Source organism: Schistocerca nitens, chromosome 5, assembly GCF_023898315.1.
Source record: "Schistocerca nitens isolate TAMUIC-IGC-003100 chromosome 5, iqSchNite1.1, whole genome shotgun sequence".
In the NCBI taxonomy this organism is placed as follows: Eukaryota; Metazoa; Arthropoda; class Insecta; order Orthoptera; family Acrididae; genus Schistocerca; species Schistocerca nitens.
The window spans coordinates 84,103,417-84,175,505 of NC_064618.1; positions in this window are offsets into that span (position 1 = coordinate 84,103,417).

The following is a 72,089-nucleotide window of genomic DNA, read 5'->3' on the forward strand; positions in this document are numbered from 1 at the left end:
AGGTAAAAAGTTTATTTTTATAGACTCGTATTGCTGGTCCACTTCACCCTCGTCACAGTCTAGTTTTTGATAATTATTCTACTGATTGATCTTCTCAGTTAATTTACTGTACAATGGAAGTTATTAGACTAAATGAATTTTCATATTAGAGTCTATAATTGTTTTTTATGAGTTCCTTCCTAACTGAAATTTCAGAACTTAAAGGCTGACTCGCGTAGTTCATTGGCATTCTGTCAAGTTCATGAACCTAAATTCCCTGGACCAACTGTAGTTAGTTTGTAGCAATATTGTTTAGCGGTTGCGGAGTCTTGCTGTGTTGCTGTTTCTGCTAGTGCATCATTTTGCAGGCGAGATTGTTTCGTTTCCTTTGCGCAATGTAGGTTCTGTCAGGTTCTTTATGTTACCAGGGTAAATGTGCATATGTGAGTGCAGAAATTTACTTGTGTATCAGATTACATTCTTATACAGGTCGACATTACAGTGAGGTTTTTTTATACAGCTACTTTTTTTCAGACAATTTCCACTGACCCAGTCTTATTGGTTTGCTTTTTTTGTTTGTTTATGAATTAGGTCGGTTTTCACACACAAGATTCTTTTCAATTTCATGTAAGTGATGTGCCTTTGAGCTCAGTAGCACATTTAGGTTGTCAGTTCACTTTCCCAGATTTGTATTTACGATAACACACACACACACACACACACACACATACACACACACATGCGCGCGCGCGCACACACACAAGTAAAGCATACTCACTTTCAAGCTACACTCCTGTCTCATTGCTTCTCACTCGCTGGTTCCCTTGCATCTTCATCAATTAAGTGTAGTCATATTTCTGTACAACTTGAGAAGATAATGTTTCGTCCCTGGATACTATCAACTTGAAGATAATGTTTCGTCCCTGGTTGTTATCCCTACTGTCTCCAGACTTTCAAAGCGTATATTTCAGTAAACATTTTCAAAAACTTTATCTAAATGTACAAATGCTACAAATGTAGTTCGGCTTTCTTCGGTCTAATATAACTCGTAAGGTCAGAATTGCCTCGTGTATTCCTACATTTCTATAACAAGGGAATATCGCCGACTTGGTCCCATATTTTAAGGATTAAAAAAAAAAAAAAAAGAACTTGCAAGATCTCGCCCCCAGCAACCAATCCGGGGAGGAAATTTGGGCCATATATCTGACAGTTCCCAGTTACGAGGTTGTGAATTCACAGCTTTTGAACATTCGCTTCGCCACTGTAGCTGCCTTTTGCGCAATAGCGAATTACTGTACCACATAGTGACCTCCTAAGTGCTCCTGTTTCATGTCGTTGAGGGTTGAGGGACAAGTGGAGGTGGAGGTCTACGTGGAGGAGGATGGGGATGGAGTCACGTCTGCTCAGCATGTTTTGAAATATTCGAAAACAACACAGTTGTGTTAATAATTTAATAGCGTTACGCTGTTTCTTTAATCGCAGGGTCATTTACTTACACAGCATTTGTGAATCGTAAAATAAAAGTACTCAAAGGAAATACAGCATACACAGAAACAAAGTGCGTTACGGAAACAGTATTTCACTTCTATAGCATTTGTAGACTTAGAGAAAGCTTTTGACAACGTTAACTGGAATACTCTCTTTCAAATTCTGATGGTGGCGGGGGTAAAATACAGGGAGTGAAAGGCTATTTACAATTTGTACAGAAACCAGATGGCAGTTATAAGAGTCGAGGGGCATGAAAGGGAAGCAGTGGTTGGGAAAGGAGTGAGACAGGGTTGTAGCGTCTCCCCGATGTTATTCAATCTGTATATTGAGCAAGCAGTAAAGGAAACAAAAGAAAAATTCGGAGTAGGTATTAAAATTCATGGAGAAGAAATAAAAACTTTGAGGTTCGCCGATGACATTGTAATTCTGTCAGAGACAGAAAAGGACTTGGAAGAGCAGTTGAACGGAATGGACAGTGTCTTGAAAGGAGGATATAAGATGAACATCAACAAAAGCAAAACGAGGATAATGGAATGTAGTCAATTAAATCGGGTGATGCTGAGGGGATTAGGTTAGGAAATGAGACTCTTAAAGTAGTAAAGGAGTTTTGCTATTTAGGGAGTAAAATAACTGATGATGGTCGAAGTAGAGAGGATATAAAATGTAGACTGGCAATGGCAAGGAAAGAGTTTCTGAAGAAGAGAAATTTGTTAACATCGAGTATAGATTTAAGTGTCAGGAAGTCGTTTCTGAAAGTATTTGTATGGAGTGTAGCCATGTATGGAAGTGAAACATGGACGATAACCAGTTTGGACAAGAAGAGAATAGAAGCTTTCGAAATGTGGTGCTACAGAAGAATGCTGAAGATAAGGTGGGTAGATCACGTAACTAATGAGGAGGTATTGAATAGGATTGGGGAGAAGAGAAGTTTGTGGCACAACTTGACTAGAAGAAGGGATCGGTTGGTAGGACATGTTTTGAGGCATCAAGGGATCACAAATTTAGCATTGGAGGGCAGCGTGGAGGGTAAAAATCGTAGAGGGAGACCAAGAGATGAATACACTAAGCAGATTCAGAAGGATGTAAGTTGCAGTAGGTACTGGGAGATGAAGAAGCTTGCACAGGATAGAGTAGCATGGAGAGCTGCATCAAACCAGTCTCAGGACTGAAGACCACAACAACAACAACAGTACCAAGGCCGAAATGCTGGTACCCATAACTGCCTGTCAGGAAGAGACTACGTTTGCACTGTCACTTGTTGGTAAATCGACATTATGAACACAAACCTCTTACTCATTACAGTGCACAGTACTTCCGAGTCTGGGTTTAAGCGGCTGCAGTGACAAACATCGGATGCGCGCGCATGTTTAAATGCTGAACTCTCAAGAGCTCATAACTGTGTACTGTCAGAATTATCACCAAACTTTTTGCGCAGGATTGATATCTAGTGCTGATATCTGGTAAATGTGCATGTTTTCTGCTTAAAATAAGACACCAGCCTAATGAAGTTCTCTTGTGAAACTGAAACTGATGTTAATAAACGAAAACCGCTAGTTTGCTATTGCTTTATTGTAGAACAAAAGCAAACAAGCGTTTTTGATTTATTATACTGTTGTTCTACCAAGAACCAATGGAAGATTCAGTTAACGTGAAACTGACCATCTTTGATATCAGCTTCTACAAGATCTTCAATTCTTCGGTAAATTATACGTGTCAATATTTCGCAATTATGATCCGACAACCAATGGTTAGGTAATATTCACACCTGTAACACCTGCTTTCTTTGAAACTGGAATTACTACACTGTTCTTGAAGTGTGAGGTTATTTTCACCTGTCTCACAGATCATGCTCAGCAGGCGAAATAGTTCTGAGAAGGCCTTATTTCGTCACAGATCTTTTTTAGTGTTCCGACAAATTCTTGTCGCAGTATCGTATGTGCATTCTTCTTTTCATCTACTTATTTTTTCCTGGAATACTATCCCGGAGTATTTTTCCCTCGTAGCAAATATGTAAGCATCGTAAAACGACCTCTTGAGTTGGTTCACAAGTACGCAAGGAACCTTTGCGTTACGGGAATTGTCGCATATTGAAGTGATGTGCTGAATCTGTGTGGTTTATACCGCCGTGTGACGTCAGCGGCCATCGCGTGCTGCCAGAGGCGAGTTTCCACAGCGGAGACAAAGGAGCGGCAGGCCACGTGCGGCGGGCTGGGGGGACAATTGGGCCAGGCTGACGGCCCTGTTTGTCACCAGACACCACACCACGTCCGCTCGCTGAATCCGAAGCGACCCGGCGGCTGCGGCCGTGCCTGCTCAAAACGCCTCTCTCACAGCAGTTCCGCGCGTGCGTGAAGCACAGACTACTGTCCGCATAACGTAGGACCTCCTCGTTTACAATCTACCTGGCGTGCCGTTTTGTTACTGTTGTAGGTTTCCGTTTGTGGTTTGCTGCACGATGCGATATTACGATAATGACCGGGCACCGATCACGACAGATGAGTCTACGTTTATATCTACATACCCCGCAAGCCACCGTGCACTGCAGAGCGGAGGGTACTCTGTACCACTACTAGTCATTTCCTATTTCACTAGTCATTTCCTTTTGCACTCGACGTGTGAATTAAAAAACCCCTTCAGTCACAATTTTTCGTGTTTTATTCAGTACACGATGCATTTCGGACTCTGTGGGCCCATCTTCAGGCGCAATTCGTCTTAATACATGCTTTATTTGTTCTCTTGAATGAAATGAGATGTTAATTCCTGTCACGAAAAGGTTTGATGTTAGGTTATAAATTTCGTAAGTCAGACGCGGAAAATATGTGCGAAATAGTGGAAAGGATGAATAGTGTAAACTTACCAAGTAATCCAGGAAAAGCGTTTTTAACGTATTAGTAACAGCATAAGGTTTTTCCTCCATCGTTTTCAAGCATATCACGTCATTCAAGACGCACATTCGCAAACACAAGTTTCTAAACATTTCAGAGATGTTTTTGTACATGGTGTGGTCAAAGATGAATTTTTCATAGTGCTAAAGATATATTACTAAACAATTAACATATTCAGAAAACAATTGACATATGTAGGAAATAACTTTGGAACAGACCTTTAAAATTACTGAAATAGCTGTGGCATCTGTTGGTTCATTTAACATCGATTCTGGTTTTTTGATTTTGTGGAGGTATATCTCCAGTCCCCACCCCCCTTCCCCCCATGAACCATGGACCTTGTCGTTGGTGGGGAGGCTTGCGTGCCTCAACGATACAGATAGCCGTACCGTAGGTGCAACCAAAGCGGAGGGGTATCTATTGAGAGGCCAGACAAACGTGTGGTTCCTGAAGAGGGGCAGCAGCCTTTTCAGTAGTTGCAGGGGCTACAGTCTGGATGATTGACTGATCTGGCCTTGTAACACTAACCAAAATGGCCTTGCTGTTCTGGTACTGCGAACGGCTGAAAGCAAGGGGAAACTACAGCTGTCATTTTTCAGATCCCTTAATCGGGCAGGTAGGTTAGAAAATCTAAAAAGGGAAATGGATAGGTTAAAGTTAGATACAGTGGGAATTAGTGAAGTTCGGTGGCAGGAGGAACAAGACTTTTGGTCAGGTGAATACAGGGTTATAAATACAAAATCAAATAGGGGTAATGCAGGAGTAAGTTTAATAATGAATAAAAAAATAGGAGTACGGGTAAGCTATTACAAACAGCACAGTGAACGCATTATTGTGGCCAAGATAGACACGAAGCCCACGCCTACTACAGTAGTACAAGTTTATATGCCAACTAGCTCTGCAGATGATGAAGACATTCATGAAATCTACGATGAGATAAAAGAAATTATTCAGGTAGTGAAGGGAGACGAAAATTTAATAGTCATGGGTGACTGGAATTCGAGAGAAGGAAATGTAGTAGGTGAATATGGATTGGGGGAGAAAATGAAAGAGGAAGCCGCCTGGTAGAATTTTGTGCAGAGCATAACTTAATCATAGCTAACACTTGGTTCAAAAATCGTGAAAGAAGGTTGTATACATGGAAGAACCCTGGAGATACTAAAAGGTATCAGATAGATTATATAATGGTAAGACAGAGATTTAGGAACCAGGTTTTAAATTGTAAGACATTTCCAGGGGCAGATGTGGACTCTGACCACAATCTATGGGTTATGAACTGTAGATTAAAACTGAAGAAACTACAAAAAGGTGGGAATTTAAGGAGATGGGACCTGGATAAACTGAAAGAACCAGAGGTTGTACAGAGTTTCAGGGAGAGCATAAGGGAACAATTGACAGGAATGGGGGAAAGAAATACAGTAGAAGAGGAATGGGTAGCTTTGAGGGATGAAGTAGTGAAGGCAGCGGAGGATCAAGTAGGTAAAAAGACGAGGGCTAGTAGGAGCCCTTGGGTAACAGAAGAAATATTGAATTTAACTGATGAAAGGAGAAAATATAAAAATGCCGTAAATGAAGCAGGCAAATAGGAATACAAACGTCTCAAAAATGATATCGACAGGAAGTGCAAAATGGCTAAGCAGGCATGGCTAGAGAACAAATGTAAGGATGTAGAGGCTTATCTCACTAGGGGTAAGATAGATACTGCCTACAGGAAAATTAAAGAGTCCTTTGGAGAAAAGAGAACCACTTGCATGAATATGAAGAGCTCAGATGGAAACCCAGTTCTAAGCAAAGAAGAGAAAGCAGAAAGGTGGAAGGAGTATATAGAGGGTCTATACAAGGGCGATGTACTTGAGGACAATATTATGGAAATGGAAGAGGATGTAGATGAAGATAAAATAGGAGATATGATACTGCGTGAAGAGTTTGACAGAGCACTGAAAGACCTGAGTCGAAACAAGGCCCCCGGAGTAGACAACATTCCATTAGAACTACTGACAGCCTATCGAGAGCCAGACGTGACAAAACTCTACCATCTGGTGAGCAAGATGTATGAGACAGGCGAAATACCCTCTGACTTCAAGAAGAGTATAATAATTCCATTCCCAAAGAATTCAGGTGTTGAAAGATGTGAAAATTACCGAACTATCAGTTTAATAAGTCACAGCTGCAAAATACTAACGCAAATTCTTTACAGACGCATGGAAAAATTGATAGAAGCCAACCTCAGGGAAGATCAATTTGGATTCTGTAGAAATGTTGGAACACGTGAGGCAAAACTGACCCTACGACTTATCTTAGAAGAAAGATTAAGGAAAGACAAACCTACGTTTCTAGCATTTGTAGACTTAGAGAAAGCTTTTGACAATGTTGATTGGAATACTCTATTTCAAATTCTGAAGGTGGCAGGGGTAAAATACAGGGAGCGAAAGGCTATTTACAATTTGTACAGAAAGCAGATGGCAGTTATAAGAGTCAAGGGGCATGAAAGGGAAGCAGTGGTTGGAAAGGGAGTGAGACAGGGTTCTAGCCTATCCCCGATGTTATTCAATCTGCATATTAAGCAACCAATAAAGGAAACAAAAGAAAAGTTCGGGGTAGGTATTAAAATCCATGGAGAAGAAACAAAAACTTTGAGGTTCGCCGATGACATTGTAATTCTGTCGGAGACAGCAAAGGACTTGTAAGAGCAGTTGAATGGAATGGACAGTGTCTTGAAAGGAGGATATAAGATGAACATCAACAAAAGTAAAACGAGGATAATGGAATGTAGACAAATTAAATCGGGTGATGCTGAGGGAATTAGATTAGGAAATGAGACACTTAAAGTAGTAAAGGAGTTATGCTATTTGGGGATCAAAATAACTGATGATGGTCGAAGTAGAGAGGATATAAAATGTAGACTGGCAATGGGAAGGAAAGCGTTTCTGAAGAAGAAAAATTTGTTAACATCGAGTATAGATTTAAATGTCAGGAAGTCGTTTCTGAAAGTATTTGTATGGAGTGTAGGCATGAATGGAAGTGAAACATGGACAATAAATAGTTTGGACAAGAAGAGAATAGAGGCTTTCAAAATGTGGTGCTACAGAAGAATGTTGAAGATTAGGTGGGTAGATCACGTAAGTAATGAGGAGGTATTGAATAGGATTGGGGAGAAGAGAAGTTTGTGGCACAACTTGACTAGAAGAAGGGATCGGTTGGTAGGACATGTTCTGAGACATCGAGGGATCACCAACTTAGTATTGGAGGGCAGCGTGGAGGGTAAAAATCGCAGAGGGAGACCAAGAGATGAATACACTAAGGAGATTCAGAAGGATGTAGGTTGCAGTAGGTACTGGGAGATGAAGAAGCTTGCACAGGATACATTAGGATGGAGAGCTGCATCAAACCAGTCTCAGGACTGAAGACCACAACAAAACAACATATCTCCAGTTGTCTAACAGATTTAGGGTCTTAGCATTGACTTCATTATGTAATAATACCAAATTGTTTTCTAGATTGTTGATGACATATTTCGTTTCCAACATATCTTGTGCAATGAGTCATTTTTCAAAGTGGTTAAGCCTGAAAACATTTACATGTTCTTGAAAACGGGTTTTTAAGTTTCTACCTGTTTTCCCTACCTAGTAGGCAGGTCAACTGGGGCATGATACATTGTACACTCCAATGTTGTTGTCTGTTTGCTTATTTAATTATTATGTTATGGATTTATTATTAGTTAAGAATGAAACTGTTACATTTGTTTTGTTGAAAAGGTTAGCTGATTTTTATGATATGGGGCCCAGGTATGGGACACTGGCGAATATTTTCTCTTCTTTCATAGTGTTGTCATTCGTTGTCTTTCTTTTGTGTATTTGTTTATCTAAACTGTTAATTGTTTTGGCTGTGTAGCCATTGCTTATGGCAATACTCTTTATTGTGTCTATCTCATTCTCGAGGGTGTTGCCTTCTAGATCAAGAGAGTGTACTCTGTGTAGCATGGACCTAAATTCAGCATTTTTCTGTGTGGTGGGATGGCGTGATGAGTTGTCCAGTGTTATGTGTGTTTTCTGTGTATGCTGAACTTATGTTTTTGTTGATGGTTGGTGATTTTAAGATCCAGGAAATTTATGCTTAGTTGTCCTTATGTTATATTGTGAATTTTATATTTTTGCGGAAAGAATTGAATACTGCTAGTAGTTCTTCGATCTCATCTTTTGTTCCATCATAGAAGCAAGGTATCATCAACATATCTCCAGTAATATATTATTTTACTTTTGAATCTATCGTTTTCATTAACCCTCCAGCAGGCGCGTCAACTTTCATGACGCCACTAGTCGCGATGTATCTCGTGGATACATGCGACGATTTTTGTGGTTTTTTGTTTGTTTACAGGTTCTTTTTCTTTTGTTTTTGTTATAAATTGGAGTTACCTTTATTGTTACAGATTTTACAAATGCAGAAGTGAACATCAGGCTCATTACACTTTCGAATTAACAGAAATATTTGACATTTTGCAATGGAGAAGTACATGAAATTCTTGTAAAAATTGATTTTATTATAGGTACAAATAAATTATTGAACCAATCAAAGCATGTCTCTTTTTACTGATTGCCATCTATAGAAAGACATTGTTCACAAATTATTTTCGCGTGCTTTTGCAAACAAAGATGTGTACCGCATTTTTCACATGTATACTTGCTGAGACAAGTCTTTTTTGTCTCCCTGTAGCATGACTGGCACCTTTATCTTTTCTTGTTTTCTGATTCCAAGAATTGTTCAGCGTTTTCTTGCTCTTTTCCTTTAGGTTTGTACTTTACTAGCATTGACTTTATCATCAGGTATAGTCATAATAAGAGCTCTTCTTTTGAGATGATCTCGCAGTAGAGTCAGAGCCAAAGTTTTGAGGTACTCGCGCCGATTTGAGTATTTTTTATTCTTGTTGCCCAAGAAAATTACTCTTGAGTTGATGCCTGCAGTGTTCAAAAGGTGGAAAAAAATCACCATAGGCCATCTTCTTGTTGATCTAGCTACATTGTAGGTAGCACGGAGTTTGTCCACTACATCAACTCCAGATTTGGTGTCATTGTAGTGTAGAATAATTGCTGGTTTTTTCTCTAAACCTTCCGAAACCCCACTTGACGATGCATGTATACTCGAAAGGAGGATTGCAGTTTTCCCTTTTTTCGGGACATACGACACAAGGGTTTCATTCTTGCTGTAGCCAAATACGCTATAATATTGCTGTCTACTTTTTGGTGCTACGAAATTCGATGGCAGTTCCTACTTGTTTTTTTCTAATTGTGCCTACAAACGACAGTCTCCTTTTATGCAGTTCTCTTACTAACTCCAAACTAGTGAACCAGTTATCTGCTGTAGTGTTTCTACCCGTCCCATATATTGGTTCGGCAAGTCTCAGAACTACTTCTTTGGCGGAGTTGCTATTCTGAAAGGGTCCTTCTTGTTGTAATCCACAATATATTTCCATGTTGTAAGTATAATAAAGCTTGACATCACATAGGTAGAAAATTTTGATGCCATATTTAGATGGTTTGGTTGGTATGAACTGGCGAAATCCACACCGGCCTCGAAATGCTGGTAGCTGCTCATCAGCTGTAACGCTCTGACCGAGGGAGTAATGTGTCTTGCAGTTATTCAAACACATGGCTGCTAATTTGTCTGTCTTGCGCCGTTCTTGTCTTGTGGCTCCATCATCAAAACAAACACATCTTATTAGGAACAGGAAAAGTTTTTCAGGCCTGGTCATTCTAAAAATATTCAGACCAAGGTCATCTGCTGTACAGAAGTCGTGAACATTCTGTCGCCCACCACGGAACACACCAGCAAGGTATAACAAGCCAAGAAAGGCTTTTATTTCGATTGCGTCTGTGTCCTTGCAGTCACTCTCGCGAGCAAAGTTTCCTTTTAGATCAGCTATACGCCTGTTAGTGTTGACCACAACAAGATCTAGGATATCATTACTGATGAATAGGCTCCAGCAGTCAATTTCAGTTACCATTTTCTTTGCGTCTCCAACTACCCAAGGCAGTTTGGTTAGTATATTATGAGGCCGTGTCTGTGTTGCTTTCCAAGGCACTTTCCTCCATTTAGTTCCATCCTTACCTAAAATAAAAAATAAGTACATTACACCTTTATTAGATATTGTTATTACATCTGAAAGCATATTTATTGTCTTTTCTACTCACCAAAATAGTAATGTTCATCAGTTTCCTGCGCTTAATTGTTTTCCTCTTCATCAAATTCATGATCTGTGTCTGAGTCAACAGATCGTGTTTCGAGTATATCTTCGGTTTCTGAATCAGTTTCTGCAAGATCATCTTCATCTTCAATGGATACCTCATCGTCGAGAAGAAGGCGATGCACTTCTTCCAAATCCTTAGGATTTTCTAGATCATATCGTTTACTCATTTTGAAAGACAGTACACGTAGCTACAACGAAACGTCGCTTCATTTAGAAGACAACAACGCACTGCCGGCTTGCGTACGCTGCAAACAATGCAACAGCTGCAGTCATTAGCGGCGACAAAGCGTTACCCGAGTAGTCGCGCTGTATCTGAGAGATACAGGCAGTACACGTTACCACACCTGACTCATTTATGACCTTGTCAGTATCGGGATAAGACTGAAATTCCTGTGAAGCAATAAGAAAGGTATGACACAAGATGTCGTGGGCCAGCAAACCGTTACCACTGTTCATTGCGGTAATATTAGAGAAAAAGTAGGTCATGTATCTCACAGATACATGCGCGACTGTCGGAGGGTTAATGAAATTACTTTCCAGATGATTGAGAAATATGTCTGCCAGAAAACATGATATGCTACTGCCCATAGCAAGACCCTCATTCTGTTGGTAAATTTTCCCATTGAATGTAAAGTAATTGTGAGAAAATGTTAGCTGCAACATGTCCTTGACTTCTGATATTTCTGAAATTGACAATTTTTTATGTTTTATTAAGTTTTCAAAAATTATGTCTATGTTTCTTCATTTGGTACATTTGTAAATAGGTTAGTTGGATCAAAAGAGGCAAACCTGGCACCTGCAGGAATATTAATGCCTTTAATTTTAGTTGCTATTTCCTTTGTGTTCTTAACTGAGAATGATTTATCAAATGTGTAGTACTGTTTCAGAATTTAATTCAGTAATTGGGAGATATTGGAAGCAATGTATTCCTACAATTAACAATAGGCCTCAATGTAACTTGGGGTTCATGGGTCTCAGGTTGAGCTCTCAGTCTTGGGGCTGTGGGATTCATTAAAATGCATGTTTTGCTTGTTTTTCTGTGAAGAGGAAATTCCATTTATTAACCATTTTTCTGATTTTGTTTTGGAATTTTATAGTTGGATATTGCTTGAGCTCGGTTATGTTATTTTCAGAAAAGAAAGTTAGTGTTTTAGTGACGTATTCATCTTTGTTCATAATTACTACAGAACTGATTTTGTCAGCATTAATAAACATGGCATTGCTATTATTAAGTTTCATGTTTATGCTGTTCACTAGCTTTCTCTCTTGATAAACTGCTTTGGGGGTTTCATTATGATTACTTATACTTTTCTGAATAATTTTATTTATCTTGTGTGCTAGGACTGTCTGTTCAGTGTTATTTAAGTCTGCTAAATCAGCTACTATTTTAGTGTGTTTGATGAGGTTTTTTAGGTTATCGTTACTTAACCTGTGTTTTACATTGTGCTTTAGACCTTTCCTGAGTAGATCTTGTTCTTTTTCACTGAAGATTTCTTTTTCACTGAAGATTATATCAGTTTGGTTAATGACTCTTTCATAAAACTGTGTTTTGTTGGATTTTTTGTTGTCCTGCTGCTGAAGCAGTTTTAGTTGCATGGCTTCTAATTTCTTTTGGTGACTGTGTGTGATTTCAGTTTGCATTTTGTTTACAATACTTTCAACACACTCCTCAGCAGTTTTTAGTTCTAATGGGTGTAGTGTTTTAGCTAATTCTAAATATATGTCATAACAGCACTTAAAAATATCTTCTTTCTTCTTATACTGAGATTTTATTTCTGACTTCATCCACATTATCTCACATTTCCTTTTGGCAATCTGGTCTGCATCAGACTTGTTTTTAATCTTCACTTTCACATAATTAGGGCGAAAATCACACGCTAGACATTATTTGGTGAACTTAACAAAATGGTTCAAATGGCTCTGAGCACTATGGGACTCAACTGCTGAGGTCATTAGTCCCCTAGAACTTAGAACTAGTTAAACCTAACTAACCTAAGGACATCACAAACATCCATGCCCGAGGCAGGATTCGAACCTGCGACCGTAGCGGTCTTGCGGTTCCAGACTGCAGCGCCTTTAACCGCACGGCCACTTCGGCCGGCCGGTGAACTTAACACTAGCACTGGCTTTCATGAGTTTTATTTTGTAATTCCTGTATGAGTATACTGCTTTCAGTGCCTGGCTGGGCAAATTCAATTTAATTTAATCCATATTTTGCAGCTTCAAACGTGACTGTACTCAACACACTCGAGGTATGAATTTAAAAACGCCGTCACAATTTTTCATGTTTTATTCAGTACACGATGCATTTCCGATCCTGTGGGTCCATCTTCAGGTATAATTCATCTTAATACATGCTTTATTCGTTCTCCTGAATGAGATGAAATGCATATTCCTGTCACGGAAAGTTCTGATGTTAGGTTATGAATATCGTAAGTCAGACGCGGAAAATATGTGCGAAATAGTGGAAAGGATGAATAGTGTAAACTTACCAAGTAATCCAGGAAAAGCGTTTTTAACGTATTAGTAACAGCATAAGGTTTTTCCTCCATCGTTTTCAAGCATATCACGTCATTCAAGACGCACATTCGCAAACACATGTTTCTTAACACTTTACAGATGTTTTTGTACATAGTGTGGTCAAAGATAAATTTTTCATAGCGCTAAAGATTAATCATTACACAACTGACATATGCAGAAAACAGTTGACACATGCAGGAAATAACTTTAGAACAGATTTTTAAAATTACTGAAATAGCTGTGCCTTACGAAATCAGTTTGTTCATTTAACATCGATTCTGGTTTTTTGATTTTGTGGAGGTATATCTCCAGTTGTTCTAACAGATTTAAGGACCGTAGCATTGGCTTCATTATGTAATACTACCAAATTGTTTTCTAAATTGTTGATGACATGCAGGGGCGATTCTAGAAATCGGTCAAGGGGAGGGGGGTGGCTAATGGGGGGCGGGGTAATTGGGGGGATGGAATATCGCTTAAAAAAAGGGGAGTTGGGGTCCTCCACTGACATATCGGACAAAATTTGGTTTTGCTTACAGTAGTTTTTGGTAACTGTTTTGGAGTTCAGGGTAAAAATGTGCATTAATAAATAATAAGACGCCCATTTTAAGTTAAATGATATTTATTGGTTTAGATAGTAAGCTGTTTGCCGCTCTTATTCTTTCGTTAAAATGTGTTTGATATACATTGCAACCTGTATTGCTACATAGTTATTAAAAAAAATGATTGAATCTGTTGGAGTAATACATTCGCTGATTGCTGAAGTCATTTTATCCAGTGTAATATGATACTCCTTGGGGGGGGGGGGGGGGTTGTCTATAGCCCCCATAGACCCCCCTCCCCCCTAGCCACCGCCCCTGATGACATGTTTCGTTTCCAACATATGTTGTGCAATGACTGATTTTTCAAAGTGGTTGACCCTGAAAGCATTTACATCTTCTTGAAAACGGCTTTTGAAGTTTCTGCCTGTTTTCCCCAAAAAGTAGGCAGGACAACTGGGGCTTGATACTTTGTACACTCCACTGTTGTTGTCTGTTTGCTTTTTTGATTTTATGTTATGGATGAGTAAGTTTCCTAATGTATTATTGGTTGAGAATGAATACTTAAAATAACATTAAATATACACATATAACGAAATGCTCCATTTACCACTACCATCTCCTCCCAGATTCTGTCCTACAACCACGGTCCAGGCACGTCCCTCCTTCCCAATGCAATCAACTCCCTCCCCCCTCCGCCCACCCCTATCTCCTCTCACATTTCTACCTAAGATACAATCTCACTAATTTACACTAGCACAAACAAACAAACACACACACACACACACACACACGCGCGCGCGCGCGCGCACACGCACACACGTGCGCGTGCCCCCACGCACACACAAGGTAGTTTCACAGGCTGGCGACACTGACAACGTGAACGAAAACAAACCAACAGATACCCTGAAGCGCCAAGAAAACTGGTATAGGCATGCGTATTCAAATAGAGAGATACGTACACACTCAGAACACGGCGTTGCGGTCGGCAGCGCCTAGGTAGGACAAGTGTCTGGCACAGTTGTTAGATCGGTAATTGCAGCAACAATGACAGGTTAACAAGATTTAAGTGAGTTTGAACGTGGTGTTACAGTCTGGCCACGAGCGATGGGACACAGCATCTCCGAGGTAGCGACGAAGTGGGGATTTTCATGTGCGATCATTTCACGAGTGTACCGTGAATATCAGGAGCCCGGTAAAACATCAAATCCCCGACAGCGCTGCCACCGGAAAAAGATCCTGCAAGAACGGGACCAACGACGACTGTAGAGAACCGTTCAACGTGACAGAAGTGCAGCACTTCCGGAAATTGCTGCAGATTTTAATGCTAGGCCATCAACACGTTTGAGCATACAAACCATTCAACGGAACATTATCGATGTGGGCTTTCGGGGCCGAAGGCCCACTCGTGTACCCTTGATGACTGCACGACACAAAGCTTTACGCCTCGCCTGGGTCCATCAACACCGACATTGGACTTCTCGTGACTGGAAACGTATTGCCTGGTCGGGCGAGTCTCGTTTCAAATTGTATCGAGCGGGTGGACGTGCACGGGTATGGAGACAACCTCATGAACCCATGGACCCTGCATGTCAGTGGGGGAATGTTCAAGCTGATGGAGGCTCTATAATGGTGTGGGGCGTGTGCAGGTGGAGTGATATGGGAACCGTGATACGTCTTCTAGACGAGGGGGTCTGACAGGTGACACGTACGTAAGTATCCTGTCTGATCACCTGCACCAACTCTTGCCCATTTTGCATTTCGACGGACTTGGGCGATTGCAGCAGGACAATGCGAGACCTCGTACGTCCAGAATTGCTACAGAGTGGCTCCAGGAACACTCTTCTGAGTTTAAACACTTCCGCTGACCACCAAACTCCCCAGACATGAACATTATTGAGCATATCTGGGATGCCTTGCAACGTGTTGTTCAGAAGAGAGCTCCACTGCCTCGTACTCTTACGGATTTAGGGACAGCCCTGCACGATTCATGGAGTCAGTTCTGTCCAGCACTACTTCAGACATTAGTCGAGTCCATGCCACGTCGTGTTGCGGTCTTGTGTATGCTCTTGTGGGCCTTACGCTGTATTAGGCAGGTGTACCAGTTTCTTTGGCTGTTCAGCGTACAAACACTGTTACTATGCAGAGTGAAAAACACGCACATCTTCAGTTCAGGTTACAGAAGTGAAGTGTAAGTAATGCAGCAAGAAATACTGTAGAATGGTAAATGTGAATCGAAGCCTTCCGACGTCGACCACTGCTAGCAAGGAGGAAAGAAGCACAATATGTAAAGAAAAACCGTAAGTAACTTGAATACCCACTTCATAAACAAAACGCTGTTTTTCACCTAAGAAATCCAAAAATGTACAAATGTGTGTATCCTGTTTTCAGAAAAACCACGGATAGCGAAAGGCTTCTGTCGTAATTCTCTTTAATTAAACTGCAGTAAGCTCCAGACGGATAACCAATAGTAACTGAAATAGAACAACTGTCTATATGCCCCCGTCTCAGCCCTAACTTATCTTATTTTACATTCATGGTCCTTCCGCAGAACTCGGCTTCAACGGCCGGTTCTCTAAATTTTCTCAGTCGTGTTCCTTCGGTGAAATTAAAAGCAGAGCTTGTAACATTAAGAGTCCAATGGGAGTTCCACTGCTAAGTACAGAGGAGAGATGAGATATGTTGAAAGAGCACATTGAAGGTCTCTATGAGCGGTAAGGCTTGACTTATGATGTGATAGACGAAGAAACAAGAGTTTATACAGAAGAAATAGGGTATCGAGTATTAGAATCGGAATCTAAAACAGTATTGGAAGACTTAAGAGCGAATAAGACTCGAGGAACAGGTAACATTCCATCAGAATTTGTAAAATCATTGGAGGGATTGGCAACAAAACGACAATTGACGTTGGCGTGTAGAATGTGAGAGTCTGACGACATACCATCTGACTTTCGGGAAAACATCATCCACACAATTACGAAGGCTGCAGCATAACAGCTGATGCTTCCAAGTTTCTGACAAGAATAATACACAGAAGAATAGAAAAGTGAATTGAGGGTGTGTTACATGACGAACAGTTTGCCTTCGGAAAGGTAAAGGCATCAGAGAGGCAGTTGTGACGTTGCGGTTGATAATGGAAGCAAGACTAAAGAAAAATTAAGATAAGCTCACATGATTTGTCGACCTGGAAAAAGTGTTTGATAGTGTAAAATAGTGCAAGATGTCAGAAATTCTGACAAAATAGGGGTAAGGTATAAGGGAAGATGGGTAATATATAACATGTGCAAAAGCCAACAGTAAGATTGGAAGACTAAGAACGAAGTGCTAGTATTAGAAAGTTTTGTAAGAGAGGGACGTGGTCTTTCGCCATTACTGTTCAATCTATACATTGAAGAAGCAATGACGGAAATTAAAGAAACGTTCATGAGTGAAATGAAAATTCGTGGTAAAAAGATATCAATGATATTATTCTCTGATGACATTGCTGTCCTCAGTGAAAGTGAAGGACAATTACAAGATCTGCAGAGTGGAATCAGCAGTCTAATAAGAAAAGAATATGGATTAATGGTGACTGCAACAAGGACAGAAGTAATGAGAAGCAGCAGATACGAGACTAGCGAGAAACTTAACATCTCCCGGGTTCGATTCCCGGCGGGGTCAGGGATTTTCTCTGCCTCGTGATGGCTGGGTGTTGTGTGCTGTCCTTAGGTTAGTTAGGTTTAAGTAGTTCTAAGTTCTAGGGGACTTATGACCACAGCAGTTGAGTCCCGTAGTGCTCAGAGCCATTTTTAAACTTAACATCAGGATTGGTGATCATGAAGTACATGAAGTTTAGCAATTCTGCTACCTAGGCAGCAAAATAATCCAAGACGAAAGAAGCAGGGAGGACATAAAAAGCAGACCCACTGGTAATAAGGGCATTCCTGGCCAGAAGAAGTCTACTAGTTGTAACACCCCACCCGTCACTTAGCTAGTTTTGGCGTGTGTTCACCCCAACTAATTGACTAACAGATCAACAGAGAGTGCAAAACTGCCGCAATATCGGATAATGCAAAAAAGTAATATGGCCCTGTGACTCCTGACTGAACTGCGGTGGCAGTGTTGACATTAATTTATTCGGAATTGATCACTGTTAATTAAAAAGGGGTGCACATTGATGTTATATTCAGCTATTGAAAACCAGATGCAAATGTTGAACATAAAATTAATTAAGAAAGTGACTTGGGATTTCAACTACTTGATTGAAAACAGAGGCAGTCGATTAGCACAAATTTATTTTAACTCCCGTCCTTCAATCATCACATTACAAGACACTCCTATCAGGCAGTGGTAATAAACTGCGTTTACGTGGAGTAAAGTACGATAACTCAAAAGTAATTCCTATCGACTGACCCAGGCGTAATGCGAAGTGCGAGAAGAATCCTACAATACACGGCCCATGAAACCCTCATGGAAACTTTGCCGACGTGATCCAACAAATTAATCAGGGGCTGGAGAGGGCGCAATATCACCGAATACAGCGTGGCGGAGCGGCTTCGTTGTGCAGACGTCGGCCGACCTTGTGGTGCTGCAAGGCTGTGCTCGTCTATTCACTCCTAGCTATCTTGCTCAGTATATAGCTGAACCAAAACTTCCTATCTCCAAGCTCAATCGTTCCATTTGCTAGGTCCTAAACTGCAGAGATGCTCACTCTTTCCCAGGCAAGCTGAGTAAAGAATGCCACGTCCGCACTCTAGGCAATCTGGGAACGGAAGACCTCTACGGGGACTTCTCCCAGCCTGCTCTTTGCCTCGGTTTCCCCTCCAGCAAAATCACTTACGCCAATTGCAGCGCAAGTCGCGTTAATTATGCGTCGCTTCCCTGTGCCGACCAATGCCTGCTCTGGGAAGTGAACAAATTCCCACAAAATTTCCCTTCCTCTCAACTTCTTCTATTTAGCTCCTCCCAGGCCACCCATCAAGGTTAGCGTCTGCACAAAACACCAATTTTTCCGGAATTCTGACTCCCAGGAGAGTACTTCAAATTGCTTGGTCCTACGTTCCCATCGGAGGCCGGCGTATTTCATTCTGTTGATGGCTCCACTGTAGCTTTGCGTGACTTTCTTGCATGTTTCCCTGAAAATGGGATGACGGACATTTATCAACAGGCGTGCAAGTTCTCCGTCTGCTTCCCGGTACACCAGCATGGGGTAGGGGTCAACCACCCATGCTGTCACTCATCTTAAGGCGGCTGGAGGCCGCGCCGCGTTACCGCTTTCTCAGAGCTTGAGCCGCCCTAAGCTGCCTATTGTCACTTCCCTTCGCCGTTCCCCAGCCAGCCACGGTCAACTCTAAATACTTCCCTGTGGTAAACTAGCGTCCAGTAAATCGACTCGTTTCCACAAAGTTTTCATGTCGTGTCAATTACTTTAAAACCATCACCCGACATTAATTATTCCAATACAACCATACTATACCCTCTACAAGATGCATTGTGCCTTGTCAGTCATTTTGTTCAGCCCTACTGTTCGCTCAGCGTGAGTTAGGTGGTCTTTAATGACTTCATGTAAGGGGCATAGTTCTTGCCATCTTACATAGTATCAAGCATAGCCCTTAATTTGAAGAACAAATTTCTGAGAATGTACGTTTGGTACACAGCATTGCATGGTAGTGAAACTTGGACTGTGGGATAATGGGAAAACAAGAGAATCGAAGCATTTGAAATATGGAGCTGCAGAAGATGGTTGAAAATTAGGTGGACTCATAAGGTAAGGAGTGAGGAGGTTATCTGGAGAATCGGGGAGGGAAGGAACGTCGTATGTGGAAAACACTGACAAGAAGAAGGGACAGGATGGTAGGACATCAGTTAAGACATCAGCAAAAAACATCCATGGAACTAGATCGAGCCGTGGAGGGTAAAAACTGTATAGGAAGACGGCGATTGGAAAACATCCAGCAAATAACTGAGGGCATAGGTTGCAAGTATTGCTCTGAGACGAAGAGGAATTCGTGAAGGGCCGCATGAAACCCATCAGCAGAAGAGTGAAGACTGTAAAAAAAAAAAAAAAGAAAAGAAAGAAAGAAAGTGTTCTTCGTAAAGAGCTCCGCCTTTCCTCCCGAAGTGTCTCCACAATACTGGCGTGTTGTTCGAACCCACCGGTAACAAATTTAGCTGCCCGCCTCTGAATTGCTTCGATTTCTTCCTGTAATTCGACCTGGTGTGGATCCCAAACACTCGAACAGTACTCAAGTAGAGGTCGCACCAGTGTCCTGTATGCGGTATCGTTTTCCCTAAAATTCTCTAAATAAACCGAAGTCGACTATTCGTCTTTCCTACTACAATCCTTCCATGCCCGTTCCATTTCATATCGCTTTGCAACGTTACACTTAGATATTTAAACGACATGACTATGTGGAGCAGCACACTACCAACGCTGTATTCGAACATTAGGGGTTCGTTTTCCTACTCGTCTGCGTTAACTTGCATTTTTCTTCATTTAGAGCTAGCTCCCATTCATCACACCTACTAAAAATTTTGTCTAAGTGATCTTGTATCCTTCTACAGTCACTTAACGTCAACACCTTACCGTACATTATTTTACAGGTCCTTCTTGATCACATAAATTTTTACATTTCACTATGACCGCTTTCGGCTATTGCCATCTTCAGATCTGTAACAAAAACAGAAAGTGTGTAACCAACTAACCTAGTTTGCTGACACTAAATCTATAAAAGTCCTGGTGCTACATAAAAAGGTGAAAATGTTTAAATGTATACCAGCTATATGTACCATAAAATATTGTGATGTAGTATCAACGCAAACTAAACATGTAGGCACATAGTAAGCGCTGGTGATGATCAGAATGCGTCTGATATTTATTCAAGGAAACTGAGGCCAACAGGGGGCACTATAGCTGGTTAATCATGTAGCCTAGCTACATGACATGGACATTATGATGTACCCCCCCCCCCCAATGAACCATGGACCTTGTCGTTGGTGGGGAGGCTTGCGTGCCTCAGCGATACAGATAGCTGTACCGTAGGTGCAACCACAACGGAGGGGTGTCTGTTGAGAGGCCAGAAAAACGTATGGTTCCTGAAGAGCGGCAGCAGCCTTTTCAGTAATTGCAGGGGCAACAGTCTGGATGATTGACTGATCTGGCATTGTAACATTAACCAAAACGGCCTTGCTGTGCTGGTACTGCGAACGGCTGAAAGCAAGGGGAAACTACAGCCATCATTTTTCCCGAGGGCATGCAGCTTTACTGTATGGTTAAATGATGATGGCGTCCTCTTGGGTAAAATATTCCGGAGGTAAAATAGTCCCCCATTCGAATCTCTGGGCGGGGACTACTCAAGAGGTTGTCATTATCAGGAGAAAGAAAACTGGCGTTCTACGGATCGGAGTGTGGAATGTCAGATCCCTTAATTGGGCAGGTAGGTTAGAAAATTTTAAAGGGGAAATGGATAGGTTAAAGTTGGATATAGTGGGAATTAGTGGCAGGAGGAACGACACTTCTGGTCAGGTGACTACAGGGACTGATGACCTTAGCAGTTAAGATCCATAAGATTTAACAAACATTTGAACATTTTTTTAAAAGAAGTAGGAGTGTATGTAAGCTACTACAAACAGCATAGTGAACGCATTATTGTGGCCAAGATAGACACGAAGCCCACGCCTACTACAGTATGCCAACTAGCTCAGCAGATGACGAAGAGATTGAGGAAATGTATGGCTCAAAATGGTTCAAATGGCTCTGAGCACTATGGGACTTAACATATGAGGTCATCAGTCCCCTAGAACTCAGAACTACTTAAACCTAACTAACCCAAGGACATCACACACAACCATGCCCGAGGCAGGATTCGAACCTGAGACCGTAGCGGTCGCGCGGTTCCAGACTGAAGCGCCTAGAACCGCTCGGCCACACAGGCCGCCGATCAAATGTATGATGAGATAAAAAAAATTATTCAGAGAGTGAAGGGAGACGAAAATTTAATAGTCATGTGTGACTGGAATTCGATAGTAGGAAAAGGGAGAGAAGGAAATGTAGTAGGTGGCTATGGATTGGAGGGAAGAAATGAAAGAGGAGCCGCCTGGTGGAATTTTGCACAGAGCATAACTTAATCATAGTTAACACTTGGTTCAAGAATCATGAAAGAAGGCTGTGTACATGGAAGAAGCCTGGAGATACTAGAAGGCATCAGATAGATTATATAATGGTAAGACAGAGATTTAGGAACCAGATTTTAAATTGTAAGACATTTCCAGGGGCAGATGTAGACTCTGACCACAATCTACTGGTTATGACTGCAGATTAAAACTGAAGAAAATGCAAAAAGGTAGGAATTTGAGGAGATGGGACCTGGATAAACTGAAAGAACCAGAGGCTGTAGAGACCTTCAGGGAGAGCATTAGGGAACGAATGACAAGAATGGGGGAAAGAAATACAGTACAAGAAGAATGGGTAGCTTTGAGAGACGAAATAGTGAATGTATCAGAGGATCAAGTAGGTAAAAAGACGAGGACTAATAGAAATCCTTGGGTAACAGAAAAGATATTGAATTTAATTGATGAAAGGAGAAAATATAAAAATGCAGTAAATGAAGCAGGCAAAAAGGAATACAAACGTCTCAAAAATGAGATCGACAGGAAGTGCAAAGTGGCTAAGCAGGGATGGCTCTAGGACAAATGTAAGGATGTAGAGGCTTATCTCACTAGGGGTAAGATAGATACTGCCTACAGGAAAATTAAAGAGTCCTTTGGAGAAAAGAGAACCACTTGCATGAATATGAAGAGCTCAGATGAAAACCCAGTTCTAAGCAAAGAAGGGAAAGCAGAAAGGTGGAAGTAGTATATAGATGGTCTATACAAGGACGATGTACTTGAGGACAATATTATTGAAATGGAAGAGAATGTAGATGAATATGAAATAGGAGATATGATACTGCGTGAAGAGACCTAAGTCGAAACAAGCCCCAGGAGCAGACAACATTCCATTAGAACTACTGATAGCCTTGGGGGAGCCAGCCCTGTCAAAACTGTACCATCTGGTGAGCAAGATGCATGAGACAGGCGAAATACCCTAAGACTTCAAGAAGAATATAATAATTCCATTCCCAAAGAAAGCAGGTGTTGACAGATGTGAAAATTACCGAACTATAAGTTTAATAAGCCACGGCTGCTAAATACTAACACGAATTATTTACAGACGAATGGAAAAACTGTTAGAATCCGACGTCGGGGAAGATCAGTTTGGATTCCATAGAAATGTTGGAACGCTTGAGGCAATGCTAACCCTACGACTTATCTTAGAAAATAGGTTAAGGAAAGGCAAATCTGCGTTTCTAGCATTCGTAGACTCAGAGAAAGCTTTTGGCAATGTTGACTGGAATACTCTCTTTCGAATTCTGAAGGTGGCAGGGGTAAAATACAGGGAGCGAAGGCTATTTACAATTTGTACAGAAACCAGATGGCAGTTATAAGAGTCGAGGGGCATGAAAGGGAAGCAGAGGTTGGAAAGGCTATTTGGGGAGCAAAATAACTAATGATGGTCGAAGTAGAGATGATATAAAATGAAGACTGGCAATGGAAAGGAAAGCGTTTCTGAAGAAGAGAAATTTGTTGACATCGAGTATAGATTTAAGTGTCAGGAAGTCGTTTCTGAAAGTATTTGTATGGAGTGTAGCCATGTATGGAAGTGAAACATGGACGATATATAGTTTAGATGAGAAGAGAATAAAAGCTTTCGAAATGTGGTGCTACAGAATAATGCTGAAGAATAGAAGGGTAGATCACATAACTAATAAGGAGGTATTGAATAGAATTGGAGAGCAGAGAGATTTGTGGCACAAGTTTACTAGAAGAAGGGATCGGTTGGTAGGGCGTATTCTGAGGCATCAAGGGATCACCAATTTAGTATTGGAGGGCAGCGTGGAGGGTAAAAATTGTAGAGGGAGGCCAAGAAATGAATACAATAAACAGATTCAGAAGGATGTAGGTTGCATTAGGTACTGGGAGATGGAGAACCTTGCACAGGATAGAGTAGCATGGAGAGCTGCATCGAATGTGTGTGAAATATTATGGGACGTAACTGCTAAGGTCATCAGTCCCTAAGCTTACACACTACTTAACCTAAATTATCCTAAGGAGAAACACACACACCCATGCCCAAGGGAGGACTCGAACCTCCGCCGGCACCAGCCGCACAGTCCATGACTGCAGAGCTGCATCAAACCAGTCTCAGGACTAAAGACAACAATAACAACAACATTATGACGTAAATAGTAGTTACAAGAAGTACTGCTAACGGGCGGCATAAAATGGAGCACTGTAATTGGTGGACGAGAAAGCACTGTTTATGAGAACATTCGTTTCTAGTGAGGCGTAAGTCAAACTGCGGACGTAGTAAAGCTCGATTGCTGAACAGTTTTGGTGAGCTGCTCTGGAAAGGAGATATATAGGAGTCTGACTGGCTTGTGAATGACGGGGTTGTCTTGCGGGGCGTTGGTTTAACGCGAAGGTTTCTCGAATTTTGTTTCAGCTTCATGTGAAGAATTTGTCGGTGGAAAGTCTCTAATAAAGTGAAACGCGAAGGTTTCTCGAATTTTGTTTCAGCTTCATGTGAAGAATTTCTCGGTGGAAAGTCTCTAATAAAGTGAATGACAAATAGGTAGCTTAAAAAACCGTGTCTGAAGACTGAATTTGATCAACGCTTACGCTCCCTATTTAGACTGACCCTAGCAACTTTGGTGGGTAGTTTTCCTGTGGGTTCGATTCCCGGCGGGATCAGCGATTTTCACATGCCTCGAGATGACTGGGTGTTTGTGCTGTCCTCATCATTTCATCATCATTCATGAAAGTGACGAGATTGGACTCAGCAAAGGTTGGGAATTTGTACGGGCGCTGATAACCACGCAGTTGAGCGCCCCACAAACCAAACATCATCATCGTCAGTTTTCGGTCCCAAATTCAAAAACCGTCCGAAATCTATTTACAGCTATCTTTCCCTAAACCATTGTTAAAGAGTCGATAAAAGAAAAGCTTCTTTCTGGTGATGAAAAATCAACTTTTATTATAAAAACAAACCGCGATCTCACTAGTAGTTAACGTTCTTACGTCAATATTGGCCTCTTAAATAGTCTTTGGACTAACCAAAAAAATCTACTTGACCAATGTTCAGATACGTGTTTTGAGATTAAATAATGATCAGTTAACCAGAGTAAACTGTAAAGGAGAAAAATGACAGTTCATACATGAACGAATCAACTAAAACAAGGAGAAATATCCTATTCTAAATAATGGCATTTCTTTTCATTCATCACAGTCGAGATATAGTTTTTTGTCCATAAAAAAGACCGATTGTCTAACTGCTTCTTGTTTTTCTCCGCGAACGCCCACTATTTCAGTGTCAGATTCATGATAAGATATTTGTGTTTCACTGTCGCTAAACTCTGCCGCCTCTTGAAAAGAATCTGGTACGTTTCAAATGCGCCAGTCTCCACTAGCTAACAATAGACTCCAAAATTTGATCATTGTTCAAACAACGCTCAGTTCTGTCTAAAACAATTAAAAACAATTCGTAATGACAAATAAGGAAAATAAAGTTTATAGCTCCGTGGGGTAGATTTCGAACGCAGCTGGTACGTTCCTACCGGGAAAATGGCCGACGCTTAGCACGCGCCGCCGGCCGCTGGTGGCCGAGCGGTTCTGGCGCTACAGTCTGGAACCGCGCGACCGCTACGGTCGCAGGTTCGAATCCTGCCTCGGGCATGGATGTGTGTGTTGTCCTTAGGTTAGTTAGGTTTAAGTAGTTCTAAATTCTAGGGGACTTATGACCTCAGCAATTGAGTCCCATAGTGCTCAGAGCCATTTGAACCATTTTTTTTAGCACGCGCCTGCACAATGCAAAAGCACAACCGGTACTGAGATTACATAGAAGCGGAGTGGCATCGTTGCAATAAGAACGGAATCGTACTCAAAACAGTCACGCGAGAGGGAATATAGTCGAGAGAGAAAGACTGATGTTTCAATGAAATCTCTATAGTGTTCACATTCGCGTGAAACTTGCATTGGTCAAAATAGACGGCAAACGAAGTGGGACTACGGGTTACTGCAGACGTTTCCCGAGTGCTATCAGGTAGCATCAAGCTGAAATACAGCAGCGCAAAGGCTAATCAGCGCTGTCTCACTGATTGAAACGAGTTTACTGATCCATATTAAATCAACTTACTGAACATTGTTTGAACAATATAGGTCAAGGCCAGCCGATAAAATAATTTCTTTGTCTACCGGGGTAACAATTAATTCTCGTACCGTAACTGCACGTTTTCAAAACCCCGAGGACGGCAGCCAGATTGGCTTCTTCTTCGACCACGTAAAATAAAGTAACACTTCGTAGCGTCAGATAGAGACAGCTACTTAATACAGCAAAACAATCAGCAGCTTTTTCGAAATATAAGTTTTCCTGCTAATTTCACTGAATTAGTGTTACCTGTCTAAAGATCAATAAGTTAGCGCAGTTTGGCGACAGTTAATAATTGATGCAATTTTTAACATCTGCTCCACATTTTTAATGTATGTCTCGACTCGCTGAACATCTCTGAAGTTTATCCTTCGTGATGGGATCTCAGAACACGGTGAGCGAATTAATGAACGAGGTAATTAATCTTGACTGGTGCGTACGGAGGACGGTGAGATGAATTAATTATTTAATTTACGAATGAATGACGAACTGATTTGTTAAAGAACATGTAAATCTGCCTAGTCAGACGTACAAGAAGAACTACATACCCAGATAGTGGCGGCGGAAATACACAGGCAAACTAATTATTTGTGTCTAGATGCGGCTCTAGTTCTGTAGCAGTCCTGACGAGTAGATTACCAAAGAGCAGACGCTGTTTGTTTGTTTTCGAGAAACGTAGTAAACAGTGGAGGTGGCCTGACAGACAACTGCAGAGGCAAGTAGCGAGATAGGGCTCGGTGTGTACGCGCAGCGGCTGATTAAACAACAACAGAGCCGAGTGTGTGTGGCGTGTCGCCAGGCACTCAGCACTAAACACTCAACCGTGCCTGCTTCTCTGAAGTTGTGAGAAACTCGTTACTGCAGCAACTCGGAATTGGAAAGCAGTCAGACTCGGAAGTATCAAGTTAGAGACTAGATCAAACACGTCTCTTCAAACACTCTTGAAACGTGCTCTGGTGAATCTAAAACAAACATCCCAAGAAGTATATTGTTATGCGTTTGTCTATCCCAAATTAAACCAAAGCCGCCAGTTCCTGCCTCTCAATAGCAGAGATCATTGCTACAAAAGAAGCGCAGAATCTCGGAAACGCTGAAAAGCACTGCTATTGCGCTTTCTGCGGTGTATTTATAATTGTTTTTTCTTCATTTTATTAACTATTCAGCAAGAACAGGAATTTATTATAGTCTGCATGATATAAATTTCAAACTCGAATAAAACTACCTTCCCCTTCTAACAACCCTACCACAACAAAGGTCAAAATTTAATAATGATTGTGGTGTTGCTCACGCTGCTAAATACTGCATTTTCGGGCAACAACAAAGTTATTATGTGCAGGTGTCATTAGAGCACAGTTAATAAAGTCATTTCATGTAATAATGAATAAACTAGGCACTCATCTTTTCGTGTTTCCCACGCTGGTCACGTTAAAATCATGGCTCAATCGTCGAAAATCTAGGTGGTGATGATTCCAAGCTCGGATGCAAAGTGGCCTAGGTTTTATTATGCGATATTCAAAAGTTTCATAGATGTGTTTCACAAACCATTCTTGAAGATTCAATCTTTGAAAGTTAGCACAATGGTGATGTAAAAAAAGTAATCAGCACTCCGAATTCAAGTTACACTTCTTTTTTATTGCTTTTGTTTCAATGGCACGTAACACACAAAACATCACTTCACAATACAAAACATACTTGAAAACATCTTCCTGACTGTTAAAGTTCACATTTTATAAGCTGATTCCAACATGACGTCCAAGACTTTTTCAAAGTCCGACTCTCTATCAAACTACTTGCGCGCCCAAAAAATCAGATACAAGTACATCAAAGATCATAGTGACAAAAGAAAGAATACGCATACGAATAATATCATTGCAATATAAACACATCGATGTATCAAAGTACCTCTACATTAATGAAATCAAATCTGCATGTTGTCTCAATAATATGTTAACTACTTTACAGAAACACAGTAGAATATTGCTGGTATCGAGAGGTTCAGGTGGGGTGCCGTAATGGTTGCGTAATTCAAGTACCATTACACCCTCCGTAGATATTAGCAGTTTTGCTCCGTGTATGGAGTATCTGTGATTTCGTCAAGATATTAATAACGCTAGTGGAAACTAAACTGAAACATGTACTTTCATTGAATATCTATGTGCAAATCTGGTTTCATTTAATTACATAACGTATCCAGAGTCTGACATTGTTTTCTTCCTTAGGTGCAGTCATATCAGAAACAGTAGTTGGTATTCATAAAAATAAAGAACAGCGTTTGGCAACATATGTCATATTCATTTTTATGTCCAAGTGACAATGAATTAATAACACAATGAGGTGACAAAAGCCATGCGATACGTCCTAATATCGTGCCGGACCTCGTTTTCCCCGACGTACTGCAGCAACTCGACGTGCCGTGGACTCGACAAGTCACTGGAAGTCCCCTGCCGAAATATTGAGCCATGCTGCATCTATAGCCGTTCATAACTGCGTAACTGTCGCAGGTGCAGGATGTTATGCACGAACTCACGTCTCGGTTATGTCCCATAAATGTCCGGTGGGATTGATTTCCGGCGATCTGTATGGCCAGACTAATCGCTCGAATTGTGCAGAATGTTCTTCAAAACACTGACCAACAATTGGGGCCCGGTGACACGGCGCATTGTCATCCGTAAAAATTCCATTGTTTGGGAACATGGAAGTCATGAATGGCTGGCAATGGTCTCTCAAGTTGCCAAACGTAATCATTTCTAGTAAATTATCGGTTTAGTTGGACCAGAGGACTGAGTTGATTCCGTGTAAACGCAGACCACACCATCATGGAGTAGAGTTGGGCAACACGATTCTTTTTCCCGATTCGATTCCTACGATTCGATCTCACATTGCGAATCGATTCGTACGATTCGTTCACGATTCATTCTAGTCTTCGATGGCACGATTCTTACGGAATGCAAAAAGTTCTACATCTTACTCACAGATAGCAGGACATGTTTGAAATTGTCAATGGGGTTAGAATCGAACTGCGTCATGGTAAGATATGCCAGAAATAGTTTATTTATGAGTAAACATGCATATGACGTTACAAGTGTGATTCTCGATTTATAATTGATGAAAGCTGACGTCGGCGCGGTGGCTGATGGTAGCGATAGTAAACGGGAAATGCCTTCAGGCTCGTTCCCGTCAGCCTCCGCCAGGTGTCAGCTTGGTTTTCACGAGTAATATTACGGCCCACGAACTTCGTTTGTTCGTTCCGAGCTTCCTTTGTTCACACGCATCCTCCACTTGACTGCCATCAGGCGGTCGTAATCACTCGGCACGACTCTGCATGATTCGGAAGTTGCCTTCGAAGCATAGTGAACTAAGAATCGGTGAATCGTTGGAACTTGGAATCGTCACGACTCAGAAACATGCAATCGTTCTTGCGATTCTTTTGAACGACGATTCGTCCGTATCACGACTCATTCACGAATCGCCACAACTCTATCAGGGAGTCACCACCAGCTTGCACATGGCTTTGTTGACGAGTTGGGTCCGTGCTTCGTGGGGTCTGCACCACAATCGAACACTATCATCAGTTCCTACTAACTGATATCAGGACTTATCTGATCAGACCACAGTTATCCGGGCCTCTGGGGTCCAACCAATATGGTCACGAGGCCAAGAGAAAAGCTGTTAGCAAAGGCACTCGCGTTGGTCGTCTGCTGACATAGTTCATTAACGCCATATTTCGCCTCACTGTCCTAACGGGTACGTTCGTTTCACGTCCCACAGTGATTTCTGCTGTTATTTGACACAGTGTTGCTTGTCTCTTAGCACTGACAATTCAACGCAAATGCCGCTGCTCTCGGTCGTTAAGTGAAGGCAGTCGGCCACTGCGTTGTCCGCGTGAGAGGTAGTGTCTGAAACTGTGTATTCTCAGGACACACAAGGAACATTGAATTCCCTAAAAATGTCCGAAACGAAATGTCCCACGTATCTAGCTCCAACTGCCATTCCGCGTTCAAAGTCTGCTACTTCCCGCCGAGAGGCCATAATTACGTCAGTAACTTTTTCACAAATGACAGCTCCACCAATGCACTGTCTTGTGTACGCGATACTACCACCATTTGTTTATGTGCATGTCGCTATCCCATGATGTTTGTCACCTCATTGTATGCCAATGTGAATAAATGAACGCAACCATGTCTGTACATGGCATGTAGTTGAATCCGTTACGCGTTATCTGCTGACTGTAAAAGTGTAGTTGTGGTGTGCGTAGTGTAAGACCTTCAGTACACACACCATCAGATTATTTGACTTGTCAAAAAAAAAATGGTTCAAATGGCTCTGAGCACTATGGGACTCAACTGCTGAGGTCGTTAGTCCCCTAGAACTTAGAACTAGTTAAACCTAACTAACCTAAGGACATCACACACATCCATGCCCGAGGCAGGATTCGAACCTGCGACCGTAGCGGTCTCGCGGTTCCAGACTGCAGCGCCAGAACCGCGCGGCCACTTCGGCTGGCATTTGACTTGTCGCTCTAACGAAGTAGGCGAGTGTCAGCAATATGTCTTGTGGTCTTATCGTGGCGTGTTTATCTTCTGCCGTTAAGTCAGACAATAGAAATGCCACTTGCACACTTAGAGTAGCAGATTGACGGTAACCAACTTTAAACAGAACTTGATTAATTTTCACACACATTTATTAAAATAATAACAAGCATAAAAATTACTTAACTTGGTTCTGGATGCTATTTACAATTGACAATCTGAAGTTCCTTTGGTATTGGTACGTTAATCTTATGCCCACATATATCTCTGATACTTGACAAAAGTGTCTATACATTTATCTTCATGGCTATGTACAGGAATATGGTAATCTTATTAGGCGCAGACTGAAACTTGACTATAGACTGGTACAGACAAATGTAGACTGGAACAGACTGGTGCAGACAAATGGAGACTGACTAATCGGCGGTCTGTACACTCGTTATAATACCTCGCGCGTTCATGTATCACTGCGCGAGTGTGATCTGCGAGGAGAAAAGGTTCTACGTTAGCAGCAATCTCATTGGCTGCGTTACATATTAATACGTGGATCGGCAGAAGCAGAATTTGGTCCATCTCTATGGCAGCGCCATCTCGTAGTGTGGAGACGGACGAGCGCTGCGCCTGCGCTGTTGTGCTTAGCGGGGCGCGCTCTAGTGGGAAAGTTGTGTACGGGCTGACTATGCGGAACTATGTACACAACAGTCGTACAGTTAGAAGGAAGCCCAAAGTGGAGTAATGAACGTATAAGTGCTTTTTCTCTAAGAATTTTTGTTGGTTCTCGTTAGCTTTGATACGGATAACTATTATTATTCATTTAAAATTTTGCAGATGCTTCTGTAAATGGGACGTATGTCCTGAAACCGAATGGTTCTTTCCTTTTTAGTAATAAACAATTTTTCCAACTGTAGCAGATTTTATCGCTGATGATTTTCTTGAGCGTTTGACAGAAATACTCATACACGTAAATTTTTGAGAGAAAAATTATGAGCGTGACAAAAGGACGACTTTCAACTTTTTGTCGTGGTTTAATGCAACAAGGTACTGAACTGTGCTTAGAGTGCATTGTTGATTTTTCCAGTGAGAACTGAGAATGAGTTTGTGGATGTTTTGTGGGTTCCTACACTTAGAGTACTATAAAAGTAAGACCAGGTTCTGCGATTACAATGAGACGACAGATATTTGACCTGTGATGAGAGGCACTGAGGGGTGTGAACACTGAGAAGCCGACGAAACAGACGTAGCAGTCGCCTGAAACCATCCTACGTGAGTGTGTCAAGCGCTGATAATGGTCAAACAGGTGGATGTTCCAGACGCAACGCACTGTTTGAGCCGATGATAACTCTGTTGCAGACGTAACCCAGTTCTCGAGGTGACAAATCCAGTGATCCAACTACTTCGCAGGTCTAACGAGAGAAGTTCAAATAGTGATTCTTCTGTTGTTCTTACACCACATTGGATAGCGCACCACAAGAAACTTTATGCCACTCCCAATGCAAATATGCGTCGATGAGATTCAGCGATTTTACGGTATATCACCAGCGTCCATTGTATCTGGACATACTGGCAATAGAACGGTTGAAACAGTGTACTGTGACATTCTTTCCATTTTTAAGAGTATGTCTAACTGGATTTGTCAGATATGTTCACCGAGCGAGGTGGCGCAGTGGTTAGACACTGGACTCGCATTCGGGAGGACGACGGTTCAATCCCGCGTCCGGCCATCCTGATTTAGGTTTTCCGTGATTTCCCTAAATCACTCCAGGCAAATGCCGGGATGGTTCCTCTGAAAGGGCACGGCCGACTTCCTTCCCCATCCTTTCCTAATCCGATGAGACCGATGACCACGCTGTCTGGTCTCCTTCCCCAAAACCAACCAACCAACCAGATATGTTCACTGCTGCACGATTAGACCCTCTGTAGACGCGTCAGACCACGTGTTATCAACATGCGTTTCTTCTTGATTACTTGACTAAGCGCGCTTATTTTATTTATACAAGCTGCGTCTGAAAACTTCATTGTATGTACCAAAATCTAAATGGCAACGTGTGCAACAAATGCGCATACCCATGTAGTGTCGAATAGATTTAGTCGAAGTCCGAGCCTGCTTGTCAAGATCCATGTGGTAGTGCAACGGAACAACACATTAACAACTAATTTTGTTACACGTTGCTAAAAACCTACTTTTAGATAACAACAATAATCTGAGTGTGAGGACGAATAACAGAATCCATGGACGGAGCATGACTCAACACGGGAAGTGCAGCATCAAGGTAACGTTGAGGACATTTTTCAACAGCACCGGTACAACCCTCTGGAAACCATAACCATCGCCTAACTGTTCTTCAGTAACCACTTCACTGCCCTGCTCTGGCGTCCACTGACTTGAGGCCCCATCTCAAAAGACGCTCTGGTTATATAGACATCAACCATCCGATGAGGTGTGACATTAAAGTGTCAATCGTTTCTAAGAAAAATTTCCACTAAAAATTTCCAGCAGCTTTATAAACGCTGCCAAAAGCGTATCGTAGCCAACAGAGGTTACTCAGAAGGTCATTGAAGCTATTAGACCTATAATTCCCGTTTACAGAGCTTTATGGTGCCATTCACCGAACACCTGAGACCTTGTACGTGCAGCGGCTTGTATGGATCACATCGTAGCTCGATGTACTAGTGAGCTCTCTCCCTTCACCCCCGGATAAGACACCGTAGCTCGCTCCTTATATAGTCACCACACGTACAAACCGTGCCCCTCAGTTTTCGTGGCCACTTTCACCATTCGACACATCTCTGTTGACGTGTATCGGCTTACTGAAAGACAAAATCTCTTTGTATATTTGTGTTATTACTTACGTAGCTTACATACACTGAAGAGACCAAAAAACTGGTACACCTGCCTAATATCGTTTAGGGCCCCCGAGAGCACACAGAATAGCCACAACACGACGTGGCATGGACTCGGCTAATGTCTGAAGTAGTGGTGGAGGGAACTCACACCATGAATCCTGCAGTGCTGTCCATAAATCCGCAAGAATACGAGGGAGTGGAGAACAGCACATTGCAAGCCATCCCAGATACGCTGAATAACGTTCACGGCTTGTGTGTTTGGTGGCCAGCGAAAGTGTTTAAACCCATGAGAGTGTTCCTGGAGCCACTCTGTAGCAATTCTGGACGTGTGGGGTGTCGCGTTTTCCTGCTGGAATTGCCCAAGTCCGTCGGAATGCACAATGGACGTGAATGGACGCAGGTGGTCAGACAGGATGCTTACGTATGTGTCACCTGTCAGAGTCGTATCTAGACGTGTCAGTCGTCCCATATCACTCCACATGCACACGCCCCACACCATTATAAAGCCTCCACAAGCTTGAACACTCCCCTGTTGACTTGCAAAGTCCATGAATTCATGAGGTTGTCTCCGTACCCGTACACGTCCATCCGCTCGATACAATTTCAAACGAGACTCGTCCGACCAGCCAACATGTTTCCAGTCATCAACAGTCCAATGTCGGTGTTGACAGGCCCAGGCGAAACGTAAAGCTTTGTGTCTGCAGCTATCAAGGGTACACGAGTGGGACTTCGGCTCCGAAAGCCCATATCGGTTTCGTTGAATGGTTTGTATGCTCAAAAGTGTTGATGGCCCAGCATTGAAATCTGCAGTAATTTGGGGAAGGGTTGCAGTAATGTCACGTTGAACGGTTCTCTTCAGTCGTCGTTGGTCCCGTTCTTGCAAGATCTTTTTCCAGTCGCAGCTCTGTCGGAGATCTGAGGAACAAAAGAGTGAGAGAGACAAAACTCTGAATTACTAAGTTTATTTTAAAGCATGGACCAGTCACAGTATCCTGTACGAATGTTATCGAATGACTGATTGTTGTAACTAATGTGACGTAATTTGTGGTAATCTCTGTTTGGAAGTTGCAGTGTGAATGGTACCATATCGCTGTAGTTAACATCTTGGATTTCTGACCTCTGGTTAATGTACAACGCAGTAATCGCGAAATGCCGAGAAATATGATAACGATGCTCTGTACATTTTAATTCAGCTTGAAATTTCTGAAACATATCAAGTTAACCGGATGACTAGGTTCACCACTATGTTAGCTGATATCGCACGGTGCCTGTAAAAAGTTCGACACGGGTCCGATCAAATTTTTTTCGCTTTACATCATGTTTTACATTATGTTTCCCAGCACTTTGTGAGACAAATATCCCGCGTACATACTCTGAAGCTTCCATTTAGAAGCACGAAGTCTTCTATAAAACAGCTGCACAGGTAGTTTTGGTAGTGTTTGAGCTTAACATGATTTTGTGTTTCAATCGAGATGAGCACATGATGCTACACTAAGTGAGCCGCGCGGGGTAGCCGTTTGGTCTAGGGCGCCTTGCCACGGTTCGTGCGGCTTTCCCCATCGGAGGATCGAGTCCTCCCTCGGGCATGGGTGTGTGTGTTGTCCTTACCGGAAGTTAGTTTAAGTTAGATTAAGGAGTGTGTAAACCTGAAGAGTGAAAGATCCATTTTCTCTGTACTATGTGAAACGTCCCCTTAGAAAAATTAATGAATTACTGTGCTGATAAACCTCTTACATTATTTGATTTTCAAACAGCTGAGCAGAACTCAACGTACTCAGACATTTCGCTCTTTACCTATTCTAATCAACACTACACTGACACACAATATTTTTAGCGCAACGTAATCTTACTTTTAATAGTCCCTACAAAAGAATGGCCCTGACTAACAATAACCTATACCTTTCACAAATCACTTACTTCACAAAAATCTTCGTTACTCAAACAACTGCAATACAGCGAGCGCCAATACTTCCAGCTAAATAAAAGCTTCTAACTACTGAAGGCACTAACTACTGATAGGCATAGTTAGCAAATGAAAGATTTTGATAGAGAACAAACAATGTATTTACCTTAATAGTGTTCAAAAGACATAATATATATATAGCAGTTGATGACATCCAGTCTTACAAATTTACTGTCTCTGATGGACACACGTCCAGATCATCCACTCTCAAAATTCCGCCATTTCTCTCCCCACATCCACCACTGCTGGCGGCTCACCTACAACTGCGAAACACTACCCGCTGTTCACATCCAACTGCCCAACACTACAATAGCAAATATTCCAACAATGCAAATCAGCCACAGACTGCACACAGCACAGTCAGTGATTTTCATACAGAGCACTACGTGGCGTTACCAACATAAAAACCTAAACAGCCTACTTACATAGCTTTGTATTCATTCAAAACATAAATACCTAAACAGCCTACTTACATAGCCCCCATGCTCCCCATAAAAAATTTTACAAATTGCTTTGGGCAGTGGCCAATAATGATTTGATAATATTTTTCATAATTACAATAACAAAGATATCCAATACACACACTTATTGATACAATGTTGGTCAAACCTAAAATTTTCTCACAGTCCATAAAGACAGTCCTGATCATTCATCACAGTATTAATTACAATTTTATGCACAAAGTCTGAGCAGGAAAAGAAAATCTACATGGAAGTAGTGGATTTCCATGCAGTCTTGAAGAAGTAGTGTTGTCATTCCAACAGGAAGATAATGCTGACTCTTGACATGCAAACAGGTAATGGTCCACAACAGAGCAAACCCACAGCAGAGTCAGTCGAAGTTTTGAAGAATATCGGTAGGTAGGTCATCACAGAGCAGACCCATTGTAGTCCTGGTAGAGAGTATGGGATTGGTGGGCCATCAAAGGTGCAGACCCACTGCAGCCCTTGTAGAAATAATGGTATTGGTGGGTCATCAAAGGTGCAGACCCACTTCAGTCCTTGTAGAGACGGCCAGCAGCCATCTGTTGCGACTGTGCAGGTGCACAATCTTAAGTCCATAAACCACCACTTATGCACTCACAAAGTTTTTGGAACTGTCCTTAGAACCAGCAGTGCTGTTAACCAGTCCCTTGCTGAATTATTAACACTCATGCAAACACTAACAGTCCCAACTTCTCACATATTGTGCATATACTATGACCAACAGAAACGTGTGCAGTGAAATGTATGCTTGCAAGGTACTTAATCTGATGAACTGGTGTCCATTACAATTTTATAACATGAGAGTACAATCACAAAGGTACAGAAAACATCATTAAAAAAACAGAATAATACAGATGACATTTGTAGTAATACAGGCTTTACAAGAGAATAGAAATAAACATGTACATTAGTGTTACAGAAATTATGACATAAGTAAATAAATAAAATAATGAGAATAGTTTCGAAACATTAATTTCACACATGAGCAGTAAAACAAAACAGAATAAATAATGTCTAAACATCTTTACAAAGTAAATAGCATATTATAAATGCAAATTATATTTGAGGATAACAGTATTCCTCATCATAGTGAATGTAGCTGAGTATTAGAAAAATTCTACAACATAAGTCTTATCAGATAAACACATAAAGACAGGTAGAACACAAATACACAAGGTACACAGACACATAGTGGAATAACACAAAAGGACAGGACAGGATTTGTTTTCAGTGTGACGTTTGGTACTGCAGTCCAACCCAAAACTTCATTTCATAGCTGTTCCTCTTATTTCAACATTTGTTTCCATCAAAAAAATCCTATCCAAGCATTCTTTCTGTATTCTATTCATATCCACTGTGAAAATAGTTATTCTCCTCTGTACACTACTTTTTTGGCCCAACCATTTTCTTATAGTTTCTCAATGCATTTCTTCCAATTCATCACAGTTTCTTATATAGTCTACCCCCTCTTAAGCTAACTTAAATCTACTGAGCTCAGATATATATACTAAGGGACGAGGCAATGCAGCAGCACAAAACAATTTACACAAACAGCAATGACAAAAAAATGCAAATTGGCAAGGCAAGCAGAAATAAATATAAATTAGCAAAGCAAATGCAACATTATCACTAATATGAGCCAATGTGCAGAAAAAAGAAAAATAACTCAGTAGTAAAACTGGCTTAATAGAGTAATACAAAGTGACATTCAGTAGCACTATGCCTGGCAAACAGCAGCAGCAAATGCAATAACTTATATCTAAACATGACAACACTCAAGCAGAAAAAATATTACAGCGAAGATGGCCATGTCTAATACCTATGACACATCTTAACACTAGGGTGATGCATCACCTTGACTTAACTCTATGAAACAAGTTACCCAGTCACTGACAAAAATTATGTATGCAATTCGGGTGAAGGGAAATGTCTTTTTGTGCTCGCTCATTTTTTTGGAAGTAGATCATAAAATTATTATATACTGGGTCTGTAGGCATAAAATATTTACATTAGTACATCTATTAAATTTTATTTTAATCAATGCTGCAGTGCAGCTAGAAACTATATATTAAACAAAATAAGCAATCTCTCAACTAGAAAACCAATAGATGTAAAATGTTTCTCATCATTTCATTAGGCATTTTAGTAAATATCATAAATTAAGAGCTCCACAGTGTAATCATATGTTTTCAAGTTTGAGAGTGTCGTATTTGCGATGCTTTCTACAAAGAAATGTCAATAGCGAGGATAATGGCCTTTTTTTCACCTAATGGCTGTTTCTCAAGGCGGCTGGCACAGCTGGAAGTCCACTACGCATTACGTCAAGGTTGCTTAGCTTTCTTACCGAAATATTTACTGCAGCAGTTTGCGCCACAGTGACAGTCTCATATAAAAATTTCACAGGTGGAGAATTTGCGTTACAAATGTGTAGAAACAAAATCCTGTAAATGTAACAGTGTCCAAAAAATTTTTGGTGGCATTGTGATACATTCACGCATGTACACACATTTCATAATTCTTAAAGTACGATTCTTGGTTTCCAACATCCTTTTTCACAAATCAGAGTTCCTAGCCACTACTCATTATTCCTTACCTTATTACACATATACATATTCGTCGACAATTCTTCAGTATTTCATCATAATAAATATGTAGCATAATCAAATTCCTCATATAGCATCAGATTATTGATCATAAACATACCTCAACAGCATAATACACATCGTTGTCGTAAAAATAACATCATAACACCTCAGTCAAATCTCAAAAACGTCGTAGCTTTCTGCAATAATGTCAAAACCTAAAAACAATTCTCTGCTCGTTTCAATAGTGTCATCTACCTCAAACGTACTTTAAAATCATGATCCCATACCAAACACATAATTCAAAGCTCTCATAGTATCACAATGGTTCCGAAAAAATATAAGGAGTTCACAAAGTACAGATAAAATACAATTTCATAAGTGTGAAGTTATCCAACTGTGTAATTACGTAAACATCTGTCACTGACATAGTAAAAAAAAAAAGTTTCTCTCTCTCAGTTAAATGATCAGATAGCTGTGTAATTTATGTGTTAGAGAAATATGGTACCGATGTGTAAAGTTGTATAAGCAAATACTGTATTAACTAGGGCTCCTTGTGCTTGCCAGACACATGGTACACAAGGTAAGTGTGATTAATGTAATTATACCCTCAGGTGTTACAGATTACAGCAATGGAATGAAATGTATCACGGAAAACCTTTGTACCACTGTAATTCAAAAATCTTTAAAAATAAATATTTTAAGTACAAAATTAATCACTCAAATACGTGTACTGTAGCGTTCATCTGTGCGTCTTGTTGTAAGATAATCTCTGTCATTACTTAAGGGTAAAAATGTAGCAAGTGTCGTAATTATCGTCGTCTGTAAGCAAAGTTCTGTAGAAGTCAATGTACATACCTCGTAATAAAGTGAATTGCTCTGCGTATAGATATCGTAGTTTTTACGAGTATTGCCATGATGATATAAGTACTCTAATGTTATGTATTGTTGTGCTACGGAAAAGGCTGTCTTATTGTAGCTATACCACAAAAGTTACTACTAAAACATGCTTTACTTTCCAGAAGAATTCAGAAAAACTGTGCAGATATAAAACAGATACACCGCAAAAGCAACAATGTAAATTGTGTCACACATTACTAGCGTCGTGATATAGTCGTGTAGCTGTCAAATAAAGTAACCACTGTGTCATCTGGTATCTCTCAGAAAGCACTTTAAATCCATAATGTATTTTCAAGTAAACCAAAATGTTGCAGTAAAACCTTATTAGCAGTACTGGTATATGTTCTAAGTATGTAAGCCTTATAGTCGTTACGTAATCGTGCAACTAACAAGCAAGAATGTACACACACAATAACACTGTGTCCTCTGTTCACTATAACAATGCATTTGTAATTACTTGTCTAAATAAGTTCCCTAGGTCCTTGACTGGATATTTAACTTCAAACATTGTTACATGTTAACAGTTTCTAAGTCTGACAAAGCATACTAGTAACATGAAGTGAAAAGTTTTATAGCAAAGAATAAGTTAAAAAGCAGATTATCTCTCCATAAACGGTTTTACATGTGAAATGTGGTGTAAACCTTTACGCTTCCTAGTACGCAGAGTTTCAACTTCATCGCAGTTATCATGTGGTATACGTCGGATTCTGTAAGGTCCATTGTAAATCAGAAAGAATTTGTGAATCAAGTGTTTCTTCTTATGTGACAATGAATGAGTTATAATGAGAACTTTTTGACCAATATATAATTTCTTTGCATTTGCTTGACCGTGTAGTTTTCTCCTTTTGTCTGCTGCAGAATTTATGTTTTTAATAGCCAAATCAATTATGTCTTTGTGTCGAAGTTTACGTGTATTCGGAAAAGGTACAAGCTCCCTGATTCTGTTCGGTGGTTCTTCATTCTTCAGTACAAGAATAGGTGGTAAAGCAGTGGAGTCATGAGGCATTTCATTCAGCACGTTTTGAAATAAGTGTAAATATCTGTCCCAATGCTGATGCTTTCTGTGTCAATAAAGTCTGCAAAGCTTATTGATTTCTTTCATAATCCGTTCAGACGGGTTACAATGTGGTGAGTACAATGAAATAAAAACAGGTTTGATTTTATGATTCCGAAGCATGCGTGACCAAACAGCAGACCTGAATTGCGGTCCGTTATCTGAAATGACTTTATTAACGTGTCCAGCTTCACGTAAGAAATTTTTAACAAAGGCGTTGGATACAGACCGTCCAGTGGCTTTACGTAACGGACTTAAAGAAACAAATTTTGAAGTAAGTTCAACAGCGACTAGAACGTACGAAAATCCATTCGATTATCTGACAAGGGGTCCCAAGAGATCAACAGCAGCAAATTCTTTTAATTTAGAAGGAATGATAGGAAACAACGGAGCACGATGTGAGATAGTAGATGGTTTAGCCTTTTGACTAAGTTTACAAATAGACAAGACTCTTCGAATTCTCTTTTCCATATTGTTAAAATAAAAGGTCGTTCGAAGAATATGATAACATTTTCGTGGACCCAAATGTGCGTAGCTGAAATGAATGTACCAAATGAGCTTATTAACAAAATCGTCTGGAATGCAAAGTACCCATAGCTTGTCATCAACAGTGCAGCGTTTGAACAGTACGTTGTTTCTAACCAGATAACAATGCCGAATCTGTGTGTGTGTCTTTTCTTGCCATTTGCTTTTGATGTCTTTCCAAATCGGATCTTTATCTTGTCCATGAGCAACCTCCTTTAAAGATGTGGTAATGAAGTTTTCAAAGGCGACTTTCTGAATGTAAAGAATACTGAAATTTTCTCTAGGTTGCCTTCTGTGTTACTTTTCTCAAGCCCAGCCGGTGCGCGTGACACTGCGTCAGCAACAATGTTCTCCTTGCCGGGGATGTTGACTATTGTGAAGTGGAATTCTTGCAGAAACAATGCGCAACGTTTTAACCTGTCATTGATTTAATTTTGAAGACATAAGAAATTGTAATACACGATGATCTCTGTATACTTTTACGTGCTTACCAGAAAGAAAGAAACGGAATTTGTTAAATGCCCAAACGATAGCTAAAGCTTCTAATTCAGTAACGGAATAATTTTTTTCAGATTTTGTTAGCACTCGGCTAGCAAAAGCAATGGTTTTCTGAACAGTAGTGTCATTTTCTATGGCTTCTTTAAATAAATGGGCACCAAGACCGACTTAAGAAGAATCCGTGCTAAGGCAGAAATCTTGTCACAGATCTGGCGCGTTAAGTAGCGCCTCTTTCAAAGAATTGAATTCCAACTGTGCTTGTTGGTCCCAGTTCCAAATAGTATTTTTTCCAGTGAGAGAACAAAGTTTTGGTGTAACTGGAATTGGCATATTCAGAAAACGACGGTAAAAACTTACGAGACCTAGAAAACTGCGTACTTTTTTTTTTTTTTTTTTTTTTTTTTTGTGGATGGAACTGGAATGGCTCTGATTGCTTCCAACTTTTCAGGATCCGGCTGAATGCCTTCAGAAGAAATAATATGTCCCAAAAACCTCACCTTCGACCTACCGAATTCATACTTTTCTAAGTTAACTGTAATTCCAGATTCTGCAAAATAAACGTAACAAACTGTTAAGGATGCGATTATGTTGTTCCCATGAGGCTTCTGCTATTAGAATATCATCCACATATAAGGTGATGTGACGTTTTAAGAAATCAGGTAATACGGAATTTAGCCCGCGAATGAACGCTGCCGAAGAAATGTTCAAACCAAAAGGAAGTTTCCGAAATTGGTAACAAACGCCGAAACAAAGAAAAGCTCTGTATTTTCTACATTCTGGATGAAGTTCGATCTGATAAAAGCTGGATCTGAGATCAATAGAAGACAACACCTTTACACCATTAAAATTTTGAAGAAGTTCTTCCAGCGTTTGCGGCCTGTCTGTTTCAGGAATGATGATAGTATTGATTTGTCTCGAATCAAAGACAAGCCTGATCGATCCCTTTTTCTTCTCAACAACATGTAATGGATTGTTGTATGAGCTTACTGCAGGCTCAATAATGCGCTCGTCAAGCATAGATTGTATTTCTGTTCTAACACGGTCCCTATAATATGCTGGAATTACGTATGGTCTAACACAAAATTTAGTATGCTCACGAACACGAAATTGGTATTGAAATCCCTTAATTGTTCCTGTTTTGTGAGTAAAAACTGTGGAATGTGCTTGTAAAATCTCAAAAAGTTCCTGCCTATCAGTGTCATTACAATTCTCAATTGTTTGAATTTTATTCTGAATTAATTCATTAGTATCAAATACGCCGTCGATATCATCCCTGTCTGTACTTGCAGAGTGATTGTTAGTGTCTAGTTCCATCGAAAATTCCGAACTGTTGTCTAACAGAAGGTAAAGCTGATTAATGTCCTCGTCATGGTTTGAGAGCCAATCTTCAAATTTCAAAGCTATTGACTTACCTTCTTTCTCTAAACTTATTTCAGCATCGTGAAAGTTTAAGATTGCTTTGTATTCATTCAAAAAGTCTACTCCCTATATAATTTCCGTCGACAATAACGGAACAATAAGAAAGTTCATAGAGAAGCTGTGGCTTTGACAAAAGAATTCTAAGTTGGTTTGTTGGTGTACATCTACAGTTTTTCCAACGATTGCACCTTGTAATTTAATCTTACGTAAGGGAAGTGTGGGGCAATCGTTCGATTTGTTACATTTGCTAAAGGCTGTTTCACTAATTACTGAAATGGGACTGCCAGAGTCAAGTACTGCCGTAAATTTTACATTTACTGTAATGTGAATTACAGGATATGCAATGTTTTTATGTTTTACGTCGTGTCCCTGGAGTAAGATGTCCCTAATGTCTTCCATTTTTACGTCATTACTAGCCACGGCAGCTACGTCGTCAGCTTCATAAGTACATTTTGTGGCTGCCAGCGGTGTGAATCATTGCCTATTGTCGTCTTGTTGGCGCGCGTCGTTATTGGGATTTGGAGATCTAACTTCAACAAATGCACCTTGTCGAGAGGGCCCTGCCCTGTTTGAATCCCGCCTGTTCTGATGAAATTGAGGTCTGTCATTTTGTCGGTAGTTTACATAGTTTCTTTTTTGTCGGTCATGTGGTGGAGAATTTCTCCCGGAATCGTAACTGCACGGTGGACTGTTGCGTCTGAAGTTATTCTATCTCCCTTGATAATAATTATTTTGGTCCCCATATTGTCTGTTTCTCTGATTGTCTCTGTGATAGTCATTACTGCGGAGAGGTGATCTTTCCCTGTAATTATTACTACTGTGCCAACGGTTGTCATACGGGTGGTGTCTGTTTTGGTCACGATTTACGTTGTAAGAATAGCTTTGTCGCGTCCAGTTATTATTTCTGACATCGCGGAATTGTGACGGATGTGACCTGTAATTGTTGTGTTCCTGTTTTCGCGTCCCGCGATTGTCAGTACCAATTTCCAATTCTTGATTAAGCAAATGCGGATGAGTTCTGAGGGGCTGTATGGGTTTGAAAGATACTGATTCTTATGTAACGTGTCTTCGAAATAAATATTCAGATTTTTCGAAATGTTTCATCATTATGATGCTATGTTTCACTCGGTCTTGTGTAGCTTGTGACCAATATGCTGAGAGGAAGGCATGATAAAATTCTCCTTCACTGTGACAATCGTGAATGACCGATCTCATTCTTACAGCTGGTTCATTCTCTAAATAGGCACACATAAATTCTAATCTGTGCTCTAATGACCAGTTGGGAGGAAAACAATGAGGGAATTGATGAAGCCACGCTTGTGGATGAATGTCGTTGCCGGAATTCTTAAATGTTTTGAATTTACCAGTAGTAATAAACAGTTTATAGTCAAAATAATCATGTCGGTGAGTCGCATATCGGTCATTGTTACGTCGTGTCGGCGGTTCCATCTCAAAATTCGGTGCACCTTGCCAATTTCTTTCATAATTTCCGAAATGCTCTGTGTTATTATTTTGTGGCTTTTCGTATTTCTATGTCCCTCTTCCCGTGTTGGAGCACGAGTGTCCTCTGAAATATGTAATTCTTGTATTACCTGTGTCAGCTGATCTTGTACTTCCCGGATTTCTTTTTGGTGTTGCGTATTGATTTCATTCTGATTTTGTTTGAATTTCTTAATTTGTTCATACTCTTCTGTGTCAGTGAAGGCTACAGGTCTTGTGTCATTCAGATCATCATCTCCCTTTGTAGATAAGTTAGTGAACTGATGCGAAAGTTCGGCTACTTTCTCCGATAGTGAACTTACTTCCTCAGTGTGTTTTTCTGAACCAAGTTTCAGTGTGTCCATTTGTGTTGAAATCGTATCTACTCTATGCTTGTTTTCCTGAGTCTTTGCAAGTTGCGTAACCGAATCGGTAGATGCAACTGAGTCAATTTTAGGTTGCAAGGTGTCATGATTTTCATGAACAATAGTTTGCAGTTCTTTTATGGCTGCTTCGTGATTCTGTAATGCATCTTCATGCTGCGAAAAAATAGGTTGAAAATGCTCACAAATTTGTGTTTTTACGTCATTACAGACTTTTCGACATTTATATTCGATTTTAAGTAACTCTACAGTTAAATCTTCACATGTTTGTTCAAGCGTGGTGTCTAACTTTTGAAGATTTTGTTCCATTGTGTCTGACTTTCGAAGATTTTGTTCCATTGTTTCTAACTTTTGAAGCTTTTGCTGTGTTTGTCTCTGATTTTGTTGCATTTGTTGCATTAATTGCAATACTAATGTATTAGTGTCTGGAATCTGTTTCTCTATGCTTTTTGGCAGTGCATTTTCACCGGCAACATTCACATTTTGACAAGCAGAAAATGTGTCTTGACTCATTTGAGAAAACGGTGAGGACGCAAAACCTGAATCTGCAGTATTTGCAAGATTGTGTCCTGTCATTTCGGATTCCTGAGGCGAGCTGTTGTCGACCGATTGATCGATAATGCTTCCCTGTTCACTAATTGTTTCACTGTCTACGCCATTATTTGCCGCCCGCTCCATATCCCTATGTACAATTACCAAATTATCGCCGGCCGGAGTGGCCGAGCGGTTAAAGGCGCTACAGTCTGGAACCGCACGACCGCTACGGTCGCAGGTTCGAATCCTGCCTCGGGCATGGATGTGTGTGATGTCCTTAGGTTAGTTAGGTTTAAGTAGTTCTAAGTTCTAGGGGACTTATGACCACAGCAGTTGAGTCCCATAGTGCTCAGAGCCATTTAAACGATTTTTGAACCAAATTATCACTTTGAATGTCTGTTAATTCATTACACAGCGGTGCTGATAAGCTACGCTCGTCGTCACTATTATTTCTCAGTTTACTTTGGAGCCTAGTGTTACGTTTTCAGACGCCATTATTGTCACAATATTTCACACGATAACAACAAAAGCACAATTTGAAGAGCAAAATAAGAAAACACATTAACATAGCATTGAAAATAATATCTCGTTAATTGCAAGCGCAGCTGCGAAATACTTGGTGCAAATCTACATGCATGCCGCAACTGTTTTACTGTACAACAATGAAAAACTACAACTACAAAGGAAATTCTCTCTATGATTACGCGCTAGCAATAGACAATAGCTACACTAATTACACAAACTCCAAGAAAAAAATTAAAAGATTCCAGTGAGGTATCCTCGGCCAAGGGTCGACATATGAAACGTCCCCTTAGAAAAATTAATGAATTACTGTGCTGATAATCCTCTTACATTATTTGATTTTCGAGCAGCTGAGCAGAACTGAACGTACTCAGACATTTCGCTCTTTACCTATTCTGATCAACACTACACTGACACACAATATTTTTAGCGCAATGCAATCTGACTTTCAATAATCCCTACAAAAGAATGGGCCTGACTAGCAATAACCTATACCTTTCACAAATCACTTACCTCACAAATATCTTCGTTCCTCAAACTACTGCAATACAACGAGCGCCAATACTGCCAGCTAAATAAAAGCTTCTAACTACTGAAGGCACTAACTACTGATAGGCATAGTTAGCAAATGAAAGATTTTGATAGAGAGAAATGTATTTACCTTAGTAGTGTTCAAAAGTCATAATATATACATATAGCAGTTGATGACATTCAGTCTTACAAATCTACTGTCTCTGATGGACACACGTCCAGATCATCCGCTCTAAAAACTCCGCCATTTCTCTCCCCACATCCACCACTGCTGGCAGCTCACCTCCAACTGCACAACGCTACGCGCTGTTAACATCCAGCTGCCCAAAACTAAAGTAGCAAACAACAATGCAAACTAGCCGCAGACTGCACACAGCACAGCCAGTTATTTTCATACAGAGCGCTACGTGGCGTTACCAACATAAAAACCTAAACAGCCTACTTACATAGCTTTGTATTCATTCAAAACATAAAAACCTAAACAGCCTACTTACATATGTTTCCGTACCAGTTGTGCTGTAAGCCGTGATGCCTTATAGTACCGTACCTTATTTGCTAAACCATTAACATTACGTTCCACGTTACCCGCAGCAATACTTTTTCGTTTGTAGACACAAACACAGGGCAGAGATTAGTGACCATGATGTCATGATAGCGACTATGGCCACTAAAATTATTAAATCAGTGGAGGAACCTAGGAGAGTATTTCTGGTAGAAAGAGCAGATACGCAGTTGTACTACCTCGCTTAGACAATGAAACATCATTTAGTTTCAATATGAGGGTCGCAGAGGAACTATGGGCAAAGTTTAAATGGACTACAAATCGCGCTCTGGACTTGTGTGTGCTTAGTAAGTTGATTAAGGACGGAAAAGACATACTGTGCTTAGTAAGTGGATTAAGAACGGAAAAGAAATACTGTGGTTTAACAACGAAATATAAGACTGGGTTGCAAAAAAAAAAGGAACCTTAAAGTAATTTGCATTGCTTTTGCAGATGATATGGCCTAGATAGACACGAAGCCCACGCCTACCACAGTAGTAAAAGTTTATATGCCAACTAGCTCTGCAGATGATGAAGAAATTGATGAAATGTATGATGAGACAAAAGAAATTATTCAGGTAGTGAAGGGAGACGAAAATTTAATAGTCATGGGTGATTGGAATTCAACAGTAGGAAGAGAAGGAAACGTAGTAGGTGAATATGGATTGGGGGGAAGAAATGAAAGAGGAAGCCGCCTGGTAGAATTTTGCACAGAGCATAACTTAATCATAGCTAACACTTGGTTCAAGAATTATAAAAGAAGGTTGTATACATGGAAGAAGCCTGGAGATACTGACATGTTTCAGATAGATTATATAACGGTAAGACAGAGATTTAGGAACCAGGTTTTAAGTTGTAAGACATTTCCAGGGGCATATGTGGACTCTGGCCACAATCTATTGGTTATGAACTGTAAAGTTGAAGCAACTGCAAAAAGGTGGGAATTTAAGGAGATGGGACCTGGATAAACTGACTAAACCAGAGGTTGTACAGAGTTTCAGGGAGAGCATAAGGGAACAATTTACATGAATGGGGGGAAGAAATACAGTAGAAGAAGAATGGGTAGCTTTAACGAATGAAATAGTGAAGGCAGCAGAGGATCAAGTAGGTAAAAAAACGGGGGCTAGTAGAAATCCTTGGGTAACAGAAGAGATACTGAATTTAATTGACGAAAGGAGAAAATACAAAAACGCAGTAAGTGAAGCAGGCAAAAAGGAATACAGACGTCTCAAAAATGAGATCGACAGGAAGTGCAGGGATGGCTAGAGGACAAATGTAAGGATGTAGAGGCTTATCTCATGAGGGTTCAAATGGCTCTGAGCACTATGGGACTTAACTGCTGTGGTCATCAGTCCCCTAGAACTTAGAACTACTTAAACCTAACCAACCTAAGGACATCACACACATCCATGCCCGAGGCAGGATTCGAACCTGCGACCGTAGCGGTCCCGCGGTTCCAGACTGTAGCGCCTAGAACCGCTCGGCCACCACGGCTGGCTCTCATGAGGGGTAAGATAGATAGTGCCTACAGGAAAATTAAAGAGACCTTTGGAGAAAAGAAACCACTTGCATGAATATCAAGAGCTCTGATGGAAACCCAGTTCTAAGCAAAGAAGGGAAAGCAGAAAGGTGGAAGGAGTATATAGAGGGTCTATACAGGGGCGATGTTCTTGGGGAGAATATTATGGAAATGGAAGAGGATGACAGAGCACTGAAAGACCTGAGGCGAAACAAGGCCCCGGGAGTAGACAACATTCCATTAGAACTACTGACAGCCTTGGGAGAGCCAGTCCTGACAAAACTCTACCATCTGGTGAGCATCATGTATGAGACAGGCGAAATTCACTCAGACTTCAAGAGGAATATAATAATTCCAATCCCAAAGAAAGCAGCTGTTGACGGATGTGAAAATTACCGAACTATCATTTTAACAAGTCACAGCTGCAAAATACTAACACGAATTCTTTACAGACGAATGGAGAAACTGGTAGAAGCCGACGTCGGGGAAGATCAGTTTGGATTCCGTAAAAATACTGGAACAAGTGAGGCAATACTGATCCTACGACTTATCTTAGAAGCTAGATTAAGGAAAGGCAAACCTACATTACTAGCATTTGTAGACTTAGAGATAGCTTTTGACAATGTTGACTGGAATACTCTCTTTCAAATTCTGAAGGTGGCAGGGGTAAAATACAGGGAGCGAAAGGCTATTTACAATTTGTACAGAAATCAGATGGCAGTTATAAGAGTCGAGGGGCATGAAAGGGAAGCAGTGGTTGGGAAGGGAGTGAGACAGGGTTGTAGCCTATCCCCGATGTTATTCAATCTGTATATTGAGCAAGCAGTAAAGGAAACAAAAGAAAAGTTCGGAGTAGGAATTAAAATCCATGGAGAAGAAATAAAAACTTTAAGGTTCGCCGATGGCATTGTAAATCTGTCAGAGACAGCAATGGACTTGGAAGAGCAGTTGAACGGAATGGACAGTGTCTTGAATGGAGGGTATAAGATGAACATGAACAAAAGCAAAACGAGGATAATGGAATGTAGTCGAATTAAGTCGGGTGATGCTGAGGTAATTAGATTAGGAAATGTGACACTTAAAGTAGTAAAGGAGTTTTGCTATTTAGGGATCAAAATAACTGATGATGGTCGAAGTAGAGAGGAAATAAAATGTAGACTGGCAATGGCAAGGAAAGCGTTTCTGAAGAAGAGAAATTTGTTTACATCGAGTATTGATTTAAGTGTGAGGAAGTCGTTTCTGGAAGTATTTGTATGGAGTGTAGCCATGTATAGAAGTGAAACATGGACGATAAATAGTTTAGACAAGAAGAGAATAGAAGCTTTTGAAATATGGTGCTACAGAAGAATGCTGAAGATTAGATGAGTAGATCACATAACTAATGAGGAGAGGAGTTTGTGGCACAACTTGACCAGAAGAAGGGATCGTTTGGTAGGGCATGTTCTGAGGCGTCAAGGGATCACCAATTTAGTACTGGAGGGCAGCGTGGAGGGTAAAAATCGTAGAGGGAGACCAAGAGATGAATACACTAAGCAGATTCAGAAGGATGTAGGGTGCAGTAGGTACTGGGAGATGAAGAAGCTTGCACAGGATAGAGTAGCATGGAGAGCTGAATGAAACCAGTCTCTGGACTGAAGACCACAACAACAACAACATGGCCCTGTTTGCTGAAAAAATGGAAGAAGCAGGGTAGAAAATCCTTGGACTAAAGAAACATGCAGCTAAAATATGTAAATACCTCAGAGTTTAAGAACAAAAGATTGAAACAGTAAATGAATTCAAATATCTCGGAGAATGGTTTAGTTGGAATGCTGGGGAAAGCGAAGTAAAAAAATAAACTTGAATTAGTCTTCCAACTAAAAAAAAATACATATATCAAAAAATCCCTTTCATGGGGGTCCAAAATTACACATTACAAGACAGTGATTAAGCCAGATGCACTGTATGCAGCAGAAACACTAAACATGAATTTCAAAGGCCAAATGGAGAAACTTGAGCTAAAGGAGAGAAAAATTTTAAGAAAAATCATAGGACCAAATTTTCTAGACAATAAGATTATATACATAAAAAATGAAACTCTCTACAAGAAAACTGAAAAACTTTCAGATACTATGCGAAAAAGGAGGATAAATTTTTATGGTCATCTTCTCAGAATGAATTCCAATAGATTAACCAAACAATTCTTTTACTTTTTCCGTAACCACAAAACGAAACCCGACTGGTTTAAATAAACTGAGAAAGACCTAGTAGAAACAAAGATTTCAGAAAATTCACTTATCGATCAAACAGCTAAATTAATTACTAAAGATGAAAACATAAGGTTCCAAGACAAATCTACACAGAAGTCCAAACCTTTCATGTCGGAAGAAGATAGGAAAAGAAGATCAGAAAGAATGAAGAAATACTGGGCCCTAAATAATGGGCGGACATTTATTACCAAACAGATAATAAATATGAGATATTATAGTTGGTGGAACTGCAGAATTCAGCTGTCCACAGGATTGCCGTTCACCCTGGTAATCGGCACACACTCCGTCCTCTTCGGAATTGATGGTGCCCTAGGTATGACCTTTGGAAGCCGTACCCCAACAGAAAATCGTCATTCACTGTTGCCAGGTCTGCGATCTTAGATGGCGGGTAGAAATCCACTTTCACGTGAAATTTACGGGGGATCCTTGCTATATGAAACGAAATAGTGCCAATGAACGGAAGGCAGATTTTTCGTCGGCGTCCTCACCCGTTTATTCACTTCCTGCGTTTTGGTTTCAAACAAAAAGTGCGCCGGTGTTGCAGTTAACAAATTTTAGTTAAGTGCGAGTCAGTAAACGTTAGTGACCTATATGAGTGATTGGTAAGATCAAAAATGAAAAAAAAAATGTTGAGTAAAGAATTACGGATGGGTACAAAAAACATTCATTGCATATTTGCAAAAAAGTGGACCTGTCTTTAATTCACTATTATTTTTCTGCAAGCACGGGAACACAGCTGAAAATTCCAGTATGAAACTTGTTCAGCTTTGCATAGAATACTTGCAACCCTATAGCACTCTGCAGCTCGCTATGTCAGGCTAGGAAAGCTGAATCGCGCCCTAGAAGACGAATGACCGGCACACAACAGTTCCAGTTCTAGAGCTTACGGTGGAAGCGACCGTTAGAGATAACGCGACCACGGCATGACTTTCACCACGCCGACGACCGAGATGCCGCATACTTAGAGGGGTTGAAACGCATCGTGCCTCAATTCGAGTATGCAGGCTATCAGCGATAGTGAAAGGAGGGGAGATAAAATAGACTCCTGTGAAAGCGTTGTGCGTGCTTCCGCGCTCCTGCTCTGGTAGCTTGATATCGGAGACGGACGGGGTCACATCGTGGAAGGCATCAACCAGGGCGGCGAGTGTGCAGATAGAAGCTCGTATGCTGTAAAGCAGTAGAGCACTCCAGAGTTTTCAGGCTGACCTGTGTTGGCTGCCACTGGAGGTCTATCAGCGAAGCGGCCGGAAATAGAAAGCACTCTCCGCCACTCGCCGATTCGGAGCAGCCGCCCCGAGTGGTCCGACTCGAGCAGGCGAGACGCCCGTACTCACAGCTGTATTAAAAAGGCAGGGTTATCAGTACACCTCAAATTCGATGGAGCAAAAAGATGAACCACGAATCTGGAAGAAAGCGGTAGAATATTGTAGTATTGATGTACAAGAACTTCGACAAAATGTATGTGAAAACTAGAGGGATCAAAAGTGTGTGGTTTTTGGAAATCAGCCTTATGCAAACACAATTAGTTTATTTTTTATATTTACCCAGACATGTTTCGACACCAATGTGTCATCTTCTGTGAGTCAAATTTTTGTTACTGTAAATATCACATTTGTAATAATTTAACTGCTGTAGGCCTAAGAAATACAATATTTGCAATTTGCTTCGTTTTGTTTGGACACTCACCTTAAAATTAGATCGCTAACTGAACTGTATTATTATACATCGATTTTAGTGCTCTTTTTCGTCGATTTTTTGACAGCATGTCATCTGCAAACAAGCCATGAAGAAAATTATTACGGATTTGTGGAGAGCTGTTTCGAGGGTAGGGGTTATGTACGTTTCTGTACTTAACATTTTCCGTCCTGTTTCGTGTCCCTGGTTGGTGGCACAATCAGCTGTTGTTTAGTGCATTGCTTTCACTCAGTTTATCACAAATTTCCGCTCACTACTTCATCCCACATGCACTTACACAAAATGTGGCGAATTGTGATCTGCACAGACACTTTTGACAACACACTGAATGAGAGGTGTCATGTTATTGTCGTTGCTCACTTGTTACGGCGCTGATTTTGAATGTGTGTGTGTGTGTGTGTGTGTGTGTGTGTGTGTGTGAGTGAGAGAGAGAGAGAGAGAGAGAGAGATGGAAAGAGAGGTGGGTTGAGAACCAAGAAAAGAGAAGTTTTTTATGTTTTTTGTGGGGAGTCATTTTTGTACAGTTAATTGAGTGTTCCAAACAGTGTCTTGTTGCACAGTGTTGTATTTTCATTCTGGACTCTCTTTCCCTGTATTATTGCTTTTTGTATGTTGTACAGGGTGTCCGAAAACTCTTTCCCTGATTACATAAATTGATAACTCAGGCTAGAAGTAAGATACAAATATGAAACTTGGGTCGAATTGTTTACAACTATCAAAGTTTTTTTTCTGTTTTAGGTTCGCAGTACGTAAGTAGTGGATGAGGTGCAGTGCCCAAGAAGCCATGTTAACCAATCAGGAGAAGGCACAGTGTGTCCTGTGGTACCATGAGACACGATCACCAACCACAGTGCAGAGACACTTCCAGACAACATTTGGAAGGAATCCACCTGATGTCAAGAGCATTTTGTGTGAAGTCCGAAGAAATCGGTGCGCAGGGCCTCACGTGAATTACAGATGCCAAAAAGCTCTCTCCATGACATTTTACACAAACGTTTATTGTTTCGTGCATACAAAGTGCAAATCGTTCAGGCCTTGTTGCCCAATGACAGTACACGTCGATATGACTTTGCGGTCGAAATGCTATCACGTATTGAGGACGATGATGGTTATCTCAGACGAATCGCCTTTTCCGACGAAGCGACCTTTTTTGTCAGTGGAGTAGTGAATCGCCATAATGCGCGCATTTGGGGTTCACAACCCCCTGGCGAGGTCATGGAGTGCACCACAGGCAGTCCAAAGGTGAATGTTTGGTGCGCGCTATTGCACGATCGAATTATCGAGCCATTCTTCTTCGCTGAGGCTACCATCATATCTGCAATGTATCTGGACATGTTGCAACCGTATGCTGTTCCTCAGCTGCTTCAGTATCACCCCGATGTCTTGTTTCAGCAAGACGGTGCACCGCCTCATTGCGCTTTGGACGTCCGTGCCTCCATGCTCTCCTGACATAACCCCATTAGACTTCTTTTTATGGGGTTATGTCAAGGACGAGGTCTACCGAACACGTGTACCAGATCTTGAAACCCTGCGGCAACGGATAACCACAGTCGTTGAATCGATCCCTCCAGTGATGTTGGCTAATGTGTGGACAGAATTTGAATATCGCCTAGATGTGCTACGTGCTACCAAGGGTGCCCATGTGGAAGTTTACTGATGTGGGAAAAAAACTTTGATAGTTTGTAAACAATTAGACACCAGTTTAATATTTGTATCTTACTTCTAGCCTGAGTTATCAATTTATGTAATCAGGGAAAGACTTTTCGGACACCATGAAGTTCTCCTTTATTGTGAGTTTTTGATAGAGACTGTTGCTTTCTCTGACGAGCTTCAGATCAGTCTCCATGTTTTTTGGGTGTTTGTTTTCTTGTATTAGATTGCAAAAATGGAGTTTGTACTATCACTTCTTAGCGCTCTGAGGTGTTCGGAGTACCTCGTTTTGAAATTTCTGCATGTTTGGCCTACGTAGACCGACTGGCATGAACTGCAGTTTAACTGGTATAGAGGGATAAGCTTACTTGACACTGCATATAAACTTAATGCAAGGATTATTAAGCGCAAGACTGAAAGCAACAGAACAACGATTACTAGTGGAAGAACAGACGGGGTTTAGAGGGGGTGCAACGAAAATACGGAAGCACCGTGAGAAATGTAAGCTTGGGCATAAATGCTGAAGCCAGCCAAGCTTACACATTGCACTGTTGTATTGACCGCGATCGGCATCTGCTCAACGTCCACAGTACATTCTAAATGCCATTCATGATCAGAATAGAGTTCAGTATTATATAGGAGCTAAGGAAATTCGAACGTGGGCAAAGTGTTGGTGTTCGTATGGTGGATGGTTCCGGAACCGAGGTGGCCGAAATGTTAGGTGTTTCAAGAGGAGCCATATAGAAGACTTATACGGCATACAGGGAAAGCGGAAAAGTGTTAGCTGCTAAGTCACAACGCGGACGAAAGAGAGTGTTGAGTGACCGTGACAGTCGGTCATTGAAGAGGATTCTGCCGAACAATGGCGGTGCTGAGTTCAAGCAGAAAGTACAGCTGTCCACACAGCTGGCATCGTCCAGGACTGGTTTGTGAGGACGAGGATGAACGGTCGTACAACCCCGGGCCACCACAGTCAACAGATCTGAATATTATTGAGCCCTTGTGGTCTGCTCCCTACGGGTGGAATACGTAGGGTGTTGTAGTATATTGTGAGATTTATATGCTCACCTACACTACTGGCCATTAAACTTACTACACCACGAAGATGACGTGCTACAGACGCGAAATTTAACCGACAGGAAGAAGATTCTGTGAGATGCAAATGATTAGCTTTTCAGAGCATTCACACAAGGTTGGCGCCGGTGGCGACACCTACAACGTGCTCACATGAGGAAAGTTTCCAACCGATTTCTCATACACAAACAGCAGTTGACCGGCGTTGCCTGGTGAAACGTTGTTGTGATGCCTCGTGTACGGAGGAGAAATGCGTACCATCACGTTTCCGACTTTGGTAAAGGTCGGATTGTAGCCTATCGCGATTGCTGTTTATCGTATCGCGACATTGCTGCTCGCGTTGGTCGACATCCAATGACTGTTAGCAGAATATGGAATCGGTTCAGGAGGGTAATACGGAACGCTGTGCTGGATCCCAACGGCATCGTGTCACTAGCAGTCGAGATGACAGGCATCTTATCCGCATGATGAACTGTGGTATCGTGTTGAAGCTACATGGGCAGCTGTAACTGTTCACGCCATCCAAGCTCTGTTTGACTCAATGCCCAGGTGTATCAAGGCCGTTATTACGGCCAGAGGTGGTTGTTCTGGGTACTGATTTCTCAGGATCTCTGCACCCAAATTGCGTGAAAATGTAATCACATGTCAGTTCTAGTATAATATATTTGTCCAATGAATACCCATTTATCATCTGCATTTCTTGTTGGTGTAGCAATTTTAATGGCCAGCAGTGTATAAAGTATATACAAAGTCAAGTATCCGCAGGCAAAATCCATTCGATATCCATCCGGCCATGTGGGAGGTAAAGCGGTTACAAATTGGTCCAACCAGGAGTGGGGAGTGGATCCCATCTGGAAAACTGCGAAGCACACAGGCAGAAATGTATACAACTGAACCTTTGCATCTCCTGTTGAGACGAGTGTCCTCAGACAGTCTCTCATTTCGCAAACAAGGCCCAGAATCGCGAATGTTCAGTAGCTACACCTCATCGTCTCCGAGCCAATCGTCACGGTTTCACCCATTTCGTCCTTCACGACTCATGTTAATCCCACTACTGTTCGCATGAGCTACCTTCTAGTCTACCTGTTCCGGACGTTCATATAATTCAGTTGTCAAGCTTCGCTGTTGCTGACTGAAGTTATACTGTCCTTGCTTAAACTTCAGTAATGACCTAATCTGTTCTGGCTCGGAAATCCGAACGGGAAGTGTGCGTTCTCCAGTCAAATTTTGATGAGAATTCAAATGGAGCCAAACATTGCTGACTGGCAATAAACGTAGAGAAATGTTAGCAGATGCACTTTACAAAACGAAAGAACGTAACATCCTATGAGTAAAATATCAGTTATTCACAATTAGAATCAGTCTATTTATACCGATACTTGGATGTAATAGTCTGTAGTGGTATGAAATGAAATGACTACACACAGCTCTACACGCACCTATATCTACAAGAACACTTGTAAGAGGCTGTTTAGGTTTTTGTGTTGGTAACGCCACGTAGCGCTCTGTATGAAAATCACTGACTGCTGTGTACAGGCTGTCGCTGATTGGACTCATTGTTGGAGTATTCGCTTGTGTAGTGTTGGGCAGTTGGATGTGAACAGCACGTAGCATTGGGCAGTTGGAGGTGAGCCGCCAGCAGTGGTGGACGTGGGGAGAGATGCCAGAGTTTTGAGAGGACGATCTGGATGTGTGTCCGTCAGAAAAAGGTAATTTGTATATAATGACTTTTGAATGCTATTAAGGTAAAAACATTGTTTGTTCTCTATCAAAATCTTTCATTTCCCAACTATGTCTATCAGTAGTTACAATCTTTTATTTAGCTGGTAGAATTGGCGCTGACTGTATTCCTGTAGTTCGAGTAACGAAGATTTTTGTGAGGTAATTGGTTCATGAAAGGTCCAGCTTATTGTTAGTCAGGGCCATTCGTTTGTAGGGATTATTGAAAGTCAGATTGCGTTGCGCTAAAAATATTGTGTGTCAGTTTATTGATGATCAAAGTAAAGAGAGAACTGTCTGAGTACGTTCAGTTTTACTCAGCTGTCTCTGTATCAAATAACGTAGAAGTTTACCAGCACAGTAATTTATAATTTTTCTAAGGGGACGTTTCACATTGTGCAATTACACTAAAGTCCTAAGCAAACGATTCATGTAACTACCTTCAGACTATTTATCTACTGTTCCACTCTCAAAGAGAGCGCGGGAAAAACGAACACTTAAACCTTTCCGTGAGAGCTCTGGTTTCTCTTATTTTATTACGATGATCATTTCTCCGTGTATAGATGGGCGTCAACAAATTATTTTCGTATTCTGAAGAGAAAGTTGGTGATTGAAATTTCCTGAAAAGATCTCGCCACAACGAAAGACGTCTTTCTACACCTACATCTACATACAAAACCCGCAAGCCACCGTGTGGTGCGTGGCGGAGGGTTCCCTGTACCACTAGCAATCGTTTCCTTTCTTGTTCCTCTCGCAAATAGAGCGACGAAAAACGACTGTTTATATACCTCCATGTAAGCCCTAATTTCTCGTCTCATATCTTCGTGATCCTTATGAGAAATGTATGTTGGCGGCAGTACAATCGTTCTGCTATCAGCTTCAAATTCCAGTTCTGTAAATTTTCTCAAGAGTGTTCTTCGAAAAGAACGTCGCTTTGACTCCACGGGGTCCCGTTTGAATTCCTGAAGCAACTCCGCAATACCTGTGTGTAATTCGAAAGTACCGGTGACAAGTCTAGCAGCGCGCCTCCGGATTCCTTCGACGTCTTTCTTCCATCCGACCTCCTGTGGATCCCAAACTCTCCTTTACACGTGAACCGCACTTTGCCAAAATTCTCGCATCAAACCGCTCGACCATTCGCTTCCGTAGCATAATCCTCACGTTCTCCTTCCATTTGATATTGCTTTGCAACGTCACGCCCCAATATTTAAACGACAAGGCTGTGTCAACTAGGACACTACTAGGGCTGTATCCGAATATTACGGGTTTGTTTTTCCTACTCACCTGCGTTAACTTACATTTTTCTACATTTGGAGCCAGCTCCCATTTGTTTCAATGATTGCCAACCCAATTCGTGTACCATATCCATGACACTCTCTGTCGTATTTCACGATAATGCAAAACAATCTGCCTACGTTGAACTTTTTCTATGTCCTCCTTCAGTCCTATCTGGTAACGAGTCCCTACTGCGCAGCAGTATTGCAGACGAGGACAGACAAACGTAGTCTCTTTAGTAGAAATGCTGCATCTTCTAAGTGTTGGGCCACCAGTGACAACCTTACGGATCTCTCTCCGTCTGCTGCCACCAGCAGCCATATTGGCGGGGAAAAGCCTGAAGACGGTCTGAGGAAAGGGCCGAAACCGGTCGCTAACAAATAAAAAAATTTGAAAACGTGATCGAGACTGTTTTCATTTGATTTTTGGTTTAAAACACAGTCCTGGGTTCGTTTCTCCCACGACGTTTTCTTTGCGATCGTTCCAGTTAAGTTCTTCGTAATTATAATCCCTATATATTTACAGGGTGTAGAAAACTTTCCGCTACCTGTCACAATAAAAGGTTATTTATTTGTCACACGACCGGTTTCGGGCTTGCGCCCATCCTTAGGTGTTTATAAATTCATGTACATGTTTATATTGCTGGAGATCACTGTAAAAATACAAAAAAATATTTGTTGGTGGCTAAACAATATCTAATGTAAACAACGAACATGCCTTCCGGATTTACAGAAAACGCATTAACAACTCCTCATGTCATCTACATCTACATCTACATCTATACTCCGCGAGCCACCTTACGGTGTGTGGCGGAGGGTACTTATTGTACCACTATCTGATCCCCCCTTCTCTGTTCCATTCACGAATTGTGCGTGGGAAGAACGACTGCTTGTAAGTCTCCGTATTTGCTCTAATTTCTTGGATCTTTTCGTTGTGATCATTACGCGAGATATATGTGGGCGGTAGTAATATGTTGCCCATCTCTTCCCGGAATGTGCTCTCTCGTAATTTCGATAATAAACCTCTCCGTATTGCGTAACGCCTTTCTTGAAGTGTCCGCCACTGGAGCTTGTTCAGCATCTCCGTAACGCTCTCGCGCTGACTAAATGTCCCCATTACGAATCGCGCTGCTTTTCGCTGGATCATGTCTATCTCTTCTATTAATCCAACCTGGTAAGGGTCCCATACTGATGAGCAATACTCAAGAATCGGACGAACAAGCGTTTTGTAAGCTACTTCTTTCGTCGATGAGTCACATTTTCTTAGAATTCTTCCTATGAATCTCAACCTGGCGCCTGCTTTTCCCACTATTTGTTTTATGTGATCATTCCACTTCAGATCGCTCCGGATAGTAACTCCTAAGTATTTTACGGTCGTTACCGCTTCCAATGATTTACCACCTATGGCATAATCGTACTGGAATGGATTTCTGCCCCTATGTATGCGCATTATATTACATTTATCTACGTTTAGGGAAAGCTGCCAGCTGTCGCACCATTCATTAATCCTCTGCAGGTCTTCCTGGAGTACGTACGAGTCTTCTGATGTTGCTACTTTCTTGTAGACAACCGTGTCATCTGCAAATAGCCTCACGGAGCTACCGATGTTGTCAACTAAGTCATTTATGTATATTGTAAACAATAAAGGTCCTATCACGCTTCCTTGCAGTACTCCCGAAATTACCTCTACATCTGCAGATTTTGAACCGTTAAGAATGACATGTTGTGTTCTTTCTTCTAGGAAATCCTGAATCCAATCACAAACCTGGTCCGATATTCCGTAAGCTCGTATTTTTTTCACTAAACGTAAGTGCGGAACCGTATCAAATGCCTTCCTGAAGTCCAGGAATACGGCATCAATCTGCTCGCCAGTGTCTACGGCACACAAAATGGCATTCTCAAACATCCCCTTAGAAAAATTAAGAACGACAGTGCTGGAAAACCTCTTACGTTATTTGATTTTCAAACAGCTGAGCAAAACTGAACGTACTGAGACATTTTTCTCTTTACTTATTCTGATCTGATCATCACTAAACTGACACACTTTTTTTTTTTTTTTTGCGCAACGCTGTCTAGACTATCAATAATCCCTACAAAAGAATGGCCCTGACTAACAAAACCTATACCTTTCATGAATCACTTACCTCACAAAAATCTGCGTTACTTGGACTACTGCAATACAGCAAGCGCCAATACTGCCAGCTAAATAAAAGCACTGAAGGCACTAACTACTGATAGGCATAGTTAGCAAATGAAAGATTTTGATAGAGAACAAACAATGTATTTACCTTAACAGTGTTCAAAAGTCATAATATATATATATATATATATATATATATATATATATATATATATATATATAACAGTTCACGACATCCAGTCTTACAAATTTCCTTTTTCTGACGGACACACGTCCAGATCGTCCGCTCTCAAAACTCTGCCATTTCTCTCCCCACATCCACCACTGCTGGCGGCTCACCTCCAACTGCGCAACGCTACCCGCTGTTCACATCCAACTGCCCAACACTACAATAGCAAATATTCCAACAATGCAAATCAGCCACAGACTGCACACAGCACAGTCAGTGATTTTCATACAGAGCGCTACTTGGCGTTACCAACATAAAAACCTAAACAGCCTACTTACAATTCTTCAGATCCACACTTAATCGTATACATAGAATCCCACTCAGCCCCCATGATGAACAAAAAGAAATTAACATTATCAAAGAAATTGCACGTAGAAATGGATACTACCCGGATGTAATTGGTAAGATTAACAACAAAATCAAAATCAAAAATAAACAATGCGCACTAACGAAATCAGCTTCACAAGGAGGAAAAAACACATTCGTCTGCATACCCTTTATAGGTAAAATTTCATACTAAATTGCCAACCTTTTTCGGAAAACCAGTATCCAAATTTCCTTCAGCAGTAACAACAAGCTACAACAGCACACCATTCACAACAGTAAGACAAATAACCAATGCCATCACAAATCAGGTATTTACAAACTTTTATGTGAAAATTGCCCACAGTTCTACATAGGGCAAACTGGAAGGAGTTTCAATATAAGATACCGTGAGCATGTGGATGTCTTCCGGCCAAATAACTTTGATAAATCGACCTTTGCAATGCATCTAAAAGACCATGGTCACTCAGCCACAGCCATTACAGACAACTTACAAATACTACACACTGTGAACAAAGGAAAGAAAATGAATCTGCTCAAAGAGCTAGAAATTTATATCCATAGCTCCAACTCACCAGACCTTATTGTCAACGAACATGTGTAGCTTGCAAACAAATCTTATCTTCATATATTCCATGAAACATTCAAAAACAAAAACTAATTATCCTCCAATATAATATCAAAGTAATATTCTATGAAAATTCGATGTAGCAGTCATACAACAGTTCAAGTGTCATTATCGTAATTTGTAAAAAATCATATTGTAAACACAAGGTGTAGCTGTCATTGTATAATTTGTAATAGCTTTGGAAATTCCATGTGTGTAACATCACTGTACTTCCCAGATCTAAGTTCTCTGACAACGGTGTGGCTCAAAACAGTTATAGCTGTCACTTTTTAATTTAGTTTTTAGTAATTTCATAAATATAACATCGCTGAAATTCCTAGATCTAAGTTCTTTGACAAAAATGTGGATCAAAAAATTTCATAATGTGTATCAAGAACTTCGTAGTCTATAATAGCTTTTTAAGTTTCTATATGTGCAACACCCTTGCACTTCCTGTGGCTAAGTTCTTTGACCATAACCTACATGTTTCGGTATGAGCAACAATTTTACACCTGCTACGTCTACGTTCTTTGACTTTAGCCCACATGTTTGTATGTAAACACAGTGTATTTCACGAGTGCACATCGTAATAGTGAAATATGCAGCTAAACTTTATAAAAATTAAATATGGAAGTGAAAATGATAATAAGTGTGCAGCTAAGTGAAAAACTGTCACCACAGCGTAACTATAATAATGATGCTTCATCTTTATGTAAGTAGAGATATATTTTAGACAAATGCTGCCTTGCCACTTATATGTATTTAGTTGAATTGACAGCATTTAGATTGTGTGATTTATGGCGCAACCGCAATTCAGCAAACTGGTGTAGTACTCGTGTGGATGATCTTACACTTTGTTATTACTTAGAGTCAATTGCCACTCTTTGTATGATACAGATATCTTTCCTAAACCTTTTGCAACTGGTTTTGATCATCCGTCAACTTCACAAGATTGTAAGCGACAGCATTCTCTGCAAACAGTCTAAAAGGGTTGCTCAAATTGTCTCCTAAATCGTTTAGATACATCAGGAAAACAGCAGAGGAACGCTAGATTTCACTTCCGGTGTATTCGATGACTTCTCGTCAGTTACTAACAACTGTGGCTTTCCAGCCGGCCAGAGTGGCCGAGCGGCTCTAGGCGCTACAGTGTGGAACCGCGCGACCGCTACGGTCGCAGGTTCGAATCCTGCCTCGGGCATGGATGTGTGTGATGTCCTTAGGTTAGTTACGTTTAAGTAGTTCTAAGTTCTAGGGGACTAATGACCTCAGCAGTTAAGTCCCATAGTTCTCAGAGCCATCTTGTGGCGTTCCTCACAGCAAATCACGAATGCAGTCGCCCAACTGCGACGAATCTCCATAGGCACGCAATTTGGACTTAACTGTAGGTAAAGCACGGATCATTGGCAGGTTACTGGGAAAATGGAGTCGATCTACAAAGGAGACCACCAACAAATCACTTGTGTGTTCCGTCTTAGAATATTGCTCAAGTATGTGGACTTGTACCAGATGGAAGTAACAGGGTATACGGAACTCATACAGATGTGAGAGGCACGTGTGATCACAAGTTTGTTTGACTCAAGGGGGAGCGTCACGGAAATATTGAAGAACCTCAATTGGCACACTCTTGGAGATACTTTCAAAATGTTGAGAACCAATATGAAGTGGAAAATGTAGAGATATTCTTCAGCGCCACACTTATCGAACCCGTTGTGCTCGTGAAGACAAAATTATACCAGTTAACAGCAGATACACAGAGACATTTAAGTAGACTTCTTTCCCATTCGCTACAAACCGGAAGAAACACTGACAAATGGTAGCATGTTTATGTCTGCAATGCACTTCAGACTGGTTTGCGAAGCACATGTGCAGGCGCAGGAGGATCCACAAACGGATACCACAGACGAAATCTCTCCGTTACAGAGCCTATACTGTACCTTTGTATATAGGCCCTCTACCGTCCCTTATCTAAATTGAAGCCTGTGCTGTCGAAAGGGGCAGGAAAAAAGAGAGAGAGAGAGAGAGAGAGAGAGAGAGAGAGAGAGTGAGAGTGAGAGAAAGAGAGAGAGAGAGAGAGAGTGAGAGTGAGAGTGAGTGAGTGAGAGAGTGTGTGAGAGAGAGAGAGAGAGAGTGAGAGAGAGAGAGTGGACCAACCAGATACGAGACTGTTCTGCTCGTCAGTCCATAGCACATGCAGAGACCAAATACGATTGTGTAAAGAAGTATGTATATTTATCTAAAATGTTTTTGTATTGCCATTTTTGCCTGATGATGAGGGATTCGTCGAAAGGTGTTGCAATATATTTGAAAAAGTTGCTAAAGCTCTTTTTCTCTGGCCTCGTCCTATATCTTCGCAGTGTCGGCTTGTTAATCTGGATTGGATTTGGCAGTGTTAGTGACAGAATGTGAGTCATCTGTGTGCATCTAGATTTATCTCATGTGAAACATTTTCGAAATGTTTGCGAATCGTGCAGCGAAAGCTGATATGGGTACCAGTCCAATATTCACCTAGTCAGGTGTGGGAAAGCACCTGGAAACCACATGGAGGCTGGCAGATTCGATACAGGGTCGACACTACACCCCGTATCCATGAAGCAGCGTGCTAAGGCACGCGACTATCCAGGCGGAAAAGCAAGTTGATAGATACTAATAATAATAATAATAATAATAATAATAATAATAATAATTTAGTGTGCGTCAGTGGCTTAGTAACTAACTAATGGCGGTCTGGGAAAAAAACCGTGTTTATATACAGGGTGTCCATAAAGTCCCTTTACAACATCAAAATTTTATTACAACGGCAGTTGTTGAAATACTTTAACAACATTTCTTTTTGACAGTGTTTCATAGACCTCTATATGGGTGCCTGTAGTTGTACTAAGCACATCAAGACGGTACTCGATTTCTTGCTATGTTTGCTGTAGCATAGCGTCATCAATGGTGGCAATGGCATTACGAATCCTTTGCTTCAAGGCAGCAATATCCCGTATCTGTGTTTGATACACGATATCTTTTACATAACCGCACAAAAAAGTCCAAAGGAGTGATATCTGGCGAACGCGGTGGCCATGGAGTTGGCCGATCCCTCCCAATCCACCTGCCTGGAAATGTTTCATTGAGGAACCGACGAACATGCAGTCCCCAATGTGGTGGTGCACCATCTAACTGAAAATGATAGTTGGTTGTAAATCATTCAGTTGTGGTGCTACATATTCGGTTAGAAGGTCGAGGTAAACATCTGCAGTAATTGTTGACTCTTTGAAGAAAAATGGACCAATTATTCAGTTACACATGATTCCACACTACACATTCACTTTTGGACTATCCCAGTGAAGCTCCCTAATCACATGGGGTTGTTCAGATCCCCACAGTCTCACATTGTGTGTGTTTAATGTCCCAGAAACATGAAAAGTTGCCTCGTCACTGAAACAATCTCGCTTGAGGAATGCTTCATCCTCCAAAAGGCGTTCCAACATGTTGAGTGCAAACTCTGTCCGTTTTGGCTTGTCATTTGGCTCGAGTGTCTGTTAACAGTTGCACTTTGTAAGCGTATAACCGTAAGTTCTTGCGGAGGACCTTATGCACAGTTGAACGTGGTAGTAGCAACTGTCTGGCAGCTGTGCGGGCGGACTTCGTAGGTGAACGAGCGAAGACGCTTAAAACGCGATCGACGTTTTCTTCGAATTTTCTCGGTTGCCCGCTCCTCCCTTTATCCAACACTGTCCCTGTCTCCATAAATTTTGTGTGCCATGCACGGGTTGAAGGGCGCGATGGTGGATCTCTTCCATACTTCGTTGTGAAGTTTCGTTGAGTCTGAACATCCGATTTTGTCTCATTAAGCCAGGACACACATTGTGCCTTCTCTTGAGGAGTTGCCATTTTATAGATGTTCAATTCCTTCCATCAACAGAGTATCTGAAATAAAGATCTTAGTATATACAGGGTGTTACAAAAAGGTACGGCCAAACTTTCAGGAAACATTCCTCACACACAAATAAAGAAAAGATGTTATGTGGACATGTGTCTGGAAACGCTTAATTTCCATGTTAGAGCTCATTTTAGTTTCGTCAGTATGTACTGTACTTCCTAGATTCACCGCCAGTTGGCCCAATTGAAGGAAGGTAATGTTGAATTTGGTGCTTGTGTTGACATGCGACTCATTACTCTACAGTACTAGCATCAAGCACATCAGTGCGTAGCATCAACAGGTTAGTGTTCATCACGAACGTGGTTTTGCAGTCAGTGCAATGTTTACAAATGCGGAGTTGGCAGATGCCCATTTCATGTATGGATTAGCACGGGACAATAGCCGTGGCGCGGTACGTTTAATCGAGACAGATTTCCAGAACGAAGGTGTCCCGACAGGAGGACGTTCGAAGCAATTGATCGGCGTCTTAGGGAGCACGGAACATAACAAACTTTGACTCGCGACTGGGGAAGACCTAGAACGACGAGGACACCTACAATGGACGAGGCAATTCTTCGTGCAGTTGACGATAACCCTAAAGTCAGCGTCAGAGAAGTTGCTGCTGTACAAGGTAACGTTGACCACGTCACTGTATGGAGAGTGCTACGGGAGAACCAGTTGTTTCCGTGCCATGTACATCGTGTTCAGGCACTATCAGCAGCTGATTGGCCTCCACGGGTACACTTCTGTGAATGGTTCATCCAACAATGTGTCAATCCTCATTTCAGTGCAAATGTTCTCTTTACGGATGAGGCTTCATTCCAACGTGATCAAATTGTAAATTTTCACAATCAATATGTGTGGGCTGACGAGAATCCGCACGCAATTGTGCAATCACGTCATCAACACACATTTTCTGTGAACGTTTGGGCAGGCATTGTTGGTGATGTCTTGATTGGGCCCCATGTCCTTCCACCTACGCTCAATGGAGCACGTTATCATGATTTCATACGGAATACTCTACCTGTGCTGCTAGAACATGTGCCTCTACAAATACGACACAACATGTGGTTCATGCACGATGGAGCTCCTGCACATTTCAGTCGAAGTGTTCGTACGCTTCTCAACAACAGATTCGGTGACCGATGGATTGGTAGGGGCGGACCAATTCCGTGGCCTCCACGCTCTCCTGACCTCAACCCTCTTGACTTTCATTTATGCATTTATGGGGGCATTTGAAAGCTCTTGTCCACGCAACCCCGGTACCAAATGTAGAGACTCTTCGTGCTCGTATTGTGGACGGCTGTGATACAATACGCCATTCTCCAGGGCTCCATCAGGTATTCCATGCGACGGAGGGTGGATGCATGTATCCTCGCTAACGGAGGACATTTTGAACATTTCCTGTAACAAAGTGTTTGAAGACACGCTGGTACGTTCTGTTGCTGTGTGTTTCCATTCCATGATTAATGTGATTTGAAGAGAAGTAATAAAATGAACTCTAACATGGAAAGTAAGCGTTTACGGACACATGTCCACATAACATATTTTCTTTCTTTGTGTGTGAGGAATGTTTCCTGAAAGTTTGGCCGTACCTTTTTGTAACACCCTGTATAAAAACTTCAGTAAACAGTGATTACAATAAAAGAAATTTCCTTAAAATATTTCAACAACTGCCGTTGTAATAAAATTTCGAAGATGTAAAGAGACTTTATGGACATCCTGTATTTTCATTAACAGTAATGGCGGAATAACAGGCATTATGGCTTTAAATCAATTTTTAACTTATCTGAAAAAAATTAAGGATCCTTTCTCTATAGTACACCGTCGACTCTAAAACTCTGAGGCAGCCTAGGATATAACCACAGGCTTTGCTTTCGTAGAATCGGCGTCTTCCGCAGTTTACATGTCTGCCAACAGTGCGAGGCGCGTCCGCCCCCGGTAGCTGTGTGGTCAGCGCGACAGACTGTCAATCCGAAGGGCCCGGGTTCGATTCCCGGCTGGGTCGGAGATTTCTCCGCTCAGGGACTGGGTGTTGTGTTGTCCTAATCATCATCATTTCATCCCCATCGACGCGCAAGTCGCCGAAGTGGCGTCAAATGAAAGACTTGCACCAGGCGAACGGTCTACACGACGGGAGGCCCTCGTCACACGACATTTCATTTCAGTGCGAGGTGCGTCGCGTGGCCGCTCATAGCTGCCAACAGCCACAGCCAGGAGACGGAGATCCGACCAACAGGTAGCCGTGGCACCACAAAAGACGCGCCGGCCCCGGCAGGTAGATGAGGACAAAGGGGCACTGACAGGCAGGGCCGCGACACGGGAACTCACTCAGCGGCGGCCATTGTCAGCGGTGGCGAAACGGCCCGCATTCCTCGCTGTCAGCTGGTGCACCTGCACTACGAACAGGTAAACAAAGGCGGAGAGCCGACCCGCAAAGCCGCCTGCGCCTCCGGAACGCTCGACTGAACAGTCGTAGCTTCTTCCTGAAAGTTTTGTCTGTACACATCAATAATAAAAATTACTTTTGAACACATTATGGGAGTGACAGTGATCAATGTTTTACAAATATTTACTATCAAAAACAGTCTTGATCACAATTTATTATTTATTACGGTGACCGGTTTCGACCACGACTGTGGTCATCTTCCGACGTTCAAGTCGTATACAAAGCTTTAATTAGAGGGTTACATACATTAAAGAAACGACATGAAGTTATAAAGCTATAAGACGGTGAATTGCCAATGAGTAAGAACCTCCTTCTGCTGGAGAATCACTACTGGAGAAACCAGTGCACATCTTACTATATACACTCCTGGAAATTGAAATAAGAACACCGTGAATTCATTGTCCCAGGAAGGGGAAACTTTATTGACACATTCCTGGGGTCAGATACATCACAGGATCACACTGACAGAACCACAGGCACATAGACACAGGCAACAGAGCATGCACAATGTCGGCACTAGTACAGTCTATATCCACCTTTCGCAGCAATGCAGGCTGCTATTCTCCCATGGAGACGATCGTAGAGATGCTGGATGTAGTCCTGTGGAATGGCTTGCCATGCCATTTCCACCTGGCGCCTCAGTTGGACCAGCGTTCGTGCTGGACGTGCAGACCGCGTGAGACGACGCTTCATCCAGTCCCAAACATGCTCAATGGGGGACAGATCCGGAGATCTTGCTGGCCAGGGTAGTTGACTTACACGTTCTAGAGCACGTTGGGTGGCACGGGATACATGCGGACGTGCATTGTCCTGTTGGAACAGCAAGTTCCCTTGCCGGTCTACGAATGGTAGAACGATGGGTTCGATGACGGTTTGGATGTACCGTGCACTATTCCGTGTCCCCTCGACGATCACCAGTGGTGTACGGCCAGTGTAGGAGATCGCTCCCCACACCATGATGCCGGGTGTTGGCCCTGTGTGCCTCGGTCGTATGCAGTCCTGATTGTGGCGCTCACCTGCACGGCGCCAAACACGCATACGACCATCATTGGCACCAAGGCAGAAGCGACTCTCATCGCTGAAGACGACACGTCTCCATTCGTCCCTCCATTCACGCCTGTCGCGACACCACTGGAGGCGGGCTGCACGATGTTGGGGCGTGAGCGGAAGACGGCCTAACGGTGTGCGGGACCGTAGCCCAGCTTCATGGAGACGGTTGCGAATGGTCCTCGCCGATACCCCAGGAGCAACAGTGTCCCTAATTTGCTGGGAAGTGGCGGTGCGGTCCCCTATGGCACTGCGTAGGATCCTACGGTCTTGGCGTGCATCCGTGCGTCGCTGCGGTCCGGTCCCAGGTCGACGGGCACGTGCACCTTCCGCCGACCACTGGCGACAACATCGATGTACTGTGGAGACCTCACGCCCCACGTGTTGAGCAATTCGGCGGTACGTCCACCCGGCCTCCCGCATGCCCACTATACGCCCTCGCTCAAAGTCCGTCAACTGCACATACGGTTCACGTCCAGGCTGTCGCGGCATGCTACCAGTGTTAAAGACTGCGATGGAGCTCCGTATGCCACGGCAAACTGGCTGACAATGACGGCGGCGGTGCACAAATGCTGCGCAGCTAGCGCCATTCGACGGCCAACACCGCGGTTCCTGGTGTGTCCGCTGTGCCGTGCGTGTGATCATTGCTTGTACAGCCCTCTCGCAGTGTCCGGAGCAAGTATGGTGGGTCTGACACACCGGTGTCAATGTGTTCTTTTTTCCATTTCCAGGAGTGTATAATGGAGGCTCCGCTCACTTCTGACGGAAAGACGTCATCACTAACCAATGGGTTATAGGTATAATTTCTTAATTAAAAGAACATCGTCAAGAAATAAAAATAAACACGCTCTAAACTGAGCTTATTTAACAGCTACGTGCACTGGTTTCTCCAGTAGTGATTCTCCAGCAGAAGGAGGTTCTTACTCATTGGTAATTCACCGTTTCGTAACTTTATATATTTTCTTTGATGAATGTAGCCCTGTAATTAAAGCTTTGTATACGACTTGTAGGTCTGAAGATGACCCCAGTAGTGGTCGAAACCCGTCACCGTAATAAATAAATTGTGATCAAGACTGCGGAGTCGCTAAAAAAAAAAAATAGGTTCAAATGGCGCTGAGCACTATAGGACTTAACATCTGAGGTCAACAGTCCCCTAGAACTTAAACCTAACTAACCTAAGCACATCACACACATCCATGCCCCCGAGGTATGATTCGAACCTGCGACCGTTGCGGTCGCGCGGTTCCAGACTGAAGCGCCTAGATCCGCTCGGCCACACCGACCGGCGATGTAGCAGTCAGATGGCGATCCAGTAACAGTAAAAAACGTAAGGAACAGTTTTGGGTTATTGCAGATAACGACTGAGGGCCACGACGACACATTCTATGTTTCGTCGAAATAATCAGAAAATCACTTTCAATAAGTAGCATTTAAATTTGTATGCGAAGATTGAGAAAGCGAATTTCAAAGGGAAGATTTCATTTGTTATTATTAAGCAAGAGATAGAAATCCTAAGGGAAGGTTTCATAGGTTACTGTAGAAGCGAAGGTTCCGTAACAAAAGAGATATAGAGGAGACGGGAAGGTTTCACACTGAAATACTTAAAAAAAAATATAGAAGCCGGACGCTTCTGCCGATCAAAAAAACAGCTTTTTATTTAGTCCCAGAGCTGGACCTTCGTCCAAGTGACTTTCTAACATAGAATACTTCTAAACATATTCGCGACCTTCTTTTAAAGAATGTGTTGTAGCGTATTCTGTGGCAGACAACCGTTTAGAACGCAGGTCCAATCCATCAGAAACAAAATAAAGTAAGAAAAAATATCTTTAGTATCTGTGTGTGTGACTAAATAAAAAACGTTTTTTGTTGGGTAGCATCGTCTCGCTTTTTTTTAAGCATCTTCAGTAGCGATTATGTTCAGTCGTTTGCACAATGAAAGTAACACCTATAATAACAATAATAAAACCTTAATACTGGGTAAGTGAACGGAAATACGTGGGGCATGGACTGCTAATGGGATCGCATTCTGCCATTCGTCTCGAACTATTTTATGAAAACGTAAAAACCCAAATTTCAGCTAATTTTACAAATTTCACTTCGCCAAATTTTTCTCACAGTAGTCATATGCTCTATGGATAAACATAATACATTTTTATGTTTTGGTCCAATTTTGCGTTAAATTACCTGCTTAACAACCTTTGAGTGGATCATGAATGGCAGGTAACTGAAAGACAGGGCGTTTCCTTCTCACTTTACATACACGTATTTTGAATGATTCGATGCCACATGCAGCTTCCAGTTTTTAGTTTATTTCGGCTTTTAGCCATTTTCAAACAGGTGATAAACGTGTAAGCGCTTGAAAGTGGCTTAATGCCGAAATTGTGTGATAGTACAGAAAATAAATTAAAAATTGACATTTACAGGTGGCGTGGTATCATCCAAAAAATTCTTAGCGACACTGGACTCAGTTTCAAAGAAAACTGCAGAGATACCTGTGGTGTCACCGCTAGACACCACACTTGCTAGGTGGTAACTTAAATCGGCCGCGGTCCTGTAGTACATGTCGGACCCGCGTGTCGCCACTATGTAATCGCAAACCTAGCGCCACCACATGGCAGGTCACAAGACACGGACATGACCTCGCCCCAGTTGTACGGACGACATAGCTTGCGACTAGACCTACCAAGTATTCCTCTCATTTGCCGAGAGACAGATTAAATAGCCTTCAGCTAGTCCATCGCTACTACCTAGCAAGGCGCCATGTGTATCATTGCTAATTGCTTACTACTATGCAAGAGATGTATTTCAACAAGAACAAGACTACATTAAAGTTAAGTATATTAAAATCTCTCTTCTTTTCTTTATAGTTTTCATCCAGTCTCCTGTTTCAGAATTTACGCCCGTCTGCGTTAGTTTCGCGTGCACCAAGCCACTCATTGTGTCGAGACCTTAGGGAATCGACACAACAATATTTTGGCGACGAGGATGGGATGCCGCGCCCACGTTGCAGTCTTTGTGTTCTATTTGCTCTAAATTGCTTGTGTCATGGCTTCGCCGCATTCTCCAGATGTACTGTCCGACTTTTTTCGCTTGCAGAATCAGCAGACGCAGGCGTTATTGGAAGCCCTTGGACAGCTCGTCCAGGGTCAACGTGCGCTGCAAACCGATGCGGCGGCAGCCGCTTCATCGCTACCGCAGCCACACAACGCTGTCGCACCGCCATTTAGGCCCTTTGAGGCCCATAACGAAAGCTGGACTGAGTGGGCCGATCAGTTCCGGTTCCACCTCACAGCTTATGGAATTCAAGGTAAAGAGCGGCAGCCGTTTTTGCTTTCTTGTGTCGGTGTGTCTACCTACCGTGTGATAGTGAAATTGTTTCCCCGACGAGACGTAGCAACTCTGTCCTACGAAGAAATTTTGTCTGCTTTAGATGCCTATTTCAAAGAAACAGTAAATGTAGTTGCCAAACGGTATACGTTTTTTCGTACAAAACGTACGGCCGGTCAGACTAACAGGGAGTGGGTAGCAACTTTGCAAGGACTTACTAG